This window comes from Ammospiza nelsoni, chromosome 7 (assembly GCF_027579445.1).
Source record: "Ammospiza nelsoni isolate bAmmNel1 chromosome 7, bAmmNel1.pri, whole genome shotgun sequence".
In the NCBI taxonomy this organism is placed as follows: Eukaryota; Metazoa; Chordata; class Aves; order Passeriformes; family Passerellidae; genus Ammospiza; species Ammospiza nelsoni.
Window position 1 is genome coordinate 2,039,091 of NC_080639.1, and position 70,526 is coordinate 2,109,616.

Genomic DNA, 70,526 nt, shown 5'->3' on the forward strand with positions numbered 1-70,526 from the left:
ATTTGACAGGCACAGCACCCCCCAGCACACAAAATGAACAATACCGGATGACACCGCTCTGAGAAAGATGACAAAATCAGAAAGTCTCTTTCGGGGGTGGTTGCTCTGTTCTCAGTCCCTCCGGCGCTGGGGCAGCTGCTGCAGCCAAACGGTGCAATCTCTCGGTGTTCCCAGGTCCCAGTCCGGAGCAGGTTCGAGATGGTCACAGAAACAGGAGAGGAGAAATTTGGAAGAAATTTGGACTGTTTAGCTAAACTAGCTAATAAGCAGAAGCAAAAGCAAAAGCGAGAGCAGAGAGACAGCAAGCAAAGCAGAAAAGCCAAAAGCTAAAAGCAAAAAGCGAAAACAGCCCTATGTACTGCCCGTCTCTGTGTCCCTGATAAGAGAAACCCAAACAAAACTTCCACTCGTCAGAGACACTCTTAAAGACACAGAACACATGAATGGGGATACAAGCATCATAACGTCACCCCAGGACAGGTTTCATGATCAATCTGTAGCTGTATATGTGCAGTTGGCAGCAAGCTGTCATTCCAAGGAAAGCAGGAAGTTATCTTACAGTTTGTGGTCGAGGTGTCTGGCAAATTGCTTCCTTCCGGGCAGTTGCCAAAGACCCTTGTCCTCACAAGACCCCATATCCTCTTGTTGCTTGTTCTATTGTGCTCTGATCTGTTGTATTGCATTAAGCTGTACTTTGGTTTGCTGCAGTTCCTCCCTGTTACAGTGGTTCTGCCCCCCTTGCCTCCTCCCTCCTTTTTAATGTCAATCTCGCTGCCTCCTCCCCTGGTTCCCTGAAAACTGCCTTGTCATCCCCTCAACCCCTCCCCTGTGTCCTGTCTGTCAGTCCACAGCCCATCCCTTCCCTCCAGAAACTTCTTCCAAGGGTGTCGAGTGATAGGTTCATGCACTGGGGCCCCTCCCCCGGTTCACCCCCATTGGTTCCCCTATATGTCTGTTTCCCTGCTGCCCATGCCCTCCTGTAATTCCATTGGCAGATGGGCGATCCCCTCCCCTGTTCACTTGCCTCTTTATAACACCTTGCACAGCCCAGTTCTCTGTCCGCAGTTGGCTGGATCCCTGGGGTTGCAGATATGTTTGGAACTCTCTAATAAAGCTGGACTTTGCCCCCAGCTGGAGTCCCCTCTCCTTCTCCTTGATTTGGCCCCAGCTTGGTCTGTGGCTGCTTTGAACCTCCTCGGTCTCTGCTATCTTGGCCCCTGCCTCTGCTTCATCCACGCCCACGTCCTCTCCCTGATGCCGATCCAGAGCTGCCACCATGGCTGCAGGGAGTTCTTCTTCTTTTTCTTTTTCTGTGTCTTTATTATCATACACCCTCTATGCTTTTTTCATTAATGCCTTTAAGTCTCTCTTTACAGGCTGTTTCTGCTTCTGAAGTTTCTGCCTGACATCTGGGCTAGATTGCCCAAACATCAGGGAAATGAACTGCTGCTTCCCATATCCGACCAGGGATCCAGGGCTATCTGTTTACGTGCAGCTGCTCAGAGCCTTTCAACAAAGTCAGTGGGTGACTCCTGCTGTCCCTGTGTAACATTATGTATTACTGACCAATTTCTTGCTTTTGGAATGGTATTTTTTAATTCAAATTTGACTAGTTCCTGGTATCTGGTTAACATTACACAGCTGCCTGCAACATTTGGGTCCCACAAAGGATTTACAGTAGGAAACAACTGGTGCACTGTACCTTGTCAGGCTCTACTAGCAATTTGTCCCTGCACATGGGCTCTGACTGTCTTTATCACCAACTCTTTTGTTGGTTTTCTTAGCACTATCAGCAGGAATTCAGTAACACCTCAGTTTGGGTCTTGATTCTTGACTATGAACTCAAATCATTTTGCTACTTTGCAGGGCTTTTCAATATCCATTTTAACTTTTTCCTGCCAACTCTTAAGTCACTAGTAGAAAAGCAGATGTTCACCCACATGGCTTCACCTGGGGGACCCACTAATTGCCTTAAGGGGGTGACTAAAGGCACAGCTTTGTTGGTTTGATTCCTTGTGTTGGTTGTCTCTGAAATTGTCCCCTCACCAGGATTATTCATCTCATCCTCACTGCCATTTGGGTTTAATTCAGGGGGCGGAGTGGTTGGGTGAGGGGGAATGTACCCGAGCTGGCCTGGGGTAACTCGGCTGTAAGGCTTGGACACCTAGAAATCAATTTCCTCGTGCTTTTTAGCCAATTTCAAACATCTCTGCCCTATGCTACATGCAGAACAACATGGCTTTATTTCCTGCCTGTTATCTCTTTCCTAAGTTAGGACTAAAGGGTCCTGTGGGACCAAATCAAAGCCACATTCTTTCTGCCACTCAGGTTTATCCTTCAGGGAAAAATACATGTCTGCATATATCACTTGATCTCATTTTTCTTCTTTTCTTCAAAATAACATCAACTGTCAGAATGTATGATAATTTAAAGTTCCATTAGGTGGTCACTTTTCACCACTTTCTAACTGATACCAAGGCTACCATTGGGTAGAGTATTTAATCAGATTAGCTTTCTTTGAAAAATTACCCTCTGGGGTTCCTCCCAAATCTTTCTCATGTGCTAAAATACATTCTAGTGGAGTCTTTTTAATAACATTTTTACTTCTTAGGTTATTCATTCTTAATGCTATCTAAATTTCCAAACTTATCAGTATGTGTTAGTACTTCTCTTTTCCTTCTCCTTATGCCCTGTATACTGCACCTAACACACACTGGGTGTCTCTGAGTCACCCAGCACCAATGTTCTTTTTTATAGTCCTAACAAGCAATGGACACAAAAGGATTACACGTTCCACACAATCTACAAGGAACTGGGGTATGATCAGAGATTAAACAAGTTTCTTACAACACTGCCTAAAATAATACTCAGGAGTAGATGCTCATGTAAACCTAGAGTTCACAACCCTTGAGTTTTTATGTAGTGGCTAAAAGCTTGGGTGACTGCTCGATGTTGTTCAAACACTTCTCAACCTCAGATGGGCTTGGTGCTGTGCCCATTTCCCTGGGGTGTTGCAGTTCATGTTTATTTATCAGCTATGGTATAATAGTTTGTTTTGATGTACCCGATGTTTTCCCCAAGTTGGTTTACCCCTAGGTTTTTCCCTCCCTCAAAGCTGTCCCTCATGCCATGCCCCACTCTTTGTTGCAGCTCCTTCCCTGCCTGTCAAGGTAACCCAGCTCTTTATTCCTGAACCTTCCCTGTCAGTTTTGTCTTGGACCAATCCCTGGCTGCACCACGCCTTTGGAATTCCCCTATTGCAGGAACCCCACTGGCCCATGGGACCTACCCTCTCCTCACATCTGTCCAAATTACTCCCAAGCAACTGATGGAATCCCCTCGCTCATCCCTTGCAGATTCCTTCTTGCTCAATCGTTTGTATCCACCCCCTGAGCTGTACCCCTTTTAAATCCCGTGCACAGAAGTGCTCGTGGCTCTTTCCTTCTAAATCCCTCCCTTGGAATAAACCTTTGCCTGTGGAACCTCACAATGGAAGTGCCTCCTCCTTCTCTTCTGCCTGGTCTGTGCTGCAGTTAGTAGACACTGAACCACTGAGCAGTGGCTCGGCAGCTTCAGCCGCAGGCAGAACCCATGCCTTGGCCGTTCCCCACTCCTGGCACAGCGCCGCAGTTTTCCCAAGAGCCAGCCTGGGCTCCACTGGGCTGCGTCAATGGGGCACTTGTGCCACTGCCGACCGTGCTCTGGGTGAAAAACCTTTTCCTGATATGGAAATGAAACTTGCCCTGTCCCAGCTCCCTGCCCTTTTCTCCACTCCTGTCACTGGTCCCAACAGTGACGGGAGCTGCAGCAGCCCCTCTGATTGCCCTTGGGAGGATGTTGAAGACCACAGCGATGCCCTTTACTCTCTTCCAGGCTGAACAGACTAGAGTGGCCTCAGCTGCACCTAGGGCTTCCCCTCCAGACCACACTTCATCCTTGCAGTCCTCCTTTGCATTCTGGATAATGGCTTAATATATTTGTATATTGTGGTGCCGAAAACTGCACCTGTCTGCTTACAGCGCTTCTCTTGGCTGCTGCTTCAGGCTGTGGGCACCATAATCAGAGACACAGAACACCTTTTCCTCCCAGAGATATCCTTATTCTCTGTACTTCCATGTGTCTGCCTTCATGTTCACTGTGGAACCTCTCTATTTGGGGCTGCCCATTGCTGTGCTCAGCAGGGACGCAGTTTTGTTTGGACATGAGCTGCCACTGCCAGACAGACAGCAACTGAAGCCAAGAATATCAGAGGCTGCGCAGATTGTATTTTTTCCAGAATGCAGGAAAGAGAGTGAGAAAAGCACAATGTTCCACTGAAATTTGATTGTCCTGAGAAACTCAGAAGCTGGTGGTGTTGTGGTACTACTGCCAATCCCTTCGTTGAGAAGAATTTCTTTCAGGAAAATGCAAAATCATCTGTACAGAGACAAAGTTTTTCCAGCAGTTCTTCCAGGTGCTCTGGCCATCAGCCCCTGCAGGACAGAGCACAGTCCCCAATGCACATGGGCTTTGGCTCCCTGTGGCACAGAAGCCCCCGGGGGCACAGGTCTCTGGGGCAGGAGACGGGCACCAGCGCTGCCAGGGCTCGGGGGGTGGCAGCTCTGCTTGGGCAGGGACTCTGCCCCAGCTGCTGATGGCAGCGCTGCCCGGGCCCCAGGGCTCAGAGCAGCATTGGTGCCCGGGCCCACACGTTCCTTGTGCGAGTCACACCCGCGGGTTTAGGATGGCCACGGGCCGGGACGTGTCCCAGGGAGGCCGTGCCAGCGTCCCTGGAAGGGCCCGTGCCCTTCCCAGCGCGGCTGCGTCGGCAGCCCTGGGGGCTCCTTCTGCTGCCCTGAGCCCGCAGAGCAGGGCAGCGTTTGCTGATGCTCTGAGCCCTTCCTAAAGATCCTGTGGGGCTGCCTTGGACACCTGGGGCCAGGCATTCCTTCCAGCCTGGGCCACTTTGGCTGGGCTGGGGGCGGCCCCAGGGAGGGCGGCAGTGTGTGCAAGGGCCCTTGGTGACACGCTGCCGCACGGTCACTGTGACATGGAACGGGTGTCCAAGGGCCCTTTGTGACACGTAGTGACAAAGGAGCTGCCGGTGACAGGAGCAGGCCACAGTGCTCGGAGCACGAGACGGGACAGGACGGGACAGAGCAGTGCCGTGAGGAGCCCCCGCACAGCGCGCTCGTTCATGTCCCACCCGGAGCTTTTCTGAGGCGTTATTCCCAAAGGTGACCTCGTGGAAAGACTGCGGGCCTTGCTGACCCGTGGCCTTCCCGAGGCTTCTCTTTTCCAGGTGTCCACAAGGCCAGACTTGGTGACTCAGAACTTGTCTGAGGCATCTCCCATCCTTCTGGCCTGTGCACTCAAGGAGTGATCCTGGGACTTAGTGACCAAAACCGTTTACGAGGTGTCTCCTGTCCTTGCGGCAGAAGCCCTCGAGACCAAAGTGCAGGACTTGCTGTCCTGCAGTCTTCCTGAGGCTTCTCTGTCTCAGATGCTTTCAAGGCACAACTAAAGGACTTTCTGACTCAGAACTTTCACAAGGCATATCTCTCTAAGGGGCCCTCAAGGACAGACTCTAGCATGGCAGGCAGATTTCTCAGCCTGTTTAAAGTCTCCCAGAGGAGAAAAGCCAAAGGCCCTGGAGCTGTCCCAGGAAAACAGCCTGAAGAGCCACTCCAGCCACTGCAGGAGGGTGAGTGGCAGAGCTGGGCCACAGAGCTGATGGTGGCAGCCAGTTGGGCCCCTACCCATGCCATGCCATGCCATGCCATGCCATTTCATGCCATGCCATCCAATGCCATCCCATGCCATGCCAATCCACGCCCTGGGGACATGACCATGGACAGAAGAGGGGCCGGGCAGACACCCCGCAGTGGCCCTGCTCCATCCCCTGGTCCATCCCGGGGCTCTCCCTGCCTGGGCAGCACAGGGCTGGGTCGTGCTCTCCGGCCTCTCCCGCAGCCCCTCAGCTCTGGCTGCGCTCGCTCTTTGCCAGATGCAGCCCTGGAGCGCACACAAGAGCAGCCGTGGTCGCTTGCGCAAAAACCTGAGGTACCTGCACCCACCCCCACCTGCTGTCCCTGCTCAGCCGAGCACCAGGCTTGGAGCATCCCTGCCTTCCCTGTCCTTTATTCTCCTGCAGAGGTTCCGGAAATTCCTGCGCATTCCGCGTAGGAAGACCAGCACTGCAGCAGCTGAGGGCACAGCCCAGCCTGACTCGGGGCTGACCGAGCTCCAGGCAGAGCCTGATGTCAGCCCAGATTTGGCTGAGTTCTCACAGGACTCTGACACCTCAGTGACTGAAATCTGGGAGAAGGCTGTTCCCACATCAATGACCGAGGATGTGGCCATCACAAACACCGACCATGGAGAGACTCAGGGCATTGCAAATACTGACACCAAACCAGATTCAGCTGAGTGGTCAGAAGACCCTGATGCTGCAATGAATTCCAGTGATCAGAGGGCAAAGGATGACATGGCAGTGACTGAGGATGTCATCACAACCGCCAACACTGGAGAGACTCAGGGAATCACAAATACTGACACAACACCCGTTCCCACTAAGGATTTTTTCGAAGAGAGTTCTGTTCCTTCTCAGCAGCAGGTAAGCAGCCTGGGGCCAGGCCTGGAGGCCTGCCAGGATCGTGTTTCCCCTCAAGCCACGGTCACTGGGCCCCCTCAGCCTTTGAGGCCAGCACAGTGTGGCAGGAAGGGAAGCACTTCTTGGGGGAAGCTGGAGAAGTTGCTCCCCCGGAGAGCGCTCCAAGTCTTCCCCATGCCTCCTCCAGGTGCCAGCCATTGTAAGGAGCATTTACCAGAGGCTAGTGTCCCATGTCACTGTGGATGCCAGGCTGCAAAGTGACATTGTGAGGCTGGCTGAAGAACACCCTGCTGACGTGGTGCTGACCCTCCTGCGCTGTGCCCCAACGTGTGACAGGTACGGGGCCCACGTGCCTGCACAGCTCAGGGCCCACCAGCCTTTAGGGCCCATGGCCCTGCACAGCCTGTGCTATGGGCTCTGCCAGACAGGCACTGAGGTCCAGGACCCTGGGGCCCCTCTGTTCCCCAAGCCTGCTGCCAATGCTCCCTCCCTGCCCCTCAGGGCACCGGGGCTCTGTCACCTGGGCCCCCACAGCTGCACAGGGCATGGTCCTGGGACTGAGATGCCCCTGACACAGAGCTCTGATCCCACAGAGCTGCTGCTATGATGTGGAAAGCCATAGGATCATCGGCACCAGCCGTGGAGAAAGTGCTGGCAACACTGATCTGTGTGATGGAGGATTGGCCTCTGCACAGCACGTGCACCTCTGATGGGGATGACAGGGACGTTTTTGCCCTGGCTGTGAGTTTCTGGAACTGGCCTCTGCTTGCCACCCAGTCGTCTCTCCAGCAGCTCTCCATCCACTCTGTGCCTCAGTCACTGAGCTGAACCCTGGGCTAGGGGCAGGCTCAGGGGGCACCAGGCCCGCTGCTCCTCCTGCATCTGCCCTTGGGCCCTGCCCCACGGACACCTCGGCACTGAGCGCTGTCTTGGGCTGCTTCTTTTGCAGGCAACTCTGGTGATCTGGGTTATCGTGCCTGAGTGCCACAAGGCAATGCTGCTTTATTCTTCCCGCCTGTTTGTGGCTCTGCTCTTCCATGTTGCCATCACCACACAGCAGATGCCATTGCTGGCAGTTGATAACTTCTGGAGAGCATGCCAGCATGAGCACTGCATTCCCAGCAAGCCCAACAGGTCCCAGTCCTCCTATCCTTCCCAAGCCCTTGTGGCCAGGGCCAGTGCTCCCAGTGTGACCTGGGCTTTGCTCTGCACACAGGTTTGCAGTGCAGGCCATGAAGGCTCTGCTCTGCCGACTGTGGTATGACAATGAGGTGGTGGCTATGGAGCGCAAGCGTTGCTGGGACACGCTGCTTTGTGCTGGCACCCAGCACTTTGCCGTGGGTCTGCTGGCCAGGTGAGACCCCTTCTCCCCACTGCCCCTGGCATTTGTGCCCTGTGCCCCACTCAGTCCCTCTGGTCATGGGCCAGAGAACCTTGTCCCTGAGGGACAGCCAAGGAGACTGGAAAAGGCTGGGAGAGGAGGGTGCCCAGAAGGGGGGACCTCCCACAGTGCTCACATCCCCTCCAGGAATGCTGGGGAAAGACCAGACCTCTGTGAGGCATTCCTGGAAGAAGTTTGCCCCTCCACCTCATGGTCTGGCTGCCTTTTTTGCCCTTCCAGGGAGATGTGCCGTGTCTCCCCCTCCTTTTGTTCTGGGATTGCTCTCCGCCTGCTTGGGCTGCTCAGCAAGGAGGAGCCACACTGGGATCTGCCTGCCCTGGCATTCCTTGTGGAGGTGAGCCTGGTGGCCAGCGCTGCCTGGCTGAGCTGCCTCCCCGCTCTCTGCCCTCTCACAGCCACAGCTGCCAGGACGGTGCCCACGCCCTGTGCTGCTGCCTGGGCCCAGCCCTGTACAACTCCGGGCTCCTGCTGGCCGGCTCCCTGTCACTGCCCTGTGCCTTGCAGGTCCTTGAGTGCCTGGATTGGAGTGAAGCTGCTGACAGCACACTGGAGATCATGTCAAGGCACCTGCAGAGTGAGTGCAAGGAGCGGCGTCGCCTGGCGCTCAGAGGGCTCATGGTGGTCAGCAAGGATCCCTCGATGGTGAGAAGAGGGCAGCGGCTGAAGCTGTGCGGGGGAAAGCAGTCCCTTGGGCTGGCAGGGCTTCAGAAGCTGAGGCAGCTGCTCCCAGCTCTCCTGCCTCACCTGCCCCAGTGCTTTGGGTCAGCCCTTTGGCCTGTGGGCCCTGCAGCAGCAGGGTGGGCTTGCAGTGCCAGGGCGGAGTTGGCGGTGTTTGCGGTGCAGCCATCCATGGCTTCCTAGCACAGTGCCTATGGTTCCACACAGGCCAAGCGTATATGCAGCGTTGTTCAAAGCCTTCTGGAGCTGCTGAGTGATGCAGATGGAGAGGTGGTCAGAATGACGCTCTCTGTCTTGACTAATTTGCTCAAGAACAAAGACATCCTGGTATCTGACACCACTGCCCCGAAGCTGGCTGAGACGCTCCTGCAGCTCTTTGACCACGTAAGGCTCTGTGTCCCCAGTCTTGGGCACTGTTTATGGCCCAGAAACTTTGGGCCCTGTGGATTTTTGTGCTGTTCAGGGGGGCCTGGAGTAGCTGGTGCTGACTTTTTTGTCCTTTCCTCTAGGACAACAGCCATGTACAGCTACTCTCCCTTAACCTGTTCTTCAAGGTGATGGATTTGGTAGTAGACAAGGGAAAAAAGCCCCTTAAGTCATATGTGTGCCAGAGCCTACCTCCACTATTCTTCCACTGCCATGATGAGAATCAGCACGTGGCACAGGTGAGGAATCATGGCCGGCTGCTGGTGTTCCCCTGGGAGGGAGCTGGGCTGCCTCCTGCCCTGGCACCTTGCAGGCTGCACCCTCATCCAGGCTGTGGCACTGGGATGCTCCTGTGCCCTGGCCTGTGGGGCCATCTGTGCCTCTCTGCTGCTCTTCAGGCATCTCGGGAAACGCTGCATTGTGCGGTCGGGTTCCTGAAGAAGAGGGAACTCAAGCAGCTGCTGGAGACAGAGAACCTGTTGACGTTTCCCGAGGTCCTGGTAAGGAGGGCCTGCAAGCCCCAGCCTCAGCCTGGAGAAGGCCCCTGAGGGCGGTGCTCAGTGTGCGGGCAGGGCAGCTGTGCCCCTGCCCGCTGCTGCAGCCAGAGGCCACGCGGGCTCTGCTCCAGGCCCCTGTGGGCCCGAGCCGGCTGTCCATGGAGCCCCGGCCCGGCGGGGCTGTGGGCCGGCACTGCAGCTCCCCGGGCAGCAGCCGGCCCTCTGCCCCCTGCCCTCGGGAGCCCTTGGCCAGCGGCTGCTGGCCGCGCCTCCGGGCTGTGCGGCCAGGGGAGGCCGGGGCTGAGCGCAGGCAGTGCCCGGCCCAGGGGCTGAGCCCGCGCCAACCCTTCCCTCCTGCCGCTCCCTGCAGCTGGCACAGGACAGAAACAGAGCGGCCGAGCACCTGCGCCAGGCCCTGCGCTACCTGGAGAGCCCACAGGAGCGCCTGCGAGAGGCGGTCATCCGGTTCTTGGGTGAGTCCCGAGGCGGGCTCCCTCCCCTCCCCGGCCCGGCCCGCCGCAGCTCGGCCCCAGCCCCGCCTGCTGCCCCGGCAGCGCCAGCCAAGCCCAGCGCCGTGGAGCCCCGCCTGGCCTGGGCATTGCTGCTGCCGCCCGCTGGCAGCCGTGCCCTGGGGCGGCAGCGTGCGGCAAGGGCCGGGCTGAGCCCTGCCGGGCCAGCAGCCCGTGCGGCCACAGCGCCGGCAGCGCCGCTGGCAGGGAGCTGTGCCGCTGGGGCCGTGACAGGCTCTGTGTTCACAGGCATCGCTGGGGTGCTCCTCATCGGGCAGCCAGAAGAGCTCCAGGTCATCTGTGAGGGTGAGTGAGGGCAGCGGGCTGGCAGCGGGGCCTGGCGCAGGGAGCTGCAATGCCTGGGCAGGGAGCTGCAATCCCTGTCCCGGCTGGGGCCGGCTTCGCTCCTTGTGTGTGAAGGCTGGCATGGGCAGAGCGCACAGAGATTTCAGGGACGCAGGGCAGCAGATTCAGTGGCCAGTGGATCCAGTTGACACCCCCGCTCTTGTGGCCATGGCAAGAGCTGGGTGGGATGGCCCTCGCAGGAAGGTCTCCTAGGATTCCCACAGATCCAGGCTCTTACCCTGCCTCTGTTCCTCTCTCTTCCAGCCCTTCAAGCCCTGAGGAGAGATGACAAGCCTTCACAGACAAACATAGTTGTTCAACAGATATTCAGTAAAACAGCTGCAGAAATGGCTCAGAAGAACCAGTATTTCTTTAAGACCTCCAAATGCAATGGAAGATGAGACTACTCTGAGACCAGAAGAGACCAGCTGGAGCTCCAGACACAGCTGATGATTGGCACACCTGAGCCTGCGGGAAACTTGCCTTGCTTCAGCCCTCTCCCTGCTTATAGATAGCTCCCTCCCTCCAGCCCTCAGCCTCTGCCCAGCCCTTCTTTTTCCCTCCACTCTCCCTCCCTGTGGACAACTCTTTCCCTTTAGCCCTCAGCCTCTGCCCAGCCCTTCTTTTCCCCTCCACTCTCCCTCCCTGTGGACAACTCTTTCCCTTTAGCCCTCTGGTTCTGCCCAGCCCTTCTTTTTCCCTCCACTCTCCTTCCCTGTGGACAACTTTTTCCCTTTAGCCCTCTGGTTCTGCCCAGCCCTTCTTTTTCCCTCCACTCTCCCTCCCTGTGGACAACTCTTTCCCTTTAGCCCTCAGATCCTGCTGATCCCCTTTTTTCTCTCCCGGCTCATCTCTTTGCTTTGCCTTCCATCAATAAACAGTTTGGCTTCTTCACTTTGCCCGCATCTCTGTGGAGCTGAAGCAAATCTGGGGCCCTGGGACACACAGGCCCCTGCTGCCGTTCTCTCACTTGCTGTGTTTTGTGCACAGACACAGAGGAACGAGGGCAGGTCAGGCTGGAAAGGTCCCTGTGCTGAAGGTGCAGTTCCACAGCACTGTGAACTTCCAGATCTTGCTGAGCACCTCAGAGTCCCTGAATTTTGAAAGAGCCAACCTGAGTATGCACTGAACCCAGCTGAGAGGGAATCTATGGCAAGCATCCATGGAGGGCAAAGGAGCTTGGAATGGTGGAAGTTTTCAGGAATATCTTCCTGAAAGCACAGCAGTGCTCCATCCCTGCACAGGATGAGGAAGAGGGCACAAGCAGAGAGCATCCTGGCTTAGCAGGGAGCTCTGGGTGTGCCTAAGGGCAAATGAAGCAGCAGCACGGCGCCCGAGACTCGGACTCGCGGCCATGCCGGTGCCCGGAGCGCTGTCAGGCAGTGCCGGGATCCCGGCCGTGCTTCTGCTCCCCACAAGTGAGGAATGGCAGCCCCAGGCTCAGAGCCAGTCAGAAAGGCAAGCAAGAGAAAGGTGAGGGAGGGCACCCTGCCAGTCTCTCTTGGGCATGGCCGCAAAACAGCCCCTGCTGCTTCTTCCTCCGCCTGTGTTTGGGCTGTGCTGGTGGCAGAGCCAGCCAGGTTGGGCTCTGTGTTCCAAAGCCTGTTGGGAGCGGGCATGAAAAGCGCTGCGTGCACAGCAGAGAAACCTGGAAGGTTCTGGCAAGAGCCTCTAAACTAAATATAGAATCTTTCAGTTCAAATATGTGGCTTCCTTTAGGAAGAAAGAGCTCCTCTGACTCTGTCAGTGCTTGTTTTGCTCTCTTGGGAGTGTCTAATGCTTGGACCAGGAACTTCCACCAATTCCAAGGTCTGCAGTGGCAGTAGGGGCTGCGCAGTTGGAATGGTGGCAAAGGAAGGACACATTAGAGTCCCATGCTTCCTTTGATGCTCTTATGTTTGCTCAGCAGTGGACAACATGAGGAGAATTCAAGTTTTCTTCTCTGCTTGGGGAATCACAGAATGCCAGAAGACTCTGTGGTGCAAAGTATCATAAAGATCATCCAGTTCCCACCACCCTGCCGTGGGCACAGGTGCTGTGCAGGTACAGCTGTCACTAGAACTGGAAGAACACTTTTCCATGTTTACCATTTCCTCTCCTGGGTATCAGGTTAACATGAAAAATTCAGCTGGTTACAACTGAATTATGTAGCTCATAGGATCTGGAGTCTCCAGTGGGCCATGGTATGTCCATTCAGCCTTTGTTAGACCATCCACATGGAGCTCAGCCCTGTGCAGCCCAGGCACAAACAGCAGGCTGGTCCATTTCAGCATGCCAAAGCCTTTGGGGCTTCCTGTGCACCCTGAGGCTCCTGAGTCCATTCTCGAATTCCCAGTTAGGGCTGTGCAGCGCATGAGAAGAGAGGAATCACCTCTTTGGCTCATTCTTGGGTTTGCTGCTCCTACCTAAAGTAATCATTAGGAGTATATGCCAATGTAAAGGTACAGCTCAACACCAGGGTGTTTTTCTGTAGTGTTTCAAACTAAATCCTTGTGTGAGAGACTCCATTCAGAGACTCTGAAATCCAGGATGAAAAGGACAGCTTTGGTATTTAAGAATCCCAGAAATGTCTACATGTGATTTTTCTGGTCAAGGATTTGAATGCTAATGCAGAAATGACAAAAATGTTAAAAGTTGGGTGTTTTCAACCCCTTTTAAATTGCATCAGAACACTTCCAAGGGACAGGGTATGACACTGGGGACAGTGCTTGGCACTTAATGGCTTCAGATCTGGGAGAGAAAAGTTTAGCCTGGCTTCACCCAGGAGTTCAGGTTTTCCCAGGGCTTTGATCGACTGGTCACTGCAGGTAGCTTTCACTAAATGCAAAAGGATGGAACAGCAGAACTTCTGGAGAGGGTGCCCTAGAGATAGGGAGAAATCCTCTAAAATGGTCAGCAGGCTCGGGAAAGCATTAAATAAAAAATCAAAAAGAGATGTAGCCCTGTGACTTTTCAGGCACAACTCTTTGGGTCTGGAGGAAATATTTGCCTTGCATCAGCTACGACACAGACAGACGGGCAGCAACTGGAGCGTTGAACATCACAGACTGGGCTAGTGTTTTTCGCAGAAGAACTGACAGAAGATCACATGAAACATGACAGTGCCTCTGTACAATCAAATCGTCCAGGGAAACTCAGCAGCTGATGGTGTTGTGGTGCTACTGCCAATGCCTTCCATGAAAAAATCCTTTCAGGACTGACTAACAGCTTCTGCCTTCTGACAGACAGCAAGTGTAGCCAGCAGTTGTTCCAGGTGCTCCGGCCATCAGCCCCTGCAGGAAGGAGCACAGCCCCCAATGCACGTGGGCTTTGGCTCCCTGTGGCACAGAAGCCCCCCGGGGGCACAGGTCTGTGGGGTGGGAGACGGGCACCAGCGCTGCCAGGGCTTGAGGGGTGGCAGCTCTGCTTGGGCAGGGACTCTGCCCCAGCTGCTGATGTCAGCGCTGCCCGGGCCCCAGGGCTCACAGCAGCATTGGTGCCCGGGCCCACACGTTCCTTGTGTGAGTCACACCCGCGGGTTTAGGATGGCCACGGGCTGGGATGTGTCCCAAGGAGGCCGTCCGTGCCAGTGTCCCTGGAAGGGCCCGTGCCCTTCCCAGAGCAGCTGCGTCGGCAGCCCTGGGGGCTCCTTCTGCTGCCCTGAGCCCGCAGAGCAGGGCAGCGTTTGCTGATGCTCTGAGCCCTTCCTAAAGATCCTGTGGGGCTGCCTTGGACACCTGGGGCCAGGCATTCCTTCCAGCCTGGGCCACTTTGGCTGAGCTGGGGGCGGCCCCAGGGAGGGCGGCAGTGTGTGCAAGGGCCCTTGGTGACACACTGCAGCACGGTCACTGTGACATGGTACCGGGTGTCCAAGGGCCCTTTGTGACACATGGTGACATAGGAGCTGGCGGTGACAAGAGCAGGCCACAGTGCTCAGAGCACGCGACGGGACAGGACGGGACAGAGCGGTGCTGTGAAGAGCCCCTGCACCGCACGCTCGTTCATGTCCCACCTGGAGCTTTTCTGAGGCGTTATTCCCAAAGGTGACCTCGTGGAAAGACTGCGGGCCTTGCTGATCTGTGGCCTTCCCGAGGTTCTCTTTTGCAGGAGCCGGCGAGGCCAGACTGTGGGACTTGGTGACTCAGAACTTTTCTGAAGCATTTCTCATCACTGCTGCTGGCACCCTCGAGGAAAGACCACAATCCTTGACAGGAGTCTCCTGTCCTTGTGGCAGGAGCCCTTTAGACCGAGTGCAGGACTTGCTGTCCTGCAGCCTTCCTGAGGCTTCTCTCTTGAAGGTGCATCCCAGGCACAAGTGCAGGACTTGGTGACTTGGAGCTTTTCCAAGGCATCTCTCCTGCAAGTTGCCACAAATCCAATCAGAGATATGGAGCAGAGAGTGCCGAGAGTGCGAAACATCGCCTGGGTGAAGGAGGAGAAGGAAGAAGGCCCTGGAACCGCCCCAGCACTGGAGGCTGAGGAGGTGGTGCCATTCCAGCCACTGCAGGAGGGTGAGTGGCAGAGCTGGGCCACAGGAATGGTGCCTGCAGCCGGCTTGACCCCATGCCATGCCATGCCATGCCATGCCATGCCATGCCATGCCATGCCATGCCATGCCATGCCATGCCATCCCCTGGGGACATGTCCAAGGACAGGACGGAAGAGGGGCCGGGCAGACACCCCGCGGTGGCCCTGCTCCATCCCCTGGGCCATCCCAGGGCTGTCCCTGCCTGGGCAGCGCAGGGCTGGGCTGTGTTCTCCGGCCTCTCCCGCAGCCCCTCAGCTCTGGCTGCGCTCACTCTTTGCCAGATGCAGCCCTGGAGCGCACACAAGAGCAGGAATCCAGCCGTGGCCGCTTCCACAGCACAGCGCAGGTACCTGCAGCCACCCCCACCTGGGCTGGGCCTGCTGTCCCTGCTCAGCCTAGCACCATGTGTGCAGCACTCCATGCAACATCCCCGGCTTCCTGCCCTTCTCCTACAGCTCGTTTGCAAATTCACCAAGAGCATTCAGCAGGAAGACACCAGCACTATGGGCACTGGGCTCCGAGCACACTCGGAGCTCCTCAAACTTAAGACCAGCATCACCCTGACGCATTTGCTTGTGGAGAAGGGTGTTTTCAGGCCAGAACAAGTAAGCAGCCTGTGGCCAGGCTTCAATTCTGCCATGAATCACATGGCTTCCCGAGCCACGCCTGCTGGTCCCTGGGTGCCTTTGAGGCCATGGCAGTGCAGTGGGAAGGGAAGCATTTCTCTGGGGAAGCTGGAAACTTTGCTCCATCTGGCAGCTTTCCAAGTCCCCTCATGCCTTCTCCAGGTGCACTACCTCCCTGAGCTGTCTGCCAGCTCTCTGCCCTCTCACAGCCACAGCTGCCAGGACGGTGCCCGTGCCCTGTGCTGCTGCCTGGGCCCAGCCCTGTGCGGCTCCGGGCTCCTGCGGCCGGCTCCCTGTCACTGCCCTGTGCCTTGCAGGTCCTCAAATGCCTGGACTTGAGGGAATGCAGTGACAGTGTTCTGGACATCATGTCAGAGAACTTGCAGAGTGAGCACAGGGAGAGGCGTCACTTGGCACTCAGAGGCTTCGTAGTGCTGGGAAATAATCCCTCCTTGGTGAGAAGTGGGCGATGGCTGAAGCAGTGCAGGCAGCGTGGGGCCGGGCAACGCAGTTGCTTGGCCTTGCCTGGGCTTTGGGCGCTGGGCCAGCTGCTCCCAGCTCTCCTGCCTCCCGCTTCAGCTGCCCCAGTGCTTCGGGACAGGCCTTTGGCCTCTGGGCCCTGTGGCAGCAGGGTGGCCTTTCACAAACTTGTGTTCCACACAGGCGGAAAAAATGTGGCGCCTGACTGAAAGTCTTGTGGAGCTCCTGCAGGAAAATGAAAGCAACATGATCAGGATGACCATTCTTCTACTGAGATATTTGCTGCTGGATAATGGTGCCCCAATACCAACCCCCATCGCCCTGCAGCTGGCTGAGGCGCTCCTGCCACTCTTTGACCATGTAAGGCTCTGTGCCCACAGCCACGGCCACTGGCTGCTGCCCGGACACTTGGTGCCCTGTGGAGATGCAGGCCTGTGCCCTGGGGGCCTGAAGCAGCTGATGCTGAGGTCTTTTGCCTTTCCTTTCATACAGGATGATAGCCAGGTGCAGCTGAGCTGCATGTGTGTCTTTCAAGAGATGCTGGAGTTATTAACAGAAGATGGAAGAAAGGCCTTGAAGTCCCATGTGTGCCAGAGCCTGGTCCCACTGTCCTTTCACTGCCATGATGAGAATCCGATGGTTGCTGAGGTGAGGACTTGTGGCCGGCTGTGGTCCCCCTGGGAGGGGGCTGGGCTGCCTCCTGCCCTGGCACCTTGGGGGCTGCAGCCTCCTCCTGGGTGTGGCACTGAGATGCTTCTGTGCCATGGACTGTGGGCCAACTGTGCCTCTCTGGTGCTCTCCAGGCCTCTCGGGAAACGCTGCATTCTGCAGCCAGACTGCTGAAAAGGAGGGATATTGAACAAATGCTCCAGGTGGATCAGACATGGAGGTTCGGCGAGGGCCTGGTAAGAGCTGCCGCAAATCCCCAGCCTCAGCCTGGAGAAGGCCCCTGAGGGCGATGCTCAGTGTGCGGGCCGGGCAGCTATGCCCCTGCCCGCTGCTGCAGCCAGAGGCTTCACGGGCTCTTCTCCAGGCTCCCGTGGGCCCGAGCCGGGTGCCCATGGAGCCCTGGCCTGGCGGGTCTGCGGGCCGGCACCGCGGCTCCCCGGGCAGCAGCCGGTCCTCTGCCCCCTGCCCTCGGGAGCCAGGGGAGGCCGGGGCTGGGCACAGGCAGCGCCCGGCCCAGGGGCTGATCCCGCGCCAACCCTTCCCTCTTGCCGCTCTCTGCAGCTGGCACAGGACAGGAGCAGAGCAGCCGAGCACCTGCGCCGGGCCCTGCGCTACCTGGAGAGCCCACAGGAGCACCTGCGAGCGGCGGCCATCAGGTTCATAGGTGAGCAACGATCCCGGGCTCCCTCCCCGGCCCGGCCCGCCGCAGCTCGGCCCCAGCCCCGCCTGCTGCCCCGGCAGTGCCAGCCGAGTCCGGCGCCGTGGAGCCCCGCCTGGCCTGGGCATTGCTGCTGCCGCCCTCTAGCAGCCGTGCCCGGGGGCGGCAGCGTGCGGCAAGGGCCGGCCTGAGCCCTGCCGGGCCAGCAGCCCGTGCGGCCACAGCGCCGGCAGCGCCGCTGGCAGGGAGCTGTGCCGCTGGGGCCGTGACAGGCTCTGTGTTCACAGGCATCGCCGGGCCACACCTGAGGGGGCGGCAGCAAGAGCTGCAGCTGATCTGCACTGGTGAGTGAGGGCAGCGGGCTGACAGCGGGGGCTGCCGGGGGGAGCTGCAAGCCCTGGCCCGGCTGCGGAGGGCTCTGCTCCCGTGGGCAGAGCACACTGACATTTCAGGGCCACATGTGGGATTTGTTGGTTGCAACTTCAGGCTGATCCCCTTGCTCCCTGCTCCCTCCTGGCCATGGCAAGAGCCGACTGGGATGAACCTGGCAGGGGCCTCTCGTCAGCTCCTCGCAGATCTGGCACCTGACCTTGACTCTGTTCCTCTCTCTTGAAGCCCTGGAAGAAATGGCATATGACAGTAGTCCTGCCATCAGAAATCTGTCAGCTGAAGCTGGTTTTGTTCTCCGGGCTGTACAGAGGGCTCCCTACTCCACGTGGCGTAAGCTGCGAGATGAGTTCCGCAGCGCATGGAAGAAACGGCCTCGCCTGTGCCACAGAGCCTTGCTGTTCTGCTGGAACTCTGTGTAAAGTTGATCTGGAAGACTCTTGTCTGCTGGGGCCACTTGAGCCAGCAGGGATTTTCTTTTTAATCATGATTTTTGTTTTCATATTTTAATTTTTCTTTTGTATGTAAATAAAAATATGTATAGTAAACAGACTACCAGGATCTTTTCCTTGCCAGTATCGGCAGGGCTTTGGGGAGGAGGATGAAAAGGGTGCTTGTGCTCAGCCAGCTGCCCAGACGTGCAGTGCTGCAGGGAAAATGGCCAGAAGGCCCTTGGCCTTTGGTGGTTCTGCTGAAGCCTTTGTGCTGCCCACAGAGCGGCTGGGCAGGGGCCCGAGCTGCGGGGATCCCTGCCAGAACCGTGCCTGGAGATGGCCACGAGCCCTGGGCCAGGCAGGAAGCATCCGTGTCCTCCTGCCCGTGTGCTGCTGGCTGCCTTGCTGAGGGCTCCCAGGTGCCTCTGGATGGGGCTGCTCTGGAGCTGCTGTGGGGCTGCGGCGCTGCTGCTGGGCAGCTTGGCCGGGCTGGGGCAGCCCCTGAGGGGCTGGGGCGCTGGCAAGCCCTGGGCAATGGGCTGTCAGATGCCACAAGCAGCCCCCTGGCAGCTGCCTTGATCCTGCCTGAGTGACTTGCAAGATGGTTCCTGGGCACTCTGGAATTAATAGCATCAGTGTTGTTGGAAACAGAAATGCAGGGGCTTCTCAGATCTTTGGGCCTGTTAGCCAAGGCCTAGAGTTAAACATGGGATTTGAGCTGAGGCCTTGGAAAGGGCTTCCAAACTCAGATGCTAGAAGTGAGAATTTAGATTTCTAGTATGAAGCAGAGACATCTTATGCTAAGTGCAGGAGTTTAGCATTTTAGAGTTTTAAGATATAGAAAAAATAAAAGTAGTTGCAACAGTAAAGACAAAGTTTAGACTGCAGTGCTGTAGGTTTGTGTGTCAGAACATGATTTCCTAAGAAAGCTTACACTGTAGCAAGAGTCCATGAGATTAAGTACTGAAGGATTGGGTCAGAAACATACATATCCTTGTTGGCAATGTTTTATTGGCCAATAAATCCTTTAAATGTCTTGTAAGTTCAAGTCTTGTGACCTTCTGAGCCATTCGGTGGAGATGTGAGCCAAACTCACCCTTCCTATCTATGTAGAAGATGAGAAAAAGAAATGGCATAATCTAAAAAGCTCAGAGGTCTTTTCTCTCGCTCGTTCCAAACTCCTTCAAATCCCCCTACGTGTGATTTAGCTACAAATAGATGACAAGGACTCTTAGTGTTGGCTGTTTGACTCCATAACAGCTGATTTAGAAACTTTCACATAACACTGTGGGGTTAGGTGCCAGAAATGGATCATTTAAAGGAACTTTCCCACCTGACTTGAATAGAGGTTGGATTGAAGGGTATTTGAGGGGAAACCCTCCCAGCAGAGGTCTGGGCTTTGGCCTAGCTGTGTCCCCTGCTGATTGTGAAGTGTGCCATCAGCTGCAGGGCTTTCTGGGCTAAAAATGTAATTAAGTCACTTGGACTTGCTCTTTTTGGTCTATAAAAGCTAGACCCACTTTTGGGGCAAATTTGGAGACCTCATCTCTGAGTGGATTGATGACCTCGGATTTTCCCAGTTGCTGGGAAATGGTTCCCCAGATCCCTGGTGCTAAACGGGGCTCCCCAGCAAATGCAGATCTGTAAGATGATAAACAATTTAGGCAATTGGTGATGCATCTTTCTAAATCGCTCTACTTTCTCTCCTTTTGTGAAATACAAAGGTGTGTTTCGTGTCAGGTACATACAGGCAACGCTAGTATTTGTGATTGTGATATGTGTGGAAACCAACCATGGGACACTTATAAAGACAAATTCTAATAATAACTGAGGAAAGTAAAGCATGCAAAAAAGGCCTTTGAACCTATCCTTTGTTCGCAATTAACTTTTTTAAGTCTTAAGTTGATTTAGGAGCATTTGAATGAAAGTTTTGAGGATGTTCCTTTTTGACAGGAACTTTCTGCTTGTGGTTAAGCCTTAAAGAGTTTTGCAATAATAACCTTTTGAAGTATAATTTCAGAATATTGCTTGCAGTAAGGATCTTTGAAACTACAGCTTTAGAATATATGAAAAGGAAATATGCTTATCTCGCACCTTGACAAAACAGCAAAAAGCAGCTTGAGAAAGGAATATGAACATCAACTCAGGGACTAATAGTTTTGATTAAGGGAAGCTGGACATCACTGTAATGAGATTTATAGTCCTTGCAATCAAAAGGAAAAGCCATGTCTGGAATCTGGACCCCACGAGCTGGGAGACTTCTTTGTTCGTTCAGAAGTTGGACTCTCCACCACCTGGGATACTCCTTTTCTGGGATACATCCTGAGAAAAACTAAACCACAATACTGTATAGAAATGTGATGTAAAAATTGAGAAGGGAAACTGCTGGTGAGTAAAAATTTGGAATAGAATCTGCTGAGAAAGCTCATGAGTGCCCCTATAAATACCTGTAAGCCTCAACTATTGGTGTGCAGTTGGAGGGTAAAGTTCCCCCACTGTACTCAGCGCTGTATGGCTCATACATTACCAAAATATTTAATAAATTGATTAATGCTTGAATAATGACCACGTCAAGCTTCTCATTTACAACATTCTAGTACTGGTTTTGGTGCACTACCTTGCTTGTTTTTGCTTGTCACTAAAACCAAGCGAATATTTTAATTGAATGAATCATCCAGCACTGTGGTTCCTTCATACTCACATAAAAGAAGGACATTATTTCCAATGGTGTGTCCTTTAAATCGCCTCAGTCAATTGGCAGAACGCCAGGAGGCCCCTGCGCAGCCGGGGTGCTGGGAACCCCTGAGGAATTGTGTGTCAGAGGGCACAAGCAGCCCCCAGGCAGCCGCCTTATCCCTGGCACCCGGCTGCTCTGGCGCTTCCCCAGAGCATCTCCCAGGCCTGCGGCAGAAGCCCTGGAGTCCGGGCCTCAGCAGGAGGGTGGGGGCACCCCTGAGGTGCCCAGGCTGGGCTGGCTGGGCACAGGGAGGGCAAATCTGCCCTGCTGGGGCATGGCATGAGGGAGTGGGAAGGCCGAGAAACTGAGATTTTACCCCCAAATGTTCTGGCTTTGCCCTAATATTTACCTCAGGTTTTGCCAAAAAATGATCTCTATGCGCCCTCTAGAAATTACTCAGACTTTTCCTCAAAAGTAATTTTTTCCCCAAGAGATTACCTCAGATCTTCCTGCCCAAATATCCACTACATGTACTCGACAGATCACCTCCAATTTCATTATTCTCACAGTCCAGTGACTACCTCAACTTGAAAGCCCAAATGTTCATTCCGTGCCCTGCAAGTGACACCAGGTAATTCCAGCATTCCTGTGCTAGGAAGTTCGGTCCCTCTAAGCTACTGCAGCTTCACCCCTGACAAAGTGAAACACTCCCTGGCGCTGAGCCAACGCTGCCCATGCTCCTCGGTGTGTCTGAGCGCAGGGCAGCCCCGGGGCAGCTCCCCGGGGGCTTCTGGAAGGCCACCCGGCGCCCGGCCCCGCGGGGCGGCCCCAGCGTGTTCGAGTTGCCGCCCGCGGCTGAGGGGAGCGGCGGGGCGGGGCCGCCCGCGCCTGGGCGGGAAACGCTCCCTGCGGCTGATGGGAGCGGGCGGCGGCGGTGCAGCGGGGACCGGCCCGGCCCTGCCGTGTCCCTCAGGGCGAGCCCACAGCCCCTCAGCGGCCCTGGCGTCCCTTCAGCCAGCAGCATGTGCGCTCAGCCACACGCGGCGTGCCCGTGTCCCCCTCAAGTGACACTCCCGTTCCCTCACTGAAACCGCCGTACCCTGAGGGACACGATAGACACCCGCCTCCCCTCAGTGACTCTCGCTGGCCTCAGTGGCATGCAGGGCTTCTGCCCTGCCTTCAGTGACACAGAAGGCACCTGCAACCTGCTGGGGAAGCCTCAAGTCTGCTCAGTGACCTTTGTGTCCCTCAGCATTGGGACACCCACCTTTCCCTCAGTGCCCCTCACGTCCCATCAGCAAATCAAGAGGCACCAGCCATCCTGTAGGTGACTCAGTGTGAGTGCAGTGGGTCACGGTTGCCAGGGGCCAGCCGCAGGCAGAAATCCACCAGGGCTGGGGAAAAGGCTCTGCTCTGCTTACAGCATGGGCTGAGGACCGCGAGAGCTCCATTTCCCCCTTGAGATGTTGGAGACAGGCCTTTCACCCTCGTTATATGGCTGCCCCTCTCTGCAGGCAGCCAGAGGAGCACGACAGCAACAGGCCGAGGACAGCAAAGCCAAGAGCCAGCCCTGCACACAGGGAGGTGGCCCAGTGCAAAGGCAGCGTGGCACCCTGAAGGTACCTGCCACAATCTCATGTGTCCCTGCCCTGGGAAAGCAACGAATGCCCTTTGTGACGAGGGCCTTTCTGTGGCCCCTCTGAGCTCAAAGCCGCTGCTCTTCTGGCTCAATGGAGCCTAAAACCACAGAGCTCGGATTCCCCCACGGCAACAGGAACAAGACTTGGTAGGCAGGCAGTGGTGTTCAATGCCTAAGGCTGAGGGACCAGGGGCTCCAGTCTGGAGCACAGGGAGGGCACATGCCCAGCCCCAAAACTCCTGCCCTCACAGGCCTCAAAGGCTGGGACCAGGGTTCCACGCCTGATTCCAGGGGATCCCTCCAACCGCCCACTGAGGAAGTGCCAGAGCAGCCTGCTCTCAGGATCAAGGCAGCTGCCAGGGGGCTGCTTGTGGCCTCTGACAGCCCATTGCCCAGGGCTTGCCAGTGCCCCAGCCCCTCAGGGGCTGCCCCAGCCCGGCCAAGCTGCCCGGCAGCAGCTCCGCAACCCCACAGCAGCTCCAGAGCAGCCCCATCCAGAGGCACCTGGGAGCCCTCAGCAAGGCAGCCAGCAGCACACGGGCAGGAGGACACGGATGGCGCTTCCTGCCTGGCACAGGGCTCGTGGCCATCTCCAGGCACGGCTCTGGCAGGGATCCCCACAGCTCGGGCCCCTGCCCAGCCGCTCTGTGGGCAGCACAAAGGCTTCAGCAGAACCACCAAAGGCCAAGGGCCTTCTGGCCATTTTCCCTGCAGCACTGCACGTCTGGGCAGCTGGCTGAGCACAAGCACCTTTTTCCCTTCTTCTTCTATGCGCTACGGACCCTGGGCCACAAAAGAAAGATCCTGGGATTCTCTCTATACTAACACATTCTATATTTACATACAAAAGAAAAATAAAAAGAAGGAAAGAACAGTCTTGAACAAAGTGAAAAAATCCATGCTGGCTCTGGTGGCACCAGCAGGGATCATCTCTCTGCAGAGCTCCAGCAGCACATCCAGCTGAGCCCCAGCAGTTGTGGCCCTGTCTTCCACACCCTGCAAAGTAGGTCGGGCAGATTCGTAAAAGTGAAATATTGAGTTCTGTGTAGTGCCCTGAGAATATGCAAAGTTTGAATTGTCAGGCTTCTCACGGAGAGGCTGATGTCATTTGCCATGTCTTCCAGGGCTGCAAGACAGAAGAACAGAGCCAAGGTCAGATCCCAGATCTGTGGGGAGCTGAGGAGAGCCCCCTGCCAGGGCCATCCCAGCCGGCTCTTGCCATGGCCAGGAGACAGCAGGGAGCAAGGGGATCAGCCCGAAGAGCAGCCACGAATCCCCCACGTGGCCCTGAAATCTCTCTGTGTGTGACCAGCCAGGGCAGGGCTTGCAGCTCCCCCGGCAGCCCGCGCTGTCACCCGCTGGCCTCACTCACCAGTGCAGATCAGCTGCAGCTCTTGCTGCCGCCCCCTCAGGTGCCGCCCGGCGATGCCTGTGAACACAGAGCCTGTCACGGCCCCAGCGGCACAGCTCCCTGCCAGCGGCGCTGCCGGCGCTGTAGCCGCACGGGCTGCTGGCCCGGCAGGGCTCCGCCCGGCCCTTGCCGCACGCTGCCACTCAGGGCACGGCTGCCAGAGGGCGGCAGCAGCAATGCCCAGGCCAGGCGGGGCTGCACGGCGCCGGGCCCGGCTGGCGCTGCCGGGGCAGCAGGTGGGGCTGGGGCCGAGCTGCGGCGGGCCGGGCCGGGGAGGGGAAGGGCAGCCGGGCTCGTGGCTCACCCATGAACCTGACGGCCGCCTCTCGCAGGGGCTCCTGTGGGCTCTCCAGGTAGCGCAGGGCCTGGTGCAGGTACTCGGCCGCTCGGCGCTTGTCGTCTGCCAGCTGCAGAGAGTGGCAGGAAGGAAGAGTTGGCGGGGGCTCAGCCCCTGGGCCGGGCGCTACCTGCGCCCGGCCCCGGCCTCCCCTGGCCACAGTGCCCTGAGGCGCAGCCAACAGCCGCTGGCCAAGGGCTCCCGAGGGCAGGGGGCAGAGGGCCGGCTGCTGCCCGGGGAGCCGCAGTGCCGGCACGCAGCCCCACTGGGCTGGGGTTCCATGGGCACCCGGCTCGGGCCCATGGGAGCCTGGAGAAGAGCCCGCGGGGCCTCTGGCTGCCGCAGCGGGCAGGGGTACAGCTGCCCGGCCCGCACACTGAGCACCGCCCTCAGGGGCCTTCTCCAGGCTGAGGCTGGGGCTTGCAGGCTGTCCTTACTAGGCAATTGGCGAAAATCCAGAGTTTCTCCTTCTTCACCAGTTTTTCTAGATCTTTCCTCTTCAGGAACTTGACCACACGATGTAGCGATTCCCGAGAAACCTGGAGAGCAGCAGAGTCCCAGATATGGCTACACAGCCCAGGGTGCAGGACACATGTCCCAGTGCCACAGCCTGGGGGAGGATGCAGCCTGGGAGGTGACCAGAGCAGGAGGCAGCTGAGTCCCCTCCCAGGGGCAGACCAGCAGCCCACAAGTCCTCACCTGTGCCACACGCCGATTCCCATCATGGCAGTGGAAGAAAAGTGGGAGAAGGCTGTGCCGCACTTGTGTCTTCAGGTCCTTTGTTTTCTTTTCCAGTGGAAGACTCAGCAATGTTTGGAAGAGCAATATGGAGAGCTGCTTCACCTGGCTATTATCCTGTAGGAAGAGAAGAAAAGAAGATCTTTGCATGGGCTGTGAGGGGCTCACCTGGGTGCAGGCCTGCATTTGCACAGGGCACCAAGTGTCCGGGCAGCAGCCAGTGGCCAGGGCTGTGGGTACAGAGCCTTACATGGTCAAAGAGTGGCAGGAGCCCCTCAGCCAGCTGCAGGGCGATGGGGGTGGGTATTGGCGTATCCTTCTCCAAGATTATAAAGCTGAGCACCATGACTGTTATTTTAACTATCTCTCCATCTTCATCCCGCAGGAGCGCCACAAGTCTTTTAGTCAGGCTCCACATTTTTTTGGTCTGTGTGGAACGCAATTTTGTGAAACACTACCCTGCTGCTGCAGGGCCCACAGGCCAAAGGCCTGTCCCAAAGCAGTGGGGCAGCTGAAGCGGGAGGCAGGAGAGCTGGGAGCAGCTGCCCCAGCACCCAAAGCCCAGGCAAGGCCAAGCGACTGAGTTGCCCAGCCCCACGCTGCCTGCACGGCTTCAGCCACTGCCCCCTTCTCACCATCAAGGGATCGTCAGTGAGTTTGAGAAGGGCCTTGAACGCCAGGCGACGCCTCTCGCTGCACTCGCTTTGCAGGTACCTTGAGAAGATTTGCAGGACTCTGTCAGCATCACGTTCCCTCAAGTCCAGGCACTCGAGGACCTGCAAGGCACAGGGCAGTGACAGGGAGCCGGCCGCAGGAGCCCGGAGCCGCACAGGGCTGGGCCCAGGCAGCAGCACAGGGCACGGGCACCGTCCTGGCAGCTGTGGCTGTGAGAGGGCAGAGAGCTGGGAGGCAGCTCAGCCAGGCAGCGCTGGCCTTGAGGCTCACCTCCACGAGAAACGCCAGGGGGGGGAGATCCCAGCGTGGCTCCCGTGTTCTGAGCAGCCGGAGCAGGTAGTGAAGGATCCGGGAACAGGAAGGTATGGAGATGCAGGACATCTCCCTGGCAGGAGAAAAAGTCAGCAAGACTGTGAGGCAGGAGAATAAAACCCGTCCCAGGAGTGACTCACACAGGTCAGGTCTTTGTCCAGCAGCCTGCAAGCGCACTTGGGCTACTTCAGAGGCGGCTCCTTTTGGCCACCCTCCTCTCCCAGCCTTTTCAGTTTCCTTGGCCGTCCCTCAGTGACAAGGCCCTCTGGCCCATGAGCACAGGGACTGTGTGGGTCACTCTGGGCACAGAGCACAAATGCCAGAGGCAGTGGGGAGAAGGGGGTCTCACCTGGCCAGCAGACCCACAGCATAGTGGCGGGTGTCAACAGAGAGCAGCGTGTCCCAGCCACACCTGCGTTCCATTGCCACCACCACATCGTTGTACTGCTTTCGGCAAAGCAGGGACTTCAGGGTCTGCACTGCAAACCTGTGAGCACAGCAAAGCCCAGGTCACACTGGCAGCACTGGCTCCTTCCCAGGCCACGTGGCAGGGACAGGAGGAGTGGGATGGAGCACCTGTTGGGGCTGGTAGCAAGGCCGTGCTCTTCCTGGCATCCTTTCCAGAAGGTTTCGACCTCCTCTGGCATCTCTTCTGTGCTGAGGAACACTTGGAATAGCAGATGCACAAAGAGGCGGGGGAAATACACCTTCAATATATGTGGGACAGGGGGCTCCTGGAGGATCTTCCACATCACCACGGTTGCCTGCAAAGGACAAAGCCCCCGAGAAAGTGTCAGTGCCGAGGTGTGCGTGTGGCAGGGCCCGAGCGTGGCAGGGAGAAGCCCGGAGAGAGACGGGAGCACGGGGCCTGGTGGGCCTGAAGCTGCCCCTGGGCCAGGGAGATGCAGTGGGGGAAGGAGGATGGAGAGCTGCTGGAGAGGCAGCCTTGGGGCCAGCAAAGGCCAGTGTCAGAAACTCACAGCCAGGGCAAAGACACCCGTTTCGTCCCCATCAGAGGTGCATGTGCTGTGCTCTGGCCAGCTCCCCAGCACATCCAGGAGGATCAGCTGTGCCAGCTCCGCAGTCCTGGCTGAGCCCATGATGGTCTTCCACATGGCCATGGCAGCTCTGTGGGGTCAGAGCTCTGTCTCAGGGGTGTCTCAGACACAGCCCCGGGGGGAGCTGAGCTGGCTGCCAGTTCTGCCTCTGGCCACTGGCCCTGGCCAGCAGCAGCCAGGCAGCCCAGTCCTGTGGGGACAGAGGCCTGAGGGGCAGGGAGGGAGCATGGCAGCAGGCTCAGGGGCTGACGTGCCAGGGCTGGGAAAGGCAGCAGCCAGAGGGGCCTGGAAATGTCTGTTGGTCAGACACGTGGGCCAGGCTGTACAGGGTGACGGGCTGGGAAGGCCTGAGCCCTGTGGGCAGGTGGGCCCCATACCTGTCACAGGACGGGGCCACACGCAGGAGCGTCATCACTGCGTCATGTGGCTGTGCTTCAGTGAGATCCAGCAGGGCCTCGTCCAGCCTGTGCTCAGCACAATCATTGGCCATGATCCACTGGTGGATGAACCTCACCATGGCGGGCACCTGGAGAAGGCACAGGGAGACTTGGGAAGCTGCCAGAGGGAGCAATGTTCCCAGCTTCCCCAGAGAAATGCTTCCCTTCCCAGCGCACTGCCATGGCCTCAAAGGCTCACAGCAACCAGCATACGTGGCTTGGGAGGCCAAGCAATTCCTGGGAGGATCAAACCCTGTCCACAGGCTCCTTACTTGCTTTGGATTGTAAAAAACTTCCTCTACAAGCATACACAGGAGGGCCGCGGTGGTCTCATGTTCGAGGAGCTCTGAATGTGCTCTGAGCCCAGTGCCCATGGCGATGGTCTCTTCCTCCTGGATTCTTTTCATGAATCTGCAGACCAACTGTAGGAGAAGGGCAGGTAGCCGGGGGTGTTGCATGGAACGCGGCACACACGGTGCTGGGCTGAGCAGGGACAGCAGGCCCAGCCCCGGTGGGGGTGGCTGCAGGTACCTGCGCTGTACTGCGGAAGCGGCCACGGCTGGATTCCTGCTCTTGTGTGCGCTCCAGGGCTGCATCTGGCAAAGAGCGAGCGCAGCCAGAGCTGAGGGGCTGCGGGAGAGGCCGGAGAACACAGCCCAGCCCTGCGCTGCCCAGGCAGGGAGAGCCCCGGGATGGCCCAGGGAATGGAGCAGGGCCCCTGCAGGGTGTCTGCCCGCCCTCTCTTCCGTCCTGTCCTTGGGCATGTCCCCAGGGGATGGCATGGCATGGCATGGCATGGCATGGCATGGCATGGCATGGCATGGCATGGCATGGCATGGGGTCAAGTCGGCTGCAGGCACCAGTCCTGTGCACTCCAGCTCTGCCACTCACCCTCCTGTGGTGGCTGGAGTGGCTCCAACTGTTTTGTCACCAGTGGTGAAGCAGCTCCAGGGCCTTCTTCCTTCTCTTCCCCCCAGGCCAGCTTGGGCACTCCTGCGGTTCTCTGCTTCATGTCAGTGACACGAGCTTCTTGCAGGAGAGATACCCTGGAAATGCTCCAAGGGCACCAAGTCCCACACGCTGCCCTCAAGGGCAGCTGCGAAAGAGAAGCCTCGGGGAGACCACGGGTCAGCAAGTCCTGTGGTCTGGCCTCGAGCTCAGCTAAAGGAACAAAGCCTCAGAAAAGTTCCAGGTGGGACACGAATGAGCGCGCGGTGAGGGGGCTCCTCACAGCACCACTCTGTCCCGTCCTGTCCCATTGCGTTCTCCCAGCAACCGGGCACGCTTCTATTTCCCACGTGTCACAAAGGCACCTTGGACACCGCCTTCCATGAGTGACCGTGCTGCAGTGTGTCACCAAGGGCCCTTGCACACGCTGCCGCCCTCCCTGGGGCCGTCCCCAGCCCAGCCAAAGTGGCCCAGGCTGGAAGGAATGCCTGGCCCCAGGTGCCTAAGGCAGCCCCACAGGATCGTTAGGAAGGGCTCAGAGCATCAGCAAACGCTGCCCTGCTCTGCGGGCTCAGGGCAGCAGAAGGAGCCCCCAGGGCTGCCGACGCAGCCGCGCTGGGAAGGGCACGGGCCCTTCCAGGGACGCTGGCACGGCCTCCTTGGGACACGTCCCGGCCCGTGGCCATCCTAAACCCGCGGGTGTGACTCGCACAAGGAACGTGTGGGCCCGGGCACCAATGCTGCTGTGAGCCCTGGGGCCCGGGCAGCGCTGCCATCAGCAGCTGGGGCAGAGTCCCTGCCCAAGCAGAGCTGCCACCCCCCGAGCCCTGGCAGCGCTGGTGCCCGTCTCCTGCCCCAGAGACCTGTGCCCCCGGGGGGCTTCTGTGCCACAGGGAGCCAAAGCCCACGTGCATTGGGGCCTGTGCTCCTTCCTGCAGGGGCTGATGGCCGGAGTATGTGCTGGAAAAACTTTGTCTCTGTCAGATGATTTTGCATTTTCCTGAAAGGAATTTTTCTCATGGAAGGCATTGGCAGTAACATCACAACACCATCAGCCTCTGAGTTTCCCAGGACAATCAAATTTTAGTGGAACGTTGTGCTTTTCTCACTCTCTTTCCTTCATTCTGGCAAAAATAGAATCTTCACTGCCTCTGATAGGCTCTGGTCGCTGCCTGTCTGCCTGTGGCAGCTCATGTCCAAACAAAACTGCGTCCCTGCTGAGCGTGGCAATGGATGGCCACAAAGAGGGAGGTTCCCCAGTGAACATCAAGGCAGACACCTGGGGATGTGCAGTGGATAGGCATAACTCTGGGAGGAGAAGCTATTCTGTGTCTCTGATTATGGTGCTGATGCCCAAAAACTAGGCAAGAAAACAGCCCTCCATGGTATAAGGCCTATGCAGCTGGTATTTGTTTTTTCAGTGCCAGGAGTGAGGGGCATTGCTGCACCACAAACTCACTCATCCATTCTTTGAACAGTTCAGGCTTTTATTCGTGTTTTACTTCATGTGCACATTATACTTTCCTCACTTCACATTGCAACATATTTTCTAATCCCACCATGATGCAAGCCCTTGTAGCACATGCATGGTTTCTGCACAAGCTGGTCATCAGCCTCTGGTGGTCGTTTTGGATGAAGGCTCATAAGCCTTCCTCGGGCTTGAGCTCTCCACGCCTGCTTCTTGTGCATGCTCTATAGGATTGTCTGCTCAAATAGCCAGTGGTCAGCTTTTGCAGGTAGCTTGTTCTGCTAAATTTGCTGATTTCCAAAAGGTGCTTCATTCACATACCCTGTTACAAAGTAGCTACTTCCTTCTTTACAGCTACAGCTTTTTGTTCAGCTCAAGCATTCTCTCTTTGCCTAGGCATCAAGTCCCCCATTTCTTTTATCCTTTGCAAAATCTTTGGCAACTATAGTCTTGTTGTGGTCTCAAAATATTTACCTGTTTCGATCCTGTATCTCATTTTATTTTGCTTCCATTTGTGATAGGTTGTTGCAGTTTGTTTACAATACCATATAAAGCATTGGCTCATCATGCAGGTTCCTAAGAATGGTATTCCAGTTCCTAAAATTCCTACAAAAAGTTGTGTAGGCCTGTTCAGATTAGGTAGCCAAGATATCAGAGTTTCCCTCAAATGTTTGCTCCAAGATGTAATGCCTTGGGTTACAGCAGGGAGTACTTTTGCCTGTTACCAAATGGCATGGATATCCAGTGCTATTTGCCCTGATTGATCTGTATCAGTGCAACAACTGGCATTAATTAGAATACAAACTCCTCCCATTTGGCTGTTACCATTTCTAACACCCTGAGGTTTTGAAAGTCTACTTCTTTTAGTGAGTCTGTTTCTGTTTGTAGTCTTCCTAAGGCATCTGCTGTTGAATTAGCAATCAATTAGTTCTGTTTTGGCTGAGATGTTTGAAATTGCGTTTTCTAGTTGTGCAATTCCTAAACATGGGAGCTACGCCCTCACAAAACTGTGAAAACTGTTGCTGTATCGCACCACTGGGTTACGGGGTGTTCTCTTAGTGAGCCTGTTCTTCCACAGTCCTTCAATAACACCTGTCATTTTATGAGTCTGATTTATACCTGTAACCAAGGGATTAGGCATCCCATGTACATCGGCCAGTCCAGTTACCTGCTAATTGTTTTAATGCTATTCCATTCCCACAAAGGCACCCAGGTGCATCAGGAAGAAGGCAGTTGGTGTTAATTCTCACTGACTTGTTTCCCATATGTCTATCAAAAAGACAGTTTTTCCATGATCACTCACTGGCTGAGTGCCTGTGACCCACCCAGCTGTGTTACTGCTAAAGCTGCTGAAATTTGTTCTAGACGTGTTCATCCCTGTGCATCTGTGACTGACTCATTCAGAGGCTGTAACTGGAAAAGGGGCTTTCCCAAGAAGATCCTGCCTGTCTACACTGAGCACTAGCATTGTGGAAGCTGTGGGGGTTCAAATCTGACCAATTGCTGGATGGTAGCCCTGTTAAGGGAAGCTTCCATTGTTGCTCCTCTCCGCAAAGCCTGCAATCCCTCAGTCCTGTAAAATGAGCTATGCTTCCTATTAGTGTTACACAGGTGTTAACAACACAGGCACTGACAGTGTAACCAATGAAAAAGACAGTGAAATACAATGTGAATTACATGGTTTAGGAGTGAATTTCCGTTTCAGTCCATGATCCCCAACAGGTTTGTTCGTCCAGGGTTTAGTTGGTGATTTCTTGAATCAAGAAGATTGAAGGGGTGTAGTGATTCCAGGCAGGTCTTTCCTTTACTCAGACGGATAAAGGTAGTCAGGAGGACTTGGAACCGTCCATCCCACTTTTCCTGCAGAGGATCACCTGTAAAATTCATAACACACACCCAGCCACCCGGATCAATTGCATGCAATTCATGATCTGGCAGCTTACATTGATTCTCAAACACCGTACTAAACTTCTGGTGCAATTGTTTGCTTGTAGGCAGTAAATAGTCATAGATGTATTGACTACCACCTTGAGGCAAATTTTCATCATGAGTGACATTTAATCCTTAAGGTCTGCCAGAAAGCATCTCAAATGGGCTTTTACTTTGGAGGTATGTTTTATTGAGTCTGATAAAGGCAATAGGTAGAGCTTGATACCAAAATAAATGCACTTCTTGCCAAATTTTAGCTATCCATTCTTTGATCATATGATTCAGCCTTTCTACTTGACCGCTAGATTGTGTTCTGCAGGGCATGTGAAGCTGCCATTGGATTCCTAATGCATTGCTGACAGCTTGCACTATTTGAGATGGCACAGGAATGAGATCCTCTGTCAGAGGACATTTCTCTAGGTGCACCAAACCAAGGTATGACTTCATTCGACAATACTTTTATTAATTCACTAGCTTTCTTTGTCCTACAAGGGAACGCTTCTGGCCACCCAGAGAAAGTATCAGGAAGTACTAGTAAATATTGGAAACCTCCCTTTCTTGGGACTCCAGCAAAGTCTATTTGCCACAAGTCTCCAGGAAAAGCTCCTCTGCTCAAAACCCCTTGTTGTAGCCTGACTGTTGGATTTGCATTATTCTTCAAACAAGTCACACATTGTGATGATCCTTCTTTAACAGTGTTCTGCATGTCTGGGCCTGCAATTCTTACCTTTAGGTATTGGTTTCTGCTCCCCAGCCAGTCTTATCATGTTCAGATTTCACATACTGTCTCATTTACTTCTCTGGTATTATGAGTTGACCTGTTTCTAATTGTCCCCAACCATTTTCTGAACGTTTTCCTTTACTTTCATTAATCCATTTACAATGAGAAGGTTGGTATCTTATGGCTGCTCAGTTGATACTGCAGTAGGTATTAGAGCTGCAACAAGTGGTTCATTCCTTTCAGCAGCGATTCGAGCTTCATAATCTGCAAATCTGTCACCTGCTTCCAGGAGGGTGTTACCTTTAGAGTGCCCTCAGCAATGCACAGTTGCCACGTGCAATGGGAGCTCCACCGCCTCGGGGAGCCTGAGGATTTCAGCTGCATATTTGGCCATCTTCTCTTGTGCAGTCAGGAGTTCTCTTTCTCTCCATATGGCTGCGTGGGCATGAACAATTCCATAGGCATGTTTGGAATCAGTGCAAACATTAACTTCCCTTCCTTTTGCCACTTCTAATGCCAGAGGGAGGGCTATCAGCTCAGCCTCTTGTGCTGAGGTTCCTGCTGGAAATGGCTTTGACTCTATTACCTCTGAGACTGTGCTCACAGTGTAGCCCGCCATTCGCACTCCCTGTCTCCCAAAACTGCTGCCATCACAGCAGCAGTTCATGGCTGAACCAGTTCATGGCATCTGGGAGCGGCTGTTCCTCTGGATTTTGGCGGCTGGAGCGCACAGCTTCCATGGTCTCTGGGCAGTTGTGTACTGCAGGTTCAGCTTTGGATTTTCCTGGCAGAAAAGAGGCAGGGTTAACAAGATTGGTCACTTGATTCCAGTATCGTCAGATTTGGCCAGGACTGCTTGGTAGTTTAGGAACCTCGAGGAAGACAGCAAATGTTTCCCTTTCTGATCTAAAACAGCCGACACTGTGTGTGACACTGAGACACTCATCTTTTGTCCTGTGTAAACTTCTATGCTTCTTCAATGTTCATGATCACTGCTGCTACTGCCCTGAGGCAGGCAAGCCAGCCCTTTCTCACAGTATCGAGTTGTTTAGAAATCAGGCCACTGCCCTTTTGTTAGGACCCAGTTGTTGTGCCAGAACCCCTAAAGTTATTCTCTCTCTCACTGGGAATACCCACAACGGCTTGCTCTTGTCAGGCAGCCCCACAGCAGGGGCCCTCATGAGTTCGCACTTCACTCCTTCAAAGGCCCTTCTCAATTCGGGGGTCCATATCACGGTAGTTTTAGAAATTTTCACCAATTTGTCTGAAGGTTTTGTCCTGGTTTAGGGCAAATTTGGTAGAGAACCTCCAAAGGAGGGCCCCTCCCGAAAGAAAACCCACACGGCCCCTCCCCCCAACCGGTTCGGGAAAAAATTCCTCGGAGAGAAGGGGAAAGAACCTGTTTATTTGACAGGCACAGCACCCCCCAGCACACAAAATGAACAATACCGGATGACACCGCTCTGAGAAAGATGACAAAATCAGAAAGTCTCTTTCGGGGGTGGTTGCTCTGTTCTCAGTCCCTCCGGCGCTGGGGCAGCTGCTGCAGCCAAACGGTGCAATCCCTCGGTGTTCCCAGGTCCCAGTCCGGAGCAGGTTCGAGATGGTCACAGAAACAGGAGAGGAGAAATTTGGAAGAAATTTGGACTGTTTAGCTAAACTAGCTAATAAGCAGAAGCAAAAGCAAAAGCGAGAGCAGAGAGACAGCAAGCAAAGCAGAAAAGCCAAAAGCTAAAAGCAAAAAGCGAAAACAGCCCTATGTACTGCCCATCTCTGTGTCCCTGATAAGAGAAACCCAAACAAAACTTCCACTCGTCAGAGACACTCTTAAAGACACAGAACACATGAATGGGGATACAAGCATCATAACGTCACCCCAGGACAGGTTTCATGATCAATCTGTAGCTGTATATGTGCAGTTGGCAGCAAGCTGTCATTCCAAGGAAAGCAGGAAGTTATCTTACAGTTTGTGGTCGAGGTGTCTGGCAAATTGCTTCCTTCCGGGCAGTTGCCAAAGACCCTTGTCCTCACAAGACCCCATATCCTCTTGTTGCTTGTTCTATTGTGCTCTGATCTGTTGTATTGCATTAAGCTGTACTTTGGTTTGCTGCAGTTCCTCCCTGTTACAGTGGTTCTGCCCCCCTTGCCTCCTCCCTCCTTTTTAATGTCAATCTCGCTGCCTCCTCCCCTGGTTCCCTGAAAACTGCCTTGTCATCCCCTCAACCCCTCCCCTGTGTCCTGTCTGTCAGTCCACAGCCCATCCCTTCCCTCCAGAAACTTCTTCCAAGGGTGTCGAGTGATAGGTTCATGCACTGGGGCCCCTCCCCCGTTTACCCCCATTGGTTCCCCTATATGTCTGTTTCCCTGCTGCTCAAGCCCTCCTGTAATTCCATTGGCAGATGGGCGATCCCCTCCCCTGTTCACTCACCCCTTTATAACACCTTGCACAGCCCAGTTCTCTGTCCGCAGTTGGCTGGATCCCTGGGGTTGCAGATATGTTTGGAACTCTCTAATAAAGCTGGACTTTGCCCCCAGCTGGAGTCCACTCTCCTTCTCCTTGATTTGGCCCCAGCTTGGTCTGTGGCTGCTTTGAACCTCCTCGGCCTCTGCTATCTTGGCCCCTGCCTCTGCTTCATCCACGCCCACGTCCTCTCCCTGATGCCGATCCAGAGCTGCCACCATGGCTGCAGGGAGTTCTTCTTCTTTTTCTTTTTCTGTGTCTTTATTATCATACACCCTCTATGCTTTTTTCATTAATGCCTTTAAGTCTCTCTTTACAGGCTGTTTCTGCTTCTGAAGTTTCTGCCTGACATCTGGGCTAGATTGCCCAAACATCAGGGAAATGAACTGCTGCTTCCCATATCCGACCAGGGATCCAGGGCTATCTGTTTACGTGCAGCTGCTCAGAGCCTTTCAACAAAGTCAGTGGGTGACTCCTGCTGTCCCTGTGTAACATTATGTATTACTGACCAATTTCTTGCTTTTGGAATGGTATTTTTTAATTCAAATTTGACTAGTTCCTGGTATCTGGTTAACATTACACAGCTGCCTGCAACATTTGGGTCCCACAAAGGATTTACAGTAGGAAACAACTGGTGCACTGTACCTTGTCAGGCTCTACTAGCAATTTGTCGCTGCACATGGGCTCTGACTGTCTTTATCACCAACTCTTTTGTTGGTTTTCTTAGCACTATCAGCAGGAATTCAGTAACACCTCAGTTTGGGTCTTGATTCTTGACTATGAACTCAAATCATTTTGCTACTTTGCAGGGCTTTTCAATATCCATTTTAACTTTTTCCTGCCAACTCTTAAGTCACTAGTAGAAAAGCAGATGTTCACCCACATGGCTTCACCTGGGGGACCCACTAATTGCCTTAAGGGGGTGACTAAAGGCACAGCTTTGTTGGTTTGATTCCTTGTGTTGGTTGTCTCTGAAATTGTCCCCTCACCAGGATTATTCATCTCATCCTCACTGCCATTTGGGTTTAATTCAGGGGGCGGAGTGGTTGGGTGAGGGGGAATGTACCCGAGCTGGCCTGGGGTAACTCGGCTGTAAGGCTTGGACACCTAGAAATCAATTTCCTCGTGCTTTTTAGCCAATTTCAAACATCTCTGCCCTATGCTACATGCAGAACAACATGGCTTTATTTCCTGCCTGTTATCTCTTTCCTAAGTTAGGACTAAAGGGTCCTGTGGGACCAAATCAAAGCCACATTCTTTCTGCCACTCAGGTTTATCCTTCAGGGAAAAATACATGTCTGCATATATCACTTGATCTCATTTTTCTTCTTTTCTTCAAAATAACATCAACTGTCAGAATGTATGATAATTTAAAGTTCCATTAGGTGGTCACTTTTCACCACTTTCTAACTGATACCAAGGCTACCATTGGGTAGAGTATTTAATCAGATTAGCTTTCTTTGAAAAATTACCCTCTGGGGTTCCTCCCAAATCTTTCTCATGTGCTAAAATACATTCTAGTGGAGTCTTTTTAATAACATTTTTACTTCTTAGGTTACTCATTCTTAATGCTATCTAAATTTCCAAACTTATCAGTATGTGTTAGTACTTCTCTTTTCCTTCTCCTTATGCCCTGTATACTGCACCTAACACACACTGGGTGTCTCTGAGTCACCCAGCACCAATGTTCTTTTTTATAGTCCTAACAAGCAATGGACACAAAAGGATTACACGTTCCACACAATCTACAAGGAACTGGGGTATGATCAGAGATTAAACAAGTTTCTTACAACACTGCCTAAAATAATACTCAGGAGTAGATGCTCATGTAAACCTAGAGTTCACAACCCTTGAGTTTTTATGTAGTGGCTAAAAGCTTGGGTGACTGCTCGATGTTGTTCAAACACTTCTCAACCTCAGATGGGCTTGGTGCTGTGCCCATTTCCCTGGGGTGTTGCAGTTCATGTTTATTTATCAGCTATGGTATAATAGTTTGTTTTGATGTACCCGATGTTTTCCCCAAGTTGGTTTACCCCTAGGTTTTTCCCTCCCTCAAAGCTGTCCCTCATGCCATGCCCCACTCTTTGTTGCAGCTCCTTCCCTGCCTGTCAAGGTAACCCAGCTCTTTATTCCTGAACCTTCCCTGTCAGTTTTGTCTTGGACCAATCCCTGGCTGCACCACGCCTTTGGAATTCCCCTATTGCAGGAACCCCACTGGCCCATGGGACCTACCCTCTCCTCACATCTGTCCAAATTAGTCCCAAGCAACTGATGGAATCCCCTCGCTCATCCCTTGCAGATTCCTTCTTGCTCAATCGTTTGTATCCACCCCCTGAGCTGTACCCCTTTTAAATCCCGTGCACAGAAGTGCTCGTGGCTCTTTCCTTCTAAATCCCTCCCTTGGAATAAACCTTTGCCTGTGGAACCTCACAATGGAAGTGCCTCCTCCTTCTCTTCTGCCTGGTCTGTGCTGCAGTTACTAGACACTGAACCACTGAGCAGTGGCTCGGCAGCTTCAGCCGCAGGCAGAACCCATGCCTTGGCCGTTCCCCACTCCTGGCACAGCGCCGCAGTTTTCCCAAGAGCCAGCCTGGGCTCCACTGGGCTGCGTCAATGGGGCACTTGTGCCACTGCCGACCGTGCTCTGGGTGAAAAACCTTTTCCTGATATGGAAATGAAACTTGCCCTGTCCCAGCTCCCTGCCCTTTTCTCCACTCCTGTCACTGGTCCCAACAGTGACGGGAGCTGCAGCAGCCCCTCTGATTGCCCTTGGGAGGATGTTGAAGACCACAGCGATGCCCTTTACTCTCTTCCAGGCTGAACAGACTAGAGTGGCCTCAGCTGCACCTAGGGCTTCCCCTCCAGACCACACTTCATCCTTGCAGTCCTCCTTTGCATTCTGGATAATGGCTTAATATATTTGTATATTGTGGTGCCGAAAACTGCACCTGTCTGCTTACAGCGCTTCTCTTGGCTGCTGCTTCAGGCTGTGGGCACCATAATCAGAGACACAGAACACCTTTTCCTCCCAGAGATATCCTTATTCTCTGTACTTCCATGTGTCTGCCTTCATGTTCACTGTGGAACCTCTCTATTTGGGGCTGCCCATTGCTGTGCTCAGCAGGGACGCAGTTTTGTTTGGACATGAGCTGCCACCGCCAGACAGACAGCAACTGAAGCCAAGAATATCAGAGGCTGCGCAGATTGTATTTTTTCCAGAATGCAGGAAAGAGAGTGAGAAAAGCACAATGTTCCACTGAAATTTGATTGTCCTGAGAAACTCAGAAGCTGGTGGTGTTGTGGTACTACTGCCAATCCCTTCGTTGAGAAGAATTTCTTTCAGGAAAATGCAAAATCATCTGTACAGAGACAAAGTTTTTCCAGCAGTTCTTCCAGGTGCTCTGGCCATCAGCCCCTGCAGGACAGAGCACAGTCCCCAATGCACATGGGCTTTGGCTCCCTGTGGCACAGAAGCCCCCGGGGGCACAGGTCTCTGGGGCAGGAGACGGGCACCAGCGCTGCCAGGGCTCGGGGGGTGGCAGCTCTGCTTGGGCAGGGACTCTGCCCCAGCTGCTGATGGCAGCGCTGCCCGGGCCCCAGGGCTCAGAGCAGCATTGGTGCCCGGGCCCACACGTTCCTTGTGCGAGTCACACCCGCGGGTTTAGGATGGCCACGGGCCGGGACGTGTCCCAGGGAGGCCGTGCCAGCGTCCCTGGAAGGGCCCGTGCCCTTCCCAGCGCGGCTGCGTCGGCAGCCCTGGGGGCTCCTTCTGCTGCCCTGAGCCCGCAGAGCAGGGCAGCGTTTGCTGATGCTCTGAGCCCTTCCTAAAGATCCTGTGGGGCTGCCTTGGACACCTGGGGCCAGGCATTCCTTCCAGCCTGGGCCACTTTGGCTGGGCTGGGGGCGGCCCCAGGGATGGCGGCAGTGTGTGCAAGGGCCCTTGGTGACACGCTGCCGCACGGTCACTGTGACATGGAACGGGTGTCCAAGGGCCCTTTGTGACACGTAGTGACAAAGGAGCTGCCGGTGACAGGAGCAGGCCACAGTGCTCGGAGCACGAGACGGGACAGGACGGGACAGAGCAGTGCCGTGAGGAGCCCCCGCACAGCGCGCTCGTTCATGTCCCACCCGGAGCTTTTCTGAGGCGTTATTCCCAAAGGTGACCTCGTGGAAAGACTGCGGGCCTTGCTGACCCGTGGCCTTCCCGAGGCTTCTCTTTTCCAGGTGTCCACAAGGCCAGACTTGGTGACTCAGAACTTGTCTGAGGCATCTCCCATCCTTCTGGCCTGTGCACTCAAGGAGTGATCCTGGGACTTAGTGACCAAAACCGTTTACGAGGTGTCTCCTGTCCTTGCGGCAGAAGCCCTCGAGACCAAAGTGCAGGACTTGCTGTCCTGCAGTCTTCCTGAGGCTTCTCTGTCTCAGATGCTTTCAAGGCACAACTAAAGGACTTTCTGACTCAGAACTTTCACAAGGCATATCTCTCTAAGGGGCCCTCAAGGACAGACTCTAGCATGGCAGGCAGATTTCTCAGCCTGTTTAAAGTCTCCCAGAGGAGAAAAGCCAAAGGCCCTGGAGCTGTCCCAGGAAAACAGCCTGAAGAGCCACTCCAGCCACTGCAGGAGGGTGAGTGGCAGAGCTGGGCCACAGAGCTGATGGTGGCAGCCAGTTGGGCCCCTACCCATGCCATGCCATGCCATGCCATGCCATTTCATGCCATGCCATCCAATGCCATCCCATGCCATGCCAATCCACGCCCTGGGGACATGACCATGGACAGAAGAGGGGCCGGGCAGACACCCCGCAGTGGCCCTGCTCCATCCCCTGGTCCATCCCGGGGCTCTCCCTGCCTGGGCAGCACAGGGCTGGGTCGTGCTCTCCGGCCTCTCCTGCAGCCCCTCAGCTCTGGCTGCGCTCGCTCTTTGCCAGATGCAGCCCTGGAGCGCACACAAGAGCAGCCGTGGTCGCTTGCGCAAAAACCTGAGGTACCTGCACCCACCCCCACCTGCTGTCCCTGCTCAGCCGAGCACCAGGCTTGGAGCATCCCTGCCTTCCCTGTCCTTTATTCTCCTGCAGAGGTTCCGGAAATTCCTGCGCATTCCGCGTAGGAAGACCAGCACTGCAGCAGCTGAGGGCACAGCCCAGCTTGACTCGGGGCTGACCGAGCTCCAGGCAGAGCCTGATGTCAGCCCAGATTTGGCTGAGTTCTCACAGGACTCTGACACCTCAGTGACTGAAATCTGGGAGAAGGCTGTTCCCACATCAATGACCGAGGATGTGGCCATCACAAATACCGACCATGGAGAGACTCAGGGCATTGCAAATACTGACACCAAACCAGATTCAGCTGAGTGGTCAGAAGACCCTGATGCTGCAATGAATTCCAGTGATCAGAGGGCAAAGGATGACATGGCAGTGACTGAGGATGTCATCACAACCGCCAACACTGGAGAGACTCAGGGAATCACAAATACTGACACAACACCCGTTCCCACTAAGGATTTTTTCGAAGAGAGTTCTGTTCCTTCTCAGCAGCAGGTAAGCAGCCTGGGGCCAGGCCTGGAGGCCTGCCAGGATCGTGTTTCCCCTCAAGCCACGGTCACTGGGCCCCCTCAGCCTTTGAGGCCAGCACAGTGTGGCAGGAAGGGAAGCACTTCTTGGGGGAAGCTGGAGAAGTTGCTCCCCCGGAGAGCGCTCCAAGTCTTCCCCATGCCTCCTCCAGGTGCCAGCCATTGTAAGGAGCATTTACCAGAGGCTAGTGTCCCATGTCACTGTGGATGCCAGGCTGCAAAGTGACATTGTGAGGCTGGCTGAAGAACACCCTGCTGACGTGGTGCTGACCCTCCTGCGCTGTGCCCCAACATGTGACAGGTACGGGGCCCACGTGCCTGCACAGCTCAGGGCCCACCAGCCTTTAGGGCCCATGGCCCTGCACAGCCTGTGCTATGGGCTCTGCCAGACAGGCACTGAGGTCCAGGACCCTGGGGCCCCTCTGTTCCCCAAGCCTGCTGCCAATGCTCCCTCCCTGCCCCTCAGGGCACCGGGGCTCTGTCACCTGGGCCCCCACAGCTGCACAGGGCATGGTCCTGGGACTGAGATGCCCCTGACACAGAGCTCTGATCCCACAGAGCTGCTGCTATGATGTGGAAAGCCATAGGATCATCGGCACCAGCCGTGGAGAAAGTGCTGGCAACACTGATCTGTGTGATGGAGGATTGGCCTCTGCACAGCACGTGCACCTCTGATGGGGATGACAGGGACGTTTTTGCCCTGGCTGTGAGTTTCTGGAACTGGCCTCTGCTTGCCACCCAGTCGTCTCTCCAGCAGCTCTCCATCCACTCTGTGCCTCAGTCACTGAGCTGAACCCTGGGCTAGGGGCAGGCTCAGGGGGCACCAGGCCCGCTGCTCCTCCTGCATCTGCCCTTGGGCCCTGCCCCACGGACACCTCGGCACTGAGCGCTGTCTTGGGCTGCTTCTTTTGCAGGCAACTCTGGTGATCTGGGTTATCGTGCCTGAGTGCCACAAGGCAATGCTGCTTTATTCTTCCCGCCTGTTTGTGGCTCTGCTCTTCCATGTTGCCATCACCACACAGCAGATGCCATTGCTGGCAGTTGATAACTTCTGGAGAGCATGCCAGCATGAGCACTGCATTCCCAGCAAGCCCAACAGGTCCCAGTCCTCCTATCCTTCCCAAGCCCTTGTGGCCAGGGCCAGTGCTCCCAGTGTGACCTGGGCTTTGCTCTGCACACAGGTTTGCAGTGCAGGCCATGAAGGCTCTGCTCTGCCGACTGTGGTATGACAATGAGGTGGTGGCTATGGAGCGCAAGCGTTGCTGGGACACGCTGCTTTGTGCTGGCACCCAGCACTTTGCCGTGGGTCTGCTGGCCAGGTGAGACCCCTTCTCCCCACTGCCCCTGGCATTTGTGCCCTGTGCCCCACTCAGTCCCTCTGGTCATGGGCCAGAGAACCTTGTCCCTGAGGGACAGCCAAGGAGACTGGAAAAGGCTGGGAGAGGAGGGTGCCCAGAAGGGGGGACCTCCCACAGTGCTCACATCCCCTCCAGGAATGCTGGGGAAAGACCAGACCTCTGTGAGGCATTCCTGGAAGAAGTTTGCCCCTCCACCTCATGGTCTGGCTGCCTTTTTTGCCCTTCCAGGGAGATGTGCCGTGTCTCCCCCTCCTTTTGTTCTGGGATTGCTCTCCGCCTGCTTGGGCTGCTCAGCAAGGAGGAGCCACACTGGGATCTGCCTGCCCTGGCATTCCTTGTGGAGGTGAGCCTGGTGGCCAGCGCTGCCTGGCTGAGCTGCCTCCCCGCTCTCTGCCCTCTCACAGCCACAGCTGCCAGGACGGTGCCCACGCCCTGTGCTGCTGCCTGGGCCCAGCCCTGTACAACTCCGGGCTCCTGCTGGCCGGCTCCCTGTCACTGCCCTGTGCCTTGCAGGTCCTTGAGTGCCTGGATTGGAGTGAAGCTGCTGACAGCACACTGGAGATCATGTCAAGGCACCTGCAGAGTGAGTGCAAGGAGCGGCGTCGCCTGGCGCTCAGAGGGCTCATGGTGGTCAGCAAGGATCCCTCGATGGTGAGAAGAGGGCAGCGGCTGAAGCTGTGCGGGGGAAAGCAGTCCCTTGGGCTGGCAGGGCTTCAGAAGCTGAGGCAGCTGCTCCCAGCTCTCCTGCCTCACCTGCCCCAGTGCTTTGGGTCAGCCCTTTGGCCTGTGGGCCCTGCAGCAGCAGGGTGGGCTTGCAGTGCCAGGGCGGAGTTGGCGGTGTTTGCGGTGCAGCCATCCATGGCTTCCTAGCACAGTGCCTATGGTTCCACACAGGCCAAGCGTATATGCAGCGTTGTTCAAAGCCTTCTGGAGCTGCTGAGTGATGCAGATGGAGAGGTGGTCAGAATGACGCTCTCTGTCTTGACTAATTTGCTCAAGAACAAAGACATCCTGGTATCTGACACCACTGCCCCGAAGCTGGCTGAGACGCTCCTGCAGCTCTTTGACCACGTAAGGCTCTGTGTCCCCAGTCTTGGGCACTGTTTATGGCCCAGAAACTTTGGGCCCTGTGGATTTTTGTGCTGTTCAGGGGGGCCTGGAGTAGCTGGTGCTGACTTTTTTGTCCTTTCCTCTAGGACAACAGCCATGTACAGCTACTCTCCCTTAACCTGTTCTTCAAGGTGATGGATTTGGTAGTAGACAAGGGAAAAAAGCCCCTTAAGTCATATGTGTGCCAGAGCCTACCTCCACTATTCTTCCACTGCCATGATGAGAATCAGCACGTGGCACAGGTGAGGAATCATGGCCGGCTGCTGGTGTTCCCCTGGGAGGGAGCTGGGCTGCCTCCTGCCCTGGCACCTTGCAGGCTGCACCCTCATCCAGGCTGTGGCACTGGGATGCTCCTGTGCCCTGGCCTGTGGGGCCATCTGTGCCTCTCTGCTGCTCTTCAGGCATCTCGGGAAACGCTGCATTGTGCGGTCGGGTTCCTGAAGAAGAGGGAACTCAAGCAGCTGCTGGAGACAGAGAACCTGTTGACGTTTCCCGAGGTCCTGGTAAGGAGGGCCTGCAAGCCCCAGCCTCAGCCTGGAGAAGGCCCCTGAGGGCGGTGCTCAGTGTGCGGGCAGGGCAGCTGTGCCCCTGCCCGCTGCTGCAGCCAGAGGCCACGCGGGCTCTGCTCCAGGCCCCTGTGGGCCCGAGCCGGCTGTCCATGGAGCCCCGGCCCGGCGGGGCTGTGGGCCGGCACTGCAGCTCCCCGGGCAGCAGCCGGCCCTCTGCCCCCTGCCCTCGGGAGCCCTTGGCCAGCGGCTGCTGGCCGCGCCTCCGGGCTGTGCGGCCAGGGGAGGCCGGGGCTGAGCGCAGGCAGTGCCCGGCCCAGGGGCTGAGCCCGCGCCAACCCTTCCCTCCTGCCGCTCCCTGCAGCTGGCACAGGACAGAAACAGAGCGGCCGAGCACCTGCGCCAGGCCCTGCGCTACCTGGAGAGCCCACAGGAGCGCCTGCGAGAGGCGGTCATCCGGTTCTTGGGTGAGTCCCGAGGCGGGCTCCCTCCCCTCCCCGGCCCGGCCCGCCGCAGCTCGGCCCCAGCCCCGCCTGCTGCCCCGGCAGCGCCAGCCAAGCCCAGCGCCGTGGAGCCCCGCCTGGCCTGGGCATTGCTGCTGCCGCCCGCTGGCAGCCGTGCCCTGGGGCGGCAGCGTGCGGCAAGGGCCGGGCTGAGCCCTGCCGGGCCAGCAGCCCGTGCGGCCACAGCGCCGGCAGCACCGCTGGCAGGGAGCTGTGCCGCTGGGGCCGTGACAGGCTCTGTGTTCACAGGCATCGCCGGGGTGCTCCTCATCGGGCAGCCAGAAGAGCTCCAGGTCATCTGTGAGGGTGAGTGAGGGCAGCGGGCTGGCAGCGGGGCCTGGCGCAGGGAGCTGCAATGCCTGGGCAGGGAGCTGCAATCCCTGTCCCGGCTGGGGCCGGCTTCGCTCCTTGTGTGGATGAAGGCTGGCATGGGCAGAGCGCACAGAGATTTCAGGGACGCAGGGCAGCAGATTCAGTGGCCAGTGGATCCAGTTGACACCCCCGCTCTTGTGGCCATGGCAAGAGCTGGGTGGGATGGCCCTCGCAGGAAGGTCTCCTAGGATTCCCACAGATCCAGGCTCTTACCCTGCCTCTGTTCCTCTCTCTTCCAGCCCTTCAAGCCCTGAGGAGAGATGACAAGCCTTCACAGACAAACATAGTTGTTCAACAGATATTCAGTAAAACAGCTGCAGAAATGGCTCAGAAGAACCAGTATTTCTTTAAGACCTCCAAATGCAATGGAAGATGAGACTACTCTGAGACCAGAAGAGACCAGCTGGAGCTCCAGACACAGCTGATGATTGGCACACCTGAGCCTGCGGGAAACTTGCCTTGCTTCAGCCCTCTCCCTGCTTATAGATAGCTCCCTCCCTCCAGCCCTCAGCCTCTGCCCAGCCCTTCTTTTTCCCTCCACTCTCCCTCCCTGTGGACAACTCTTTCCCTTTAGCCCTCAGCCTCTGCCCAGCCCTTCTTTTCCCCTCCACTCTCCCTCCCTGTGGACAACTCTTTCCCTTTAGCCCTCTGGTTTTGCCGAGCTCTTCTTTTTCCCTCCACTCTCCTTCCCTGTGGACAACTTTTTCCCTTTAGCCCTCTGGTTCTGCCCAGCCCTTCTTTTTCCCTCCACTCTCCCTCCCTGTGGACAACTCTTTCCCTTTAGCCCTCAGATCCTGCTGATCCCCTTTTTTCTCTCCCGGCTCATCTCTTTGCTTTGCCTTCCATCAATAAACAGTTTGGCTTCTTCACTTTGCCCGCATCTCTGTGGAGCTGAAGCAAATCTGGGGCCCTGGGACACACAGGCCCCTGCTGCCGTTCTCTCACTTGCTGTGTTTTGTGCACAGACACAGAGGAACGAGGGCAGGTCAGGCTGGAAAGGTCCCTGTGCTGAAGGTGCAGTTCCACAGCACTGTGAACTTCCAGATCTTGCTGAGCACCTCAGAGTCCCTGAATTTTGAAAGAGCCAACCTGAGTATGCACTGAACCCAGCTGAGAGGGAATCTATGGCAAGCATCCATGGAGGGCAAAGGAGCTTGGAATGGTGGAAGTTTTCAGGAATATCTTCCTGAAAGCACAGCAGTGCTCCATCCCTGCACAGGATGAGGAAGAGGGCACAAGCAGAGAGCATCCTGGCTTAGCAGGGAGCTCTGGGTGTGCCTAAGGGCAAATGAAGCAGCAGCACGGCGCCCGAGACTCGGACTCGCGGCCATGCCGGTGCCCGGAGCGCTGTCAGGCAGTGCCGGGATCCCGGCCGTGCTTCTGCTCCCCACAAGTGAGGAATGGCAGCCCCAGGCTCAGAGCCAGTCAGAAAGGCAAGCAAGAGAAAGGTGAGGGAGGGCACCCTGCCAGTCTCTCTTGGGCATGGCCGCAAAACAGCCCCTGCTGCTTCTTCCTCCGCCTGTGTTTGGGCTGTGCTGGTGGCAGAGCCAGCCAGGTTGGGCTCTGTGTTCCAAAGCCTGTTGGGAGCGGGCATGAAAAGCGCTGCGTGCACAGCAGAGAAACCTGGAAGGTTCTGGCAGGAGCCTCTAAACTAAATATAGAATCTTTCAGTTCAAATATGTGGCTTCCTTTAGGAAGAAAGAGCTCCTCTGACTCTGTCAGTGCTTGTTTTGCTCTCTTGGGAGTGTCTAATGCTTGGACCAGGAACTTCCACCAATTCCAAGGTCTGCAGTGGCAGTAGGGGCTGCGCAGTTGGAATGGTGGCAAAGGAAGGACACATTAGAGTCCCATGCTTCCTTTGATGCTCTTATGTTTGCTCAGCAGTGGACAACATGAGGAGAATTCAAGTTTTCTTCTCTGCTTGGGGAATCACAGAATGCCAGAAGACTCTGTGGTGCAAAGTATCATAAAGATCATCCAGTTCCCACCACCCTGCCGTGGGCACAGGTGCTGTGCAGGTACAGCTGTCACTAGAACTGGAAGAACACTTTTCCATGTTTACCATTTCCTCTCCTGGGTATCAGGTTAACATGAAAAATTCAGCTGGTTACAACTGAATTATGTAGCTCATAGGATCTGGAGTCTCCAGTGGGCCATGGTATGTCCATTCAGCCTTTGTTAGACCATCCACATGGAGCTCAGCCCTGTGCAGCCCAGGCACAAACAGCAGGCTGGTCCATTTCAGCATGCCAAAGCCTTTGGGGCTTCCTGTGCACCCTGAGGCTCCTGAGTCCATTCTCGAATTCCCAGTTAGGGCTGTGCAGCGCATGAGAAGAGAGGAATCACCTCTTTGGCTCATTCTTGGGTTTGCTGCTCCTACCTAAAGTAATCATTAGGAGTATATGCCAATGTAAAGGTACAGCTCAACACCAGGGTGTTTTTCTGTAGTGTTTCAAACTAAATCCTTGTGTGAGAGACTCCATTCAGAGACTCTGAAATCCAGGATGAAAAGGACAGCTTTGGTATTTAAGAATCCCAGAAATGTCTACATGTGATTTTTCTGGTCAAGGATTTGAATGCTAATGCAGAAATGACAAAAATGTTAAAAGTTGGGTGTTTTCAACCCCTTTTAAATTGCATCAGAACACTTCCAAGGGACAGGGTATGACACTGGGGACAGTGCTTGGCACTTAATGGCTTCAGATCTGGGAGAGAAAAGTTTAGCCTGGCTTCACCCAGGAGTTCAGGTTTTCCCAGGGCTTTGATCGACTGGTCACTGCAGGTAGCTTTCACTAAATGCAAAAGGATGGAACAGCAGAACTTCTGGAGAGGGTGCCCTAGAGATAGGGAGAAATCCTCTAAAATGGTCAGCAGGCTCGGGAAAGCATTAAATAAAAAATCAAAAAGAGATGTAGCCCTGTGACTTTTCAGGCACAACTCTTTGGGTCTGGAGGAAATATTTGCCTTGCATCAGCTACGACACAGACAGACGGGCAGCAACTGGAGCGTTGAACATCACAGACTGGGCTAGTGTTTTTCGCAGAAGAACTGACAGAAGATCACATGAAACATGACAGTGCCTCTGTACAATCAAATCGTCCAGGGAAACTCAGCAGCTGATGGTGTTGTGGTGCTACTGCCAATGCCTTCCATGAAAAAATCCTTTCAGGACTGACTAACAGCTTCTGCCTTCTGACAGACAGCAAGTGTAGCCAGCAGTTGTTCCAGGTGCTCCGGCCATCAGCCCCTGCAGGAAGGAGCACAGCCCCCAATGCACGTGGGCTTTGGCTCCCTGTGGCACAGAAGCCCCCCGGGGGCACAGGTCTGTGGGGTGGGAGACGGGCACCAGCGCTGCCAGGGCTTGAGGGGTGGCAGCTCTGCTTGGGCAGGGACTCTGCCCCAGCTGCTGATGGCAGCGCTGCCCGGGCCCCAGGGCTCACAGCAGCATTGGTGCCCGGGCCCACACGTTCCTTGTGTGAGTCACACCCGCGGGTTTAGGATGGCCACGGGCTGGGATGTGTCCCAAGGAGGCCGTCCGTGCCAGTGTCCCTGGAAGGGCCCGTGCCCTTCCCAGAGCAGCTGCGTCGGCAGCCCTGGGGGCTCCTTCTGCTGCCCTGAGCCCGCAGAGCAGGGCAGCGTTTGCTGATGCTCTGAGCCCTTCCTAAAGATCCTGTGGGGCTGCCTTGGACACCTGGGGCCAGGCATTCCTTCCAGCCTGGGCCACTTTGGCTGAGCTGGGGGCGGCCCCAGGGAGGGCGGCAGTGTGTGCAAGGGCCCTTGGTGACACACTGCAGCACGGTCACTGTGACATGGTACCAGGTGTCCAAGGGCCCTTTGTGACACATGGTGACATAGGAGCTGGCGGTGACAAGAGCAGGCCACAGTGCTCAGAACACGCGACGGGACAGGACGGGACAGAGCGGTGCTGTGAAGAGCCCCTGCACCGCACGCTCGTTCATGTCCCACCTGGAGCTTTTCTGAGGCGTTATTCCCAAAGGTGACCTCGTGGAAAGACTGCAGGCCTTGCTGACCCGTGGCCTTCCCGAGGTTCTCTTTTGCAGGAGCCGGCGAGGCCAGACTGTGGGACTTGGTGACTCAGAACTTTTCTGAAGCATTTCTCATCACTGCTGCTGGCACCCTCGAGGAAAGACCACAATCCTTGACAGGAGTCTCCTGTCCTTGTGGCAGGAGCCCTTTAGACCGAGTGCAGGACTTGCTGTCCTGCAGCCTTCCTGAGGCTTCTCTCTTGAAGGTGCATCCCAGGCACAAGTGCAGGACTTGGTGACTTGGAGCTTTTCCAAGGCATCTCTCCTGCAAGTTGCCACAAATCCAATCAGAGATATGGAGCAGAGAGTGCCGAGAGTGCGAAACATCGCCTGGGTGAAGGAGGAGAAGGAAGAAGGCCCTGGAACCGCCCCAGCACTGGAGGCTGAGGAGGTGGTGCCATTCCAGCCACTGCAGGAGGGTGAGTGGCAGAGCTGGGCCACAGGAATGGTGCCTGCAGCCGGCTTGACCCCATGCCATGCCATGCCATGCCATGCCATGCCATGCCATGCCATGCCATGCCATGCCATGCCATGCCATGCCATGCCATGCCATGCCATCCCCTGGGGACATGTCCAAGGACAGGACGGAAGAGGGGCCGGGCAGACACCCCGCGGTGGCCCTGCTCCATCCCCTGGGCCATCCCAGGGCTGTCCCTGCCTGGGCAGCGCAGGGCTGGGCTGTGTTCTCCGGCCTCTCCCGCAGCCCCTCAGCTCTGGCTGCGCTCACTCTTTGCCAGATGCAGCCCTGGAGCGCACACAAGAGCAGGAATCCAGCCGTGGCCGCTTCCACAGCACAGCGCAGGTACCTGCAGCCACCCCCACCGGGGCTGAGCCTGCTGTCCCTGCTCAGCCCAGCACCATGTGTGCAGCACTCCATGCAACATCCCCGGCTTCCTGCCCTTCTCCTACAGCTCGTTTGCAAATTCACCAAGAGCATTCAGCAGGAAGACACCAGCACTATGGGCACTGGGCTCCGAGCACACTCGGAGCTCCTCAAACTTAAGACCAGCATCACCCTGACGCATTTGCTTGTGGAGAAGGGTGTTTTCAGGCCAGAACAAGTAAGCAGCCTGTGGCCAGGCTTCAATTCTGCCATGAATCACATGGCTTCCCGAGCCACGCCTGCTGGTCCCTGGGTGCCTTTGAGGCCATGGCAGTGCAGTGGGAAGGGAAGCATTTCTCTGGGGAAGCTGGAAACTTTGCTCCATCTGGCAGCTTTCCAAGTCCCCTCATGCCTTCTCCAGGTGCACTACCTCCCTGAGCTGTCTGCCAGCTCTCTGCCCTCTCACAGCCACAGCTGCCAGGACAGTGCCCGTGCCCTGTGCTGCTGCCTGGGCCCAGCCCTGTGCGGCTCCGGGCTCCTGCGGCCGGCTCCCTGTCACTGCCCTGTGCCTTGCAGGTCCTCAAATGCCTGGACTTGAGGGAATGCAGTGACAGTGTTCTGGACATCATGTCAGAGAACTTGCAGAGTGAGCACAGGGAGAGGCGTCACTTGGCACTCAGAGGCTTCGTAGTGCTGGGAAATAATCCCTCCTTGGTGAGAAGTGGGCGATGGCTGAAGCAGTGCAGGCAGCGTGGGGCCGGGCAACGCAGTTGCTTGGCCTTGCCTGGGCTTTGGGCGCTGGGCCAGCTGCTCCCAGCTCTCCTGCCTCCCGCTTCAGCTGCCCCAGTGCTTCGGGACAGGCCTTTGGCCTCTGGGCCCTGTGGCAGCAGGGTGGCCTTTCACAAACTTGTGTTCCACACAGGCGGAAAAAATGTGGCGCCTGACTGAAAGTCTTGTGGAGCTCCTGCAGGAAAATGAAAGCAACATGATCAGGATGACCATTCTTCTACTGAGATATTTGCTGCTGGATAATGGTGCCCCAATACCAACCCCCATCGCCCTGCAGCTGGCTGAGGCGCTCCTGCCACTCTTTGACCATGTAAGGCTCTGTGCCCACAGCCACGGCCACTGGCTGCTGCCCGGACACTTGGTGCCCTGTGGAGATGCAGGCCTGTGCCCTGGGGGCCTGAAGCAGCTGATGCTGAGGTCTTTTGCCTTTCCTTTCATACAGGATGATAGCCAGGTGCAGCTGAGCTGCATGTGTGTCTTTCAAGAGATGCTGGAGTTATTAACAGAAGATGGAAGAAAGGCCTTGAAGTCCCATGTGTGCCAGAGCCTGGTCCCACTGTCCTTTCACTGCCATGATGAGAATCCGATGGTTGCTGAGGTGAGGACTTGTGGCCGGCTGTGGTCCCCCTGGGAGGGGGCTGGGCTGCCTCCTGCCCTGGCACCTTGGGGGCTGCAGCCTCCTCCTGGGTGTGGCACTGAGATGCTTCTGTGCCATGGACTGTGGGCCAACTGTGCCTCTCTGGTGCTCTCCAGGCCTCTCGGGAAACGCTGCATTCTGCAGCCAGACTGCTGAAAAGGAGGGATATTGAACAAATGCTCCAGGTGGATCAGACATGGAGGTTCGGCGAGGGCCTGGTAAGAGCTGCCGCAAATCCCCAGCCTCAGCCTGGAGAAGGCCCCTGAGGGCGATGCTCAGTGTGCGGGCCGGGCAGCTATGCCCCTGCCCGCTGCTGCAGCCAGAGGCTTCACGGGCTCTTCTCCAGGCTCCCGTGGGCCCGAGCCGGGTGCCCATGGAGCCCTGGCCTGGCGGGTCTGCGGGCCGGCACCGCGGCTCCCCGGGCAGCAGCCGGTCCTCTGCCCCCTGCCCTCGGGAGCCAGGGGAGGCCGGGGCTGGGCACAGGCAGCGCCCGGCCCAGGGGCTGATCCCGCGCCAACCCTTCCCTCCTGCCGCTCTCTGCAGCTGGCACAGGACAGGAGCAGAGCAGCTGAGCACCTGCGCCGGGCCCTGCGCTACCTGGAGAGCCCACAGGAGCACCTGCGAGCGGCGGCCATCAGGTTCATAGGTGAGCAACGATCCCGGGCTCCCTCCCCGGCCCGGCCCGCCGCAGCTCGGCCCCAGCCCCGCCTGCTGCCCCGGCAGTGCCAGCCGAGTCCGGCGCCGTGGAGCCCCGCCTGGCCTGGGCATTGCTGCTGCCGCCCTCTAGCAGCCGTGCCCGGGGGCGGCAGCGTGCGGCAAGGGCCGGCCTGAGCCCTGCCGGGCCAGCAGCCCGTGCGGCCACAGCGCCGGCAGCGCCGCTGGCAGGGAGCTGTGCCGCTGGGGCCGTGACAGGCTCTGTGTTCACAGGCATGGCAGGGCGGCACCTGAGGGGGCGGCAGCAAGAGCTGCAGCTGATCTGCACTGGTGAGTTAGGGCAGCGGGCTGACAGCGGGGGCTGCCGGGGGGAGCTGCAAGCCCTGGCCCGGCTGCGGAGGGCTCTGCTCCCGTGGGCAGAGCACACTGACATTTCAGGGCCACATGTGGGATTTGTTGGTTGCAACTTCAGGCTGATCCCCTTGCTCCCTGCTCCCTCCTGGCCATGGCAAGAGCCGACTGGGATGAACCTGGCAGGGGCCTCTCGTCAGCTCCTCGCAGATCTGGCACCTGACCTTGACTCTGTTCCTCTCTCTTGAAGCCCTGGAAGAAATGGCATATGACAGTAGTCCTGCCATCAGAAATCTGTCAGCTGAAGCTGGTTTTGTTCTCCGGGCTGTACAGAGGGCTCCCTACTCCACGTGGCGTAAGCTGCGAGATGAGTTCCGCAGCGCATGGAAGAAACGGCCTCGCCTGTGCCACAGAGCCTTGCTGTTCTGCTGGAACTCTGTGTAAAGTTGATCTGGAAGACTCTTGTCTGCTGGGGCCACTTGAGCCAGCAGGGATTTTCTTTTTAATCATGATTTTTGTTTTCATATTTTAATTTTTCTTTTGTATGTAAATAAAAATATGTATAGTAAACAGACTACCAGGATCTTTTCCTTGCCAGTATCGGCAGGGCTTTGGGGAGGAGGATGAAAAGGGTGCTTGTGCTCAGCCAGCTGCCCAGACGTGCAGTGCTGCAGGGAAAATGGCCAGAAGGCCCTTGGCCTTTGGTGGTTCTGCTGAAGCCTTTGTGCTGCCCACAGAGCGGCTGGGCAGGGGCCCGAGCTGCGGGGATCCCTGCCAGAACCGTGCCTGGAGATGGCCACGAGCCCTGGGCCAGGCAGGAAGCATCCGTGTCCTCCTGCCCGTGTGCTGCTGGCTGCCTTGCTGAGGGCTCCCAGGTGCCTCTGGATGGGGCTGCTCTGGAGCTGCTGTGGGGCTGCGGCGCTGCTGCTGGGCAGCTTGGCCGGGCTGGGGCAGCCCCTGAGGGGCTGGGGCGCTGGCAAGCCCTGGGCAATGGGCTGTCAGATGCCACAAGCAGCCCCCTGGCAGCTGCCTTGATCCTGCCTGAGTGACTTGCAAGATGGTTCCTGGGCACTCTGGAATTAATAGCATCAGTGTTGTTGGAAACAGAAATGCAGGGGCTTCTCAGATCTTTGGGCCTGTTAGCCAAGGCCTAGAGTTAAACATGGGATTTGAGCTGAGGCCTTGGAAAGGGCTTCCAAACTCAGATGCTAGAAGTGAGAATTTAGATTTCTAGTATGAAGCAGAGACATCTTATGCTAAGTGCAGGAGTTTAGCATTTTAGAGTTTTAAGATATAGAAAAAATAAAAGTAGTTGCAACAGTAAAGACAAAGTTTAGACTGCAGTGCTGTAGGTTTGTGTGTCAGAACATGATTTCCTAAGAAAGCTTACACTGTAGCAAGAGTCCATGAGATTAAGTACTGAAGGATTGGGTCAGAAACATACATATCCTTGTTGGCAATGTTTTATTGGCCAATAAATCCTTTAAATGTCTTGTAAGTTCAAGTCTTGTGACCTTCTGAGCCATTCGGTGGAGATGTGAGCCAAACTCACCCTTCCTATCTATGTAGAAGATGAGAAAAAGAAATGGCATAATCTAAAAAGCTCAGAGGTCTTTTCTCTCGCTCGTTCCAAACTCCTTCAAATCCCCCTACGTGTGATTTAGCTACAAATAGATGACAAGGACTCTTAGTGTTGGCTGTTTGACTCCATAACAGCTGATTTAGAAACTTTCACATAACACTGTGGGGTTAGGTGCCAGAAATGGATCATTTAAAGGAACTTTCCCACCTGACTTGAATAGAGGTTGGATTGAAGGGTATTTGAGGGGAAACCCTCCCAGCAGAGGTCTGGGCTTTGGCCTAGCTGTGTCCCCTGCTGATTGTGAAGTGTGCCATCAGCTGCAGGGCTTTCTGGGCTAAAAATGTAATTAAGTCACTTGGACTTGCTCTTTTTGGTCTATAAAAGCTAGACCCACTTTTGGGGCAAATTTGGAGACCTCATCTCTGAGTGGATTGATGACCTCGGATTTTCCCAGTTGCTGGGAAATGGTTCCCCAGATCCCTGGTGCTAAACGGGGCTCCCCAGCAAATGCAGATCTGTAAGATGATAAACAATTTAGGCAATTGGTGATGCATCTTTCTAAATCGCTCTACTTTCTCTCCTTTTGTGAAATACAAAGGTGTGTTTCGTGTCAGGTACATACAGGCAACGCTAGTATTTGTGATTGTGATATGTGTGGAAACCAACCATGGGACACTTATAAAGACAAATTCTAATAATAACTGAGGAAAGTAAAGCATGCAAAAAAGGCCTTTGAACCTATCCTTTGTTCGCAATTAACTTTTATAAGTCTTAAGTTGATTTAGGAGCATTTGAATGAAAGTTTTGAGGATGTTCCTTTTTGACAGGAACTTTCTGCTTGTGGTTAAGCCTTAAAGAGTTTTGCAATAATAACCTTTTGAAGTATAATTTCAGAATATTGCTTGCAGTAAGGATCTTTGAAACTACAGCTTTAGAATATATGAAAAGGAAATATGCTTATCTCGCACCTTGACAAAACAGCAAAAAGCAGCTTGAGAAAGGAATATGAACATCAACTCAGGGACTAATAGTTTTGATTAAGGGAAGCTGGACATCACTGTAATGAGATTTATAGTCCTTGCAATCAAAAGGAAAAGCCATGTCTGGAATCTGGACCCCACGAGCTGGGAGACTTCTTTGTTCGTTCAGAAGTTGGACTCTCCACCACCTGGGATACTCCTTTTCTGGGATACATCCTGAGAAAAACTAAACCACAATACTGTATAGAAATGTGATGTAAAAATTGAGAAGGGAAACTGCTGGTGAGTAAAAATTTGGAATAGAATCTGCTGAGAAAGCTCATGAGTGCCCCTATAAATACCTGTAAGCCTCAACTATTGGTGTGCAGTTGGAGGGTAAAGTTCCCCCACTGTACTCAGCGCTGTATGGCTCATACATTACCAAAATATTTAATAAATTGATTAATGCTTGAATAATGACCACGTCAAGCTTCTCATTTACAACATTCTACTGCTGTTTTTGGTGCACTACCTTGCTTGTTTTTGCTTGTCACTAAAACCAAGCGAATATTTTAATTGAATGAATCATCCAGCACTGTGGTTCCTTCATACTCACATAAAAGAAGGACATTATTTCCAATGGTGTGTCCTTTAAATCGCCTCAGTCAATTGGCAGAACGCCAGGAGGCCCCTGCGCAGCCGGGGTGCTGGGAACCCCTGAGGAATTGTGTGTCAGAGGGCACAAGCAGCCCCCAGGCAGCCGCCTTATCCCTGGCACCCGGCTGCTCTGGCGCTTCCCCAGAGCATCTCCCAGGCCTGCGGCAGAAGCCCTGGAGTCCGGGCCTCAGCAGGAGGGTGGGGGCACCCCTGAGGTGCCCAGGCTCGGCTGGCTGGGCACAGGGAGGGCAAATCTGCCCTGCTGGGGCATGGCATGAGGGAGTGGGAAGGCCGAGAAACTGAGATTTTACCCCCAAATGTTCTGGCTTTGCCCTAATATTTACCTCAGGTTTTGCCAAAAAATGATCTCTATGCGCCCTCTAGAAATTACTCAGACTTTTCCTCAAAAGTAATTTTTTCCCCAAGAGATTACCTCAGATCTTCCTGCCCAAATATCCACTACATGTACTCGACAGATCACCTCCAATTTCATTATTCTCACAGTCCAGTGACTACCTCAACTTGAAAGCCCAAATGTTCATTCCGTGCCCTGCAAGTGACACCAGGTAATTCCAGCATTCCTGTGCTAGGAAGTTCGGTCCCTCTAAGCTACTGCAGCTTCACCCCTGACAAAGTGAAACACTCCCTGGCGCTGAGCCAACGCTGCCCATGCTCCTCGGTGTGTCTGAGCGCAGGGCAGCCCCGGGGCAGCTCCCCGGGGGCTTCTGGAAGGCCACCCGGCGCCCGGCCCCGCGGGGCGGCCCCAGCGTGTTCGAGTTGCCGCCCGCGGCTGAGGGGAGCGGCGGGGCGGGGCCGCCCGCGCCTGGGCGGGAAACGCTCCCTGCGGCTGAGGGGAGCGGGCGGCGGCGGTGCAGCGGGGACCGGCCCGGCCCTGCCGTGTCCCTCAGGGCGAGCCCACAGCCCCTCAGCGGCCCTGGCGTCCCTTCAGCCAGCAGCATGTGCGCTCAGCCACACGCGGCGTGCCCGTGTCCCCCTCAAGTGACACTCCCGTTCCCTCACTGAAACCGCCGTACCCTGAGGGACACGATAGACACCCGCCTCCCCTCAGTGACTCTCGCTGGCCTCAGTGGCATGCAGGGCTTCTGCCCTGCCTTCAGTGACACAGAAGGCACCTGCAACCTGCTGGGGAAGCCTCAAGTCTGCTCAGTGACCTTTGTGTCCCTCAGCATTGGGACACCCACCTTTCCCTCAGTGCCCCTCACGTCCCATCAGCAAATCAAGAGGCACCAGCCATCCTGTAGGTGACTCAGTGTGAGTGCAGTGGGTCACGGTTGCCAGGGGCCAGCCGCAGGCAGAAATCCACCAGGGCTGGGGAAAAGGCTCTGCTCTGCTTACAGCATGGGCTGAGGACCGCGAGAGCTCCATTTCCCCCTTGAGATGTTGGAGACAGGCCTTTCACCCTCGTTATATGGCTGCCCCTCTCTGCAGGCAGCCAGAGGAGCACGACAGCAACAGGCCGAGGACAGCAAAGCCAAGAGCCAGCCCTGCACACAGGGAGGTGGCCCAGTGCAAAGGCAGCGTGGCACCCTGAAGGTACCTGCCACAATCTCATGTGTCCCTGCCCTGGGAAAGCAACGAATGCCCTTTGTGACGAGGGCCTTTCTGTGGCCCCTCTGAGCTCAAAGCTGCTGCTCTTCTGGCTCAATGGAGCCTAAAACCACAGAGCTCGGATTCCCCCACGGCAACAGGAACAAGACTTGGTAGGCAGGCAGTGGTGTTCAATGCCTAAGGCTGAGGGACCAGGGGCTCCAGTCTGGAGCACAGGGAGGGCACATGCCCAGCCCCAAAACTCCTGCCCTCACAGGCCTCAAAGGCTGGGACCAGGGTTCCACGCCTGATTCCAGGGGATCCCTCCAACCGCCCACTGAGGAAGTGCCAGAGCAGCCTGCTCTCAGGATCAAGGCAGCTGCCAGGGGGCTGCTTGTGGCCTCTGACAGCCCATTGCCCAGGGCTTGCCAGTGCCCCAGCCCCTCAGGGGCTGCCCCAGCCCGGCCAAGCTGCCCGGCAGCAGCTCCGCAACCCCACAGCAGCTCCAGAGCAGCCCCATCCAGAGGCACCTGGGAGCCCTCAGCAAGGCAGCCAGCAGCACACGGGCAGGAGGACACGGATGGCGCTTCCTGCCTGGCACAGGGCTCGTGGCCATCTCCAGGCACGGCTCTGGCAGGGATCCCCACAGCTCGGGCCCCTGCCCAGCCGCTCTGTGGGCAGCACAAAGGCTTCAGCAGAACCACCAAAGGCCAAGGGCCTTCTGGCCATTTTCCCTGCAGCACTGCACGTCTGGGCAGCTGGCTGAGCACAAGCACCTTTTTCCCTTCTTCTTCTATGCGCTACGGACCCTGGGCCACAAAAGAAAGATCCTGGGATTCTCTCTATACTAACACATTCTATATTTACATACAAAAGAAAAATAAAAAGAAGGAAAGAACAGTCTTGAACAAAGTGAAAAAATCCATGCTGGCTCTGGTGGCACCAGCAGGGATCATCTCTCTGCAGAGCTCCAGCAGCACAGCCAGCTGAGCCCCAGCAGTTGTGGCCCTGTCTTCCACACCCTGCAAAGTAGGTCGGGCAGATTCGTAAAAGTGAAATATTGAGTTCTGTGTAGTGCCCTGAGAATATGCAAAGTTTGAATTGTCAGGCTTCTCACGGAGAGGCTGATGTCATTTGCCATGTCTTCCAGGGCTGCAAGACAGAAGAACAGAGCCAAGGTCAGATCCCAGATCTGTGGGGAGCTGAGGAGAGCCCCCTGCCAGGGCCATCCCAGCCGGCTCTTGCCATGGCCAGGAGACAGCAGGGAGCAAGGGGATCAGCCCGAAGAGCAGCCACGAATCCCCCACGTGGCCCTGAAATCTCTCTGTGTGTGACCAGCCAGGGCAGGGCTTGCAGCTCCCCCGGCAGCCCGCGCTGTCACCCGCTGGCCTCACTCACCAGTGCAGATCAGCTGCAGCTCTTGCTGCCGCCCCCTCAGGTGCCGCCCGGCGATGCCTGTGAACACAGAGCCTGTCACGGCCCCAGCGGCACAGCTCCCTGCCAGCGGCGCTGCCGGCGCTGTAGCCGCACGGGCTGCTGGCCCGGCAGGGCTCAGCCCGGCCCTTGCCGCACGCTGCCGCCCCAGGGCACGGCTGCCAGAGGGCGGCAGCAGCAATGCCCAGGCCAGGCGGGGCTGCACGGCGCCGGGCCCGGCTGGCGCTGCCGGGGCAGCAGGCGGGGCTGGGGCCGAGCTGCGGCGGGCCGGGCCGGGGAGGGGAAGGGCAGCCCGGGCTCGTGGCTCACCCATGAACCTGACGGCCGCCTCTCGCAGGGGCTCCTGTGGGCTCTCCAGGTAGCGCAGGGCCTGGTGCAGGTACTCGGCCGCTCGGCGCTTGTCATCTGCCAGCTGCAGAGAGCGGCAGGAAGGAAGAGTTGGCGGGGGCTCAGCCCCTGGGCCGGGCGCTACCTGCGCCCGGCCCCGGCCTCCCCTGGCCACAGTGCCCTGAGGCGCGGCCAACAGCCGCTGGCCAAGGGCTCCCGAGGGCAGGGGGCAGAGGGCCGGCTGCTGCCCGGGGAGCCGCAGTGCCGGCACGCAGCCCCACCGGGCTGGGGTTCCATGGGCACCCGGCTCGGGCCCATGGGAGTCTGGAGAAGAGCCCGCGGGGCCTCTGGCTGCCGCAGCGGGCAGGGGTACAGCTGCCCGGCCCGCACACTGAGCACCGCCCTCAGGGGCCTTCTCCAGGCTGAGGCTGGGGCTTGCAGGCTGTCCTTACTAGGCAATTGGCGAAAATCCAGAGTTTCTCCTTCTTCACCAGTTTTTCTAGATCTTTCCTCTTCAGGAACTTGACCACACGATGTAGCGATTCCCGAGAAACCTGGAGAGCAGCAGAGTCCCAGATATGGCTACACAGCCCAGGGTGCAGGACACATGTCCCAGTGCCACAGCCTGGGGGAGGATGCAGCCTGGGAGGTGACCAGAGCAGGAGGCAGCTGAGTCCCCTCCCAGGGGCAGACCAGCAGCCCACAAGTCCTCACCTGTGCCACACGCCGATTCCCATCATGGCAGTGGAAGAAAAGTGGGAGAAGGCTGTGCCGCACTTGTGTCTTCAGGTCCTTTGTTTTCTTTTCCAGTGGAAGACTCAGCAATGTTTGGAAGAGCAATATGGAGAGCTGCTTCACCTGGCTATTATCCTGTAGGAAGAGAAGAAAAGAAGATCTTTGCATGGGCTGTGAGGGGCTCACCTGGGTGCAGGCCTGCATTTGCACAGGGCACCAAGTGTCCGGGCAGCAGCCAGTGGCCAGGGCTGTGGGTACAGAGCCTTACATGGTCAAAGAGTGGCAGGAGCCCCTCAGCCAGCTGCAGGGCGATGGGGGTGGGTATTGGCGTATCCTTCTCCAAGATTATAAAGCTGAGCACCATGACTGTTATTTTAACTATCTCTCCATCTTCATCCCGCAGGAGCGCCACAAGTCTTTTAGTCAGGCTCCACATTTTTTTGGTCTGTGTGGAACGCAATTTTGTGAAACACTACCCTGCTGCTGCAGGGCCCACAGGCCAAAGGCCTGTCCCAAAGCAGTGGGGCAGCTGAAGCGGGAGGCAGGAGAGCTGGGAGCAGCTGCCCCAGCACCCAAAGCCCAGGCAAGGCCAAGCGACTGAGTTGCCCAGCCCCACGCTGCCTGCACGGCTTCAGCCACTGCCCCCTTCTCACCATCAAGGGATCGTCAGTGAGTTTGAGAAGGGCCTTGAACGCCAGGCGACGCCTCTCGCTGCACTCGCTTTGCAGGTACCTTGAGAAGATTTGCAGGACTCTGTCAGCATCACGTTCCCTCAAGTCCAGGCACTCGAGGACCTGCAAGGCACAGGGCAGTGACAGGGAGCCGGCCGCAGGAGCCCGGAGCCGCACAGGGCTGGGCCCAGGCAGCAGCACAGGGCACGGGCACCGTCCTGGCAGCTGTGGCTGTGAGAGGGCAGAGAGCTGGGAGGCAGCTCAGCCAGGCAGCGCTGGCCTTGAGGCTCACCTCCACGAGAAACGCCAGGGCGGGCAGATCCCAGCGTGGCTCCCGTGTTCTGAGCAGCCGGAGCAGGTAGTGAAGGATCCGGGAACAGGAAGGTATGGAGATGCAGGACATCTCCCTGGCAGGAGAAAAAGTCAGCAAGACTGTGAGGCAGGAGAATAAAACCCGTCCCAGGAGTGACTCACACAGGTCAGGTCTTTGTCCAGCAGCCTGCAAGCGCACTTGGGCTACTTCAGAGGCGGCTCCTTTTGGCCACCCTCCTCTCCCAGCCTTTTCAGTTTCCTTGGCCGTCCCTCAGTGACAAGGCCCTCTGGCCCATGAGCACAGGGACTGTGTGGGTCACTCTGGGCACAGAGCACAAATGCCAGAGGCAGTGGGGAGAAGGGGGTCTCACCTGGCCAGCAGACCCACAGCATAGTGGCGGGTGTCAACAGAGAGCAGCGTGTCCCAGCCACACCTGCGTTCCATTGCCACCACCACATCGTTGTACTGCTTTCGGCAAAGCAGGGACTTCAGGGTCTGCACTGCAAACCTGTGAGCACAGCAAAGCCCAGGTCACACTGGCAGCACTGGCTCCTTCCCAGGCCACGTGGCAGGGACAGGAGGAGTGGGATGGAGCACCTGTTGGGGCTGGTAGCAAGGCCGTGCTCTTCCTGGCATCCTTTCCAGAAGGTTTCGACCTCCTCTGGCATCTCTTCTGTGCTGAGGAACACTTGGAATAGCAGATGCACAAAGAGGCGGGGGAAATACACCTTCAATATATGTGGGACAGGGGGCTCCTGGAGGATCTTCCACATCACCATGGTTGCCTGCAAAGGACAAAGCCCCCGAGAAAGTGTCAGTGCCGAGGTGTGCGTGTGGCAGGGCCCGAGCGTGGCAGGGAGAAGCCCGGAGAGAGACGGGAGCACGGGGCCTGGTGGGCCTGAAGCTGCCCCTGGGCCAGGGAGATGCAGTTGGGGAAGGAGGATGGAGAGCTGCTGGAGAGGCAGCCTTGGGGCCAGCAAAGGCCAGTGTCCGAAACTCACAGCCAGGGCAAAGACACCCGTTTCGTCCCCATCGGAGGTGCATGTGCTGTGCTCTGGCCAGCTCCCCAGCACATCCAGGAGGATCAGCTGTGCCAGCTTTGCAGTCCTGGCTGAGCCCATGATGGTCTTCCACATGGCCATGGCAGCTCTGTGGGGTCAGAGCTCTGTCTCAGGGGTGTCTCAGACACAGCCCCGGGGGGAGCTGAGCTGGCTGCCAGTTCTGCCTCTGGCCACTGGCCCTGGCCAGCAGCAGCCAGGCAGCCCAGTCCTGTGGGGACAGAGGCCTGAGGGGCAGGGAGGGAGCATGGCAGCAGGCTCAGGGGCTGACGTGCCAGGGCTGGGAAAGGCAGCAGCCAGAGGGGCCTGGAAGTGTCTGTTGGTCAGACACGTGGGCCAGGCTGTACAGGGTGACGGGCTGGGAAGGCCTGAGCCCTGTGGGCAGGTGGGCCCCATACCTGTCACAGGACGGGGCCACACGCAGGAGCGTCATCACTGCATCATGTGGCTGTGCTTCAGTGAGATCCAGCAGGGCCTCGTCCAGCCTGTGCTCAGCACAATCATTGGCCATGATCCACTGGTGGATGAACCTCACCATGGCGGGCACCTGGAGAAGGTACAGGGAGACTTGGGAAGCTGCCAGAGGGAGCAATGTTCCCAGCTTCCCCAGAGAAATGCTTCCCTTCCCAGCGCACTGCCATGGCCTCAAAGGCTCACAGCAACCAGCATACGTGGCTTGGGAGGCCAAGCAATTCCTGGGAGGATCAAACCCTGTCCACAGGCTCCTTACTTGCTTTGGATTGTAAAAAACTTCCTCTACAAGCATACACAGGAGGGCCGCGGTGGTCTCATGTTCGAGGAGCTCTGAATGTGCTCTGAGCCCAGTGCCCATGGCGATGGTCTCTTCCTCCTGGATTCTTTTCATGAATCTGCAGACCAACTGTAGGAGAAGGGCAGGTAGCCGGGGGTGTTGCATGGAACGCGGCACACACGGTGCTGGGCTGAGCAGGGACAGCAGGCCCAGCCCCGGTGGGGGTGGCTGCAGGTACCTGCGCTGTGCTGCGGAAGCGGCCACGGCTGGATTCCTGCTCTTGTGTGCGCTCCAGGGCTGCATCTGGCAAAGAGCGAGCGCAGCCAGAGCTGAGGGGCTGCGGGAGGGGCCGGAGAACACAGCCCAGCCCTGCGCTGCCCAGGCAGAGAGAGCCCCGGGATGGCCCAGGTGATGGAGCAGGGCCCCTGCAGGGTGTCTGCCCGCCCTCTCTTCCGTCCTGTCCTTGGGCATGTCCCCAGGGGATGGCATGGCATGGCATGGTATGGCATGGCATGGCATGGCATGGCATGGCATGGCATGGCATGGCATGGGGTCAAGTCGGCTGCAGGCACCAGTCCTGTGCACTCCAGCTCTGCCACTCACCCTCCTGTGGTGGCTGGAGTGGCTCCAACTGTTTTGTCACCAGTGGTGAAGCAGCTCCAGGGCCTTCTTCCTTCTCTTCCCCCCAGGCCAGCTTGGGCACTCCTGCGGTTCTCTGCTTCATGTCAGTGACACGAGCTTCTTGCAGGAGAGATACCCTGGAAATGCTCCAAGGGCACCAAGTCCCACACGCTGCCCTCAAGGGCAGCTGCGAAAGAGAAGCCTCGGGGAGACCACGGGTCAGCAAGTCCTGTGGTCTGGCCTCGAGCTCAGCTAAAGGAACAAAGCCTCAGAAAAGTTCCAGGTGGGACACGAATGAGCGCGCGGTGAGGGGGCTCCTCACAGCACCACTCTGTCCCGTCCTGTCCCATTGCGTTCTCCCAGCAACCGGGCACGCTTCTATTTCCCACGTGTCACAAAGGCACCTTGGACACCGCCTTCCATGAGTGACCGTGCTGCAGTGTGTCACCAAGGGCCCTTGCACACGCTGCCGCCCTCCCTGGGGCCGCCCCCAGCCCAGCCAAAGTGGCCCAGGCTGGAAGGAATGCCTGGCCCCAGGTGTCCAAGGCAGCCCCACAGGATCGTTAGGAAGGGCTCAGAGCATCAGCAAACGCTGCCCTGCTCTGCGGGCTCAGGGCAGCAGAAGGAGCCCCCAGGGCTGCCGACGCAGCCGCGCTGGGAAGGGCACGGGCCCTTCCAGGGACGCTGGCACGGCCTCCTTGGGACACGTCCCGGCCCGTGGCCATCCTAAACCCGCGGGTGTGACTCGCACAAGGAACGTGTGGGCCCGGGCACCAATGCTGCTGTGAGCCCTGGGGCCCGGGCAGCGCTGCCATCAGCAGCTGGGGCAGAGTCCCTGCCCAAGCAGAGCTGCCACCCCCCGAGCCCTGGCAGCGCTGGTGCCCGTCTCCTGCCCCAGAGACCTGTGCCCCCGGGGGGCTTCTGTGCCACAGGGAGCCAAAGCCCACGTGCATTGGGGCCTGTGCTCCTTCCTGCAGGGGCTGATGGCCGGAGTATGTGCTGGAAAAACTTTGTCTCTGTCAGATGATTTTGCATTTTCCTGAAAGGAATTTTTCTCATGGAAGGCATTGGCAGTAACATCACAACACCATCAGCCTCTGAGTTTCCCAGGACAATCAAATTTTAGTGGAACGTTGTGCTTTTCTCACTCTCTTTCCTTCATTCTGGCAAAAATAGAATCTTCACTGCCTCTGATAGGCTCCGGTCGCTGCCTGTCTGCCTGTGGCAGCTCATGTCCAAACAAAACTGCGTCCCTGCTGAGCGTGGCAATGGATGGCCACAAAGAGGGAGGTTCCCCAGTGAACATCAAGGCAGACACCTGGGGATGTGCAGTGGATAGGCATAACTCTGGGAGGAGAAGCTATTCTGTGTCTCTGATTATGGTGCTGATGCCCAAAAACTAGGCAAGAGAACAGCCCTCCATGGTATAAGGCCTATGCAGCTGGTATTTGTTTTTTCAGTGCCTGGAGTGCGGGGCATTGCTGCACCACAAACTCACTCATCCATTCTTTGAACAGTTCAGGCTTTTATACGTGTTTTACTTCATGTGCACATTATACTTTCCTCACTTCACATTGCAACATATTTTCTAATCCCACCATGATGCAAGCCCTTGTAGCACATGCATGGTTTCTGCACAAGCTGGTCATCAGCCTCTGGTGGTCATTTTGGATGAAGGCTCATAAGCCTTCCTCGGGCTTGAGCTCTCCACACCTGCTTCTTGTGCATGCTCTATAGGATTGTCTGCTCAAATAGCCAGTGGTCAGCTTTTGCAGGTAGCTTGTTCTGCTAAATTTGCTGATTTCCAAAAGGTGCTTCATTCACATACCCTGTTACAAAGTAGCTACTTCCTTCTTTACAGCTACAGCTTTTTGTTCAGCTCAAGCATTCTCTCTTTGCCTAGGCATCAAGTCCCCCATTTCTTTTATCCTTTGCAAAATCTTTGGCAACTATAGTCTTGTTGTGGTCTCAAAATATTTACCTGTTTCGATCCTGTATCTCATTTTATTTTGCTTCCATTTGTGATAGGTTGTTGCAGTTTGTTTACAATACCATATAAAGCATTGGCTCATCATGCAGGTTCCTAAGAATGGTATTCCAGTTCCTAAAATTCCTACAAAAAGTTGTGTAGGCCTGTTCAGATTAGGTAGCCAAGATATCAGAGTTTCCCTCAAATGTTTGCTCCAAGATGTAATGCCTTGGGTTACAGCAGGGAGTACTTTTGCCTGTTACCAAATGGCATGGATATCCAGTGCTATTTGCCCTGATTGATCTGTATCAGTGCAACAACTGGCATTAATTAGAATACAAACTCCTCCCATTTGGCTGTTACCATTTCTAACACCCTGAGGTTTTGAAAGTCTACTTCTTTTAGTGAGTCTGTTTCTGTTTGTAGTCTTCCTAAGGCATCTGCTGTTGAATTAGCAATCAATTAGTTCTGTTTTGGCTGAGATGTTTGAAATTGCGTTTTCTAGTTGTGCAATTCCTAAACATGGGAGCTACGCCCTCACAAAACTGTGAAAACTGTTGCTGTATCGCACCACTGGGTTACGGGGTGTTCTCTTAGTGAGCCTGTTCTTCCACAGTCCTTCAATAACACCTGTCATTTTATGAGTCTGATTTATACCTGTAACCAAGGGATTAGGCATCCCATGTACATCGGCCAGTCCAGTTACCTGCTAATTGTTTTAATGCTATTCCATTCCCACAAAGGCACCCAGGTGCATCAGGAAGAAGGCAGTTGGTGTTAATTCTCACTGACTTGTTTCCCATATGTCTATCAAAAAGACAGTTTTTCCATGATCACTCACTGGCTGAGTGCCTCTGACCCACCCAGCTGTGTTACTGCTAAAGCTGCTGAAATTTGTTCTAGACGTGTTCATCCCTGTGCATCTGTGACTGACTCATTCAGAGGCTGTAACTGGAAAAGGGGCTTTCCCAAGAAGATCCTGCCTGTCTACACTGAGCACTAGCATTGTGGAAGCTGTGGGGGTTCAAATCTGACCAATTGCTGGATGGTAGCCCTGTTAAGGGAAGCTTCCATTGTTGCTCCTCTCCGCAAAGCCTGCAATCCCTGAGTCCTGTAAAATGAGCTATGCTTCCTATTAGTGTTACACAGGTGTTAACAACACAGGCACTGACAGTGTAACCAATGAAAAAGACAGTGAAATACAATGTGAATTACATGGTTTAGGAGTGAATTTCCATTTTAGTCCATGATCCCCAACAGGTTTGTTCGTCCAGGGTTTAGTTGGTGATTTCTTGAATCAAGAAGATTGAAGGGGTGTAGTGATTCCAGGCAGGTCTTTCCTTTACTCAGACGGATAAAGGTAGTCAGGAGCACTTGGAACCGTCCATCCCACTTTTCCTGCAGAGGATCACCTGTAAAATTCATAACACACACCCAGCCACCCGGATCAATTGCATGCAATTCATGATCTGGCAGCTTACATTGATTCTCAAACACCGTACTAAACTTCTGGTGCAATTGTTTGCTTGTAGGCAGTAAATAGTCATAGATGTATTGACTACCACCTTGAGGCAAATTTTCATCATGAGTGACATTTAATCCTTAAGGTCTGCCAGAAAGCATCTCAAATGGGCTTTTACTTTGGAGGTATGTTTTATTGAGTCTGATAAAGGCAATAGGTAGAGCTTGATACCAAAATAAATGCACTTCTTGCCAAATTTTAGCTATCCATTCTTTGATCATATGATTCAGCCTTTCTACTTGACCGCTAGATTGTGTTCTGCAGGGCATGTGAAGCTGCCATTGGATTCCTAATGCATTGCTGACAGCTTGCACCATTTGAGATGGCACAGGAATGAGATCCTCTGTCAGAGGACATTTCTCTAGGTGCACCAAACCAAGGTATGACTTCATTCGACAATACTTTTATTAATTCACTAGCTTTCTTTGTCCTACAAGGGAACGCTTCTGGCCACCCAGAGAAAGTATCAGGAAGTACTAGTAAATATTGGAAACCTCCCTTTCTTGGGACTCCAGCAAAGTCTATTTGCCACAAGTCTCCAGGAAAAGCTCCTCTGCTCAAAACCCCTTGTTGTAGCCTGACTGTTGGATTTGCATTATTCTTCAAACAAGTCACACATTGTGATGATCCTTCTTTAACAGTGTTCTGCATGTCTGGGCCTGCAATTCTTACCTTTAGGTATTGGTTTCTGCTCCCCAGCCAGTCTTATCATGTTCAGATTTCACATACTGTCTCATTTACTTCTCTGGTATTATGAGTTGACCTGTTTCTAATTGTCCCCAACCATTTTCTGAACGTTTTCCTTTACTTTCATTAATCCATTTACAATGAGAAGGTTGGTATCTTATGGCTGCTCAGTTGATACTGCAGTAGGTATTAGAGCTGCAACAAGTGGTTCATTCCTTTCAGCAGCGATTCGAGCTTCATAATCTGCAAATCTGTCACCTGCTTCCAGGAGGGTGTTACCTTTAGAGTGCCCTCAGCAATGCACAGTTGCCACGTGCAATGGGAGCTCCACCGCCTCGGGGAGCCTGAGGATTTCAGCTGCATATTTGGCCATCTTCTCTTGTGCAGTCAGGAGTTCTCTTTCTCTCCATATGGCTGCGTGGGCATGAACAATTCCATAGGCATGTTTGGAATCAGTGCAAACATTAACTTCCCTTCCTTTTGCCACTTCTAATGCCAGAGGGAGGGCTATCAGCTCAGCCTCTTGTGCTGAGGTTCCTGCTGGAAATGGCTTTGACTCTATTACCTCTGAGACTGTGCTCACAGTGTAGCCCGCCATTCGCACTCCCTGTCTCCCAAAACTGCTGCCATCACAGCAGCAGTTCATGGCTGAACCAGTTCATGGCATCTGGGAGCGGCTGTTCCTCTGGATTTTGGCGGCTGGAGCGCACAGCTTCCATGGTCTCTGGGCAGTTGTGTACTGCAGGTTCAGCTTTGGATTTTCCTGGCAGAAAAGAGGCAGGGTTAACAAGATTGGTCACTTGATTCCAGTATCGTCAGATTTGGCCAGGACTGCTTGGTAGTTTAGGAACCTCGAGGAAGACAGCAAATGTTTCCCTTTCTGATCTAAAACAGCCGACACTGTGTGTGACACTGAGACACTCATCTTTTGTCCTGTGTAAACTTCTATGCTTCTTCAATGTTCATGATCACTGCTGCTACTGCCCAGAGGCAGGCAAGCCAGCCCTTTCTCACAGTATCGAGTTGTTTAGAAATCAGGCCACTGCCCTTTTGTTAGGACCCAGTTGTTGTGCCAGAACCCCTAAAATTATTCTCTCTCTCACTGGGAATACCCACAACGGCTTGCTCTTGTCAGGCAGCCCCACAGCAGGGGCCCTCATGAGTTCGCACTTCACTTCTTCAAAGGCCCTTCTCAATTTGGGGGTCCATATCACGGTAGTTTTAGAAATTTTCACCAATTTGTCTGAAGGTTTTGTCCTGGTTTAGGGCAAATTTGGTAGAGAACCTCCAAAGGAGGGCCCCTCCCGAAAGAAAACCCACACGGCCCCTCCCCCCAACCGGTTCGGGAAAAAATTCTTCGGAGAGAAGGGGAAAGAACCTGTTTATTTGACAGGCACAGCACCCCCCAGCACACAAAATGAACAATACCGGATGACACCGCTCTGAGAAAGATGACAAAATCAGAAAGTCTCTTTCGGGGGTGGTTGCTCTGTTCTCAGTCCCTCCAGCGCTAAGGCAGCTGCTGCAGCCAAACGGTGCAATCCCTCGGTGTTCCCAGGTCCCAGTCCGGAGCAGGTTCGAGATGGTCACAGAAACAGGAGAGGAGAAATTTGGAAGAAATTTGGACTGTTTAGCTAAACTAGCTAATAAGCAGAAGCAAAAGCAAAAGCGAGAGCAGAGAGACAGCAAGCAAAGCAGAAAAGCCAAAAGCTAAAAGCAAAAAGCGAAAACAGCCCTATGTACTGCCCGTCTCTGTGTCCCTGATAAGAGAAACCCAAACAAAACTTCCACTCGTCAGAGACACTCTTAAAGACACAGAACACATGAATGGGGATACAAGCATCATAATGTCCCCCCAGGACATTCCACCCCTTATCCCCATATCATCAACATACTACAACACATCATGCATTATTCATACAAAATTTCCGTCTGTTTCCCCAAAATTTACGAGCAATACCCATCATGCCTTCATCACATCCACACACTGGGCCACTGAATCCAGACCCTATATTACAGAGCTGCAGGATTCCCCCCTTTCACTTTACTCACTTACAGCTCCATCTATCACTTGCTCAGGCCTTCAACACATACACATTTCCTTTTCCATCTTCCACTTGCTCAGACCTCCGACACTTACACATTTCCTTCTATCTCATGTCTGTATGGTTTAATGTACAGACAATGGCAGTAACATCCAATGAACAGTGATATTGCATATCATTCTTACCTCACAATCAGATCTCCCTGAGGTACACATTGTGTTGTTCCATCTCTTTGCATTATCCACCATGTGCAACCTGGTCCCTGAGCAAAGACAACCCCACGAATGGGTTTGTCTGTACTCGAGGCAGAATTGATCCACACAGTCTTCCCTAACAAACCTCCGATATGTACCACTGGGACTTTGTCTCCTTCTATTACATTCAGGGACTCAGACTGGGCAGGACCTGCTCGGTTGGTGGAACCTCGGGTGTTAACTAGCCAGGTGGCCTTTGCGAAATGCTGCTCCCAATTTTTGAAAGATCCCCCACCCAAAGCTCTCAACTGAGTTTTTAGTAATCCATTGTACCTCTCCACTTTTCCTGCAGCTGGTGCATGGTAGGGGATATGGTACACCCACTCAATGCCATGCTCCCTAGCCCAGGTGTTGATAAGGCTGTTCTTGAAATGAGTCCCGTTGTCGGACTCGATCCTCTCAGGGGTGCCATGTCTCCACAGAACTACAGAACTTGCTTTTCAAGGCCCAGGATGGTGTTCCGGGCTGTAGCATGAGACACAGGGTAGGTTTCCAACCATCCAGTGGTGGCTTCCACCATGGTCAGCACGTAGTGTTTGCCCTGGCGTGTCTGGGGCAGTGTGATGTAGTCAATCTGCCAGGCCTCCCCATACTTGTACTTGGACCACTGCCCACCGTACCAGAGGGGCTTCACTCGCTTGGCCTGCTTGATGGCAGCACAATGTCTCACAGTCATGGATAACCTGAGAAATACTGTCCATGGTTAAATCCACCCCTCGGTCTTGTGCCCATTTATAGGTGGCATCTCTGCCCTGATGGCCTGAGGCATCATGGGCCCATCGAGCTAGGAATAACTCTCCCTTATGTTCCCAATCTAGGTCTATTTTGGACACCCCTATCTTTGCAGCCTGGTCTACCTTCTCATTGTTTTGGTGCTCCTCATTGGCCCTACTCTTGGGTACATGGGCATCTACATGGTGGACTTTCACAGGAAGCCTCCCTACCCTGGTAGCAATGTCTTTCAAATCTTCAGCAGCCCAAATTGGTTTCCCTCTATGTTGCCAGTTAGCCTTTTTCCACCTCTCCAGCCATCCCCACAGAGCATTGGCTACCATCCATGAATCAGTGTAGAGGTAGAGCTTTGGCCGCTTCTCTCTCTCAGCAATGTCCAGGGCCAGCTGAACAGCTTTGAGTTCAGCAAGTTGACTTGATCCACCTTCTCCTTCGGTAGCTTGTGCAACCTGTCGTGTGGGGCTCCATACGGCTGCTTTCCACTTCCGGTTCATCCCTACGATGTGACAGGAACCGTCAGTGAAAAGAGCGTAGCGTGTTTCCCCTGGTGGCAGTTGGTTATAGGGAGGAGCCTCTTCAGCATGTGTCACTGGTTCTTGTTCCTCTTCATCTGTGACACCAAAATTCTCACCTTCGGGCCAATTTGTAATGACCTCCAAAATCCCAGGGCGATTCAGTTTACCTATACGGGCGCGCTGAGTGATAAGAGCAATCCACTTGCTCCATGTAGCACTGGTGGCATGGTGAGTGGAAGGAACCTTGCCTTTGAACATCCACCCCAGCACCGGCAATCGGGCTGCCAGGAGGAGTTGTGCTTCAGTGCCTATTACCTCCGAGGAAGCCTGGACTCCTTCATAGGCAGCCAAGATTTCCTTCTCTGTGGGAGAGGAGTTGGCTTCAGACCCTCTGTAGCTTCAACTC